The sequence below is a fragment of the Nicotiana sylvestris genome, chromosome 6, assembly GCF_000393655.2.
Source record: "Nicotiana sylvestris chromosome 6, ASM39365v2, whole genome shotgun sequence".
Taxonomy (NCBI): Eukaryota; Viridiplantae; Streptophyta; class Magnoliopsida; order Solanales; family Solanaceae; genus Nicotiana; species Nicotiana sylvestris.
The window spans coordinates 82,377,829-82,449,917 of record NC_091062.1 but is presented as its reverse complement, the minus strand read 5'-3'; the positions used below and the strand labels follow the sequence as shown (position 1 = coordinate 82,449,917).

Below are 72,089 nucleotides of genomic sequence, written 5' to 3'. Positions count from 1 at the left end.
AGTCACAAATAAATCAACAAGGTGCCGCACAGAAATCCGAAATTGTACAGCAGGGCCAATTATATTTGTTTTTATTTCTTTTTGGAGCGATTGTCGTGTGAAACAAAAATCACGTGCTCACAGCTGCCCCTCTTTGTTTGGAAACACGAAGGGTTTTCGTGCAAAGATAAAGTGAGCGTGTATGAGCGATTTTTGCCTATAGACCACTCCGTATGAAGCATTTTTTGAAAGATCTGACCGAATCTTGCTTCAAAGATTTCCTACATATCCTGGGCTAAACAGGAATCAGGTCAATGTAGTTCGGGAAGTTTTGGTAGCTGGGACTACCATGGGACTGCAATGCTTGCTGCTACTGCTGCTGCTGTTGTCACTGCTACGTTACTGACCGCCTTATTACAACCAAACGAAAATTAGAAACTGAACTAACTACTTATACGTATGTCAACTGCTAGTTACAAGATTCCTATCTATGATTCTTTCACGACTTGATCTTGGGTCTTAGCTGATTCTGCTTGTAGACTCTGATCTGAATCTTGATGCTTGCGAGTTGTGGCGACTTGCTTAATCTCCGGGATACTCAGTGAGACGCGACTGGCAGAGTTCTGGACCTTAATCAAATCTTGGAGCGATCCGCCTTCCATTTTCTCCAGTATCTCGGGACATCTTCTTTTCTTCTTTGATTTTGAGTTGAGACTCATCTCGCGGGTCATTTCGATCCGTGTGGCTCGAGGTTAGACCTGCGGGAAAAAACAAACAAACGAACGAAATTTTCTGCCCCAGTTTCACTAGGAAAATTTCGTTAATTATTCACCAGGAAGTTCATAAAATTGATGAAAGAGGATATGAATGCCCAGTTCAGGGTTGGAGCCCCAACATCGGCTAGCTGGGGAGAGGTTCGGTTTGGGGTTAAAGACCCTAACGCCAAACAAAGGAAAATTCAGTTTAGGGTTTAAAAACCCTAATGCTGACTAAAGGAAAATTCAGTTTAGGGTTTAAAACCCTAATGCTGATTGCGTGGAAAAGCTCAGTTTAGAGTTTAAAACTCTAATGCTGGCTAAAAGGAAAAAGTTCAGTTTAGGGTTTAAAACCCTAATGCTGACTAAAGGAAAATTCAGTTTAGGGTTTAAAACCCTAATGCTGATTGCATGGAAAAGCTCAGTTTAGAGTTTAAAACTCTAATGCTGGCTAAAAGGAAAAAGTTCAGTTTAGGGTTTAAAACCCTAATGCTGACTAAAGGAAAATTCAGTTTAGGGTTTAAAACCCTAATGCTGATTGCATGGAAAAGCTCAGTTTAGAGTTTAAAACTCTAATGCTGGCTAAAAGGAAAAAGTTCAGTTTAGGGTTTAAAACCCTAATGCTGACTAAAGGAAAATTCAGTTTAGGGTTTAAAACCCTAATGCTGATTGCATGGAAAAGCTCAGTTTAGAGTTTAAAACTCTAATGCTGGCTGAAAGGAAAAAGTTCAGTTTAGGGTTTAAAACCCTAATGCTGACTAAAAGGAAAATTCAGTTTAGGGTTTAAAACCCTAATGCTGATTGCATGGAAAAGCTCAGTTTAGAGTTTAAAACTCTAATGCTGGCTGAAAGGAAAAAGTTCAGTTTAGGGTTTAAAACCCTAATGCTGACTAAAGGAAAATTCAGTTTAGGGTTTAAAACCCTAATGCTGATTGCATGGAAAAGCTCAGTTTAGAGTTTAAAACTCTAATGCTGGCTAAAAGGAAAAAGTTCAGTTTAGGGTTTAAAACCCTAATGCTGACTAAAAGGAAAATTCAGTTTAGGGTTTAAAACCCTAATGCTGATTGCATGGAAAAGCTCAGTTTAGAGTTTAAAACTCTAATGCTGGCTGAAAGGAAAAAGTTCAGTTTAGGGTTTAAAACCCTAATGCTGACTAAAAGGAAAATTCAGTTTAGGGTTTAAAACCCTAATGCTGATTGCATGGAAAAGCTCAGTTTAGAGTTTAAAACTCTAATGCTGGCTAAAAGGAAAAAGTTCAGTTTAGGGTTTAAAACCCTAATGCTGACTAAAGGAAAATTCAGTTTAGGGTTTAAAACCCTAATGCTGATTGCATGGAAAAGCTCAGTTTAGAGTTTAAAACTCTAATGCTGGCTGAAAGGAAAAAGTTCAGTTTAGGGTTTAAAACCCTAATGCTGACTAAAGGAAAATTCAGTTTAGGGTTTAAAACCCTAATGCTGATTGCATGGAAAAGCTCAGTTTAGAGTTTAAAACTCTAATGCTGGCTGAAAGGAAAAAGTTCAGTTTAGGGTTTAAAACCCTAATGCTGACTAAAAGGAAAATTCAGTTTAGGGTTTAAAACCCTAATGCTGATTGCATGGAAAAGCTCAGTTTAGAGTTTAAAACTCTAATGCTGGCTGAAAGGAAAAAGTTCAGTTTAGGGTTTAAAACCCTAATGCTGACTAAAAGGAAAATTCAGTTTAGGGTTTAAAACCCTAATGCTGATTGCATGGAAAAGCTCAGTTTAGAGTTTAAAACTCTAATGCTGGCTGAAAGGAAAAAGTTCAGTTTAGGGTTTAAAACCCTAATGCTGACTAAAAGGAAAATTCAGTTTAGGGTTTAAAACCCTAATGCTGATTGCATGGAAAAGCTCAGTTTAAAGTTTAAAACTCTAATGCTGGCTGAAAGGAAAAAGTTCAGTTTAGGGTTTAAAACCCTAATGCTGACTAAAAGGAAAATTCAGTTTAGGGTTTAAAACCCTAATGCTGATTGCATGGAAAAGCTCAGTTTAGAGTTTAAAACTCTAATGCTGGCTGAAAGGAAAAAGTTCAGTTTAGGGTTTAAAACCCTAATGCTGACTAAAAGGAAAATTCAGTTTAGGGTTTAAAACCCTAATGCTGATTGGCTGGGGATAGAGCTCTAGAATGCTATACGATCATTTTTCTGAGTTTTCTTGTTTTAATAGAAAAATAAGAGGGAGTTTTGCGGGAACTTACCTTTTGAGTGAATTCCTTATTGCCAAAATGTTTCTTGTACCCGTGTACCTTCTTCTTTGGGCGACACCTGCTTCTTGCACGGTTGTCTTGGATTAATACCTGTTTCGACTTAAAGAACAATTGTTAGTTCGAAAATGACGGTTGGTTCGGTGACCTTGATCGTTCCCGGTTGCTTTGTTGCGTCTTCATTTCTGTTGTGAAGTCCCGCCATTGATTTGATTCATATGCCGAAACCCTTTAGACCGCTCAGGCTTGTATTTCCAGATTCTGTGATGATTTGCCTCGTAAGGCTCTTTTTCCTTTTCTCTTTTTTTTTTGTGTCCCGTTTTGCTTGGAGGTTCTCAACGGGGATTTTATTGGAGGTATTTTGTGGGGATTTGTACAAAAGGGAAGCTCTGTGGGGAATATTTACAAAGTGGATTCTTTGTGTGGATTTTTGTACAATGGGCATGCTGGGGATTTATTTCAAAGTGGGATTTCTAGGATTTGTTGGGGTAAGCTTGTTGGGGAATGTTTACAAAAGGACTCGCTGGGATGTGCTGGGGAGATTCCAATTTTTTTTTTTTTTATATTGAGGAGATTCTGTGGGAGATTGTACAAGACTCTGTTGGGATTTGTACAGGGGGAGACTCTGTGGGGATTTGTCCGAAGGTGGACTTGCTGGGGAAGATTTCAAGATTTCTCTCTTTTTCCTTTACTCCGGAACAACATCAAACGTCATGATTCATCATGCTTGGGTAATCATATCAACGAGATGAGGTGCTTTCCTTCATGAGACGGGATTCCGTGCAAACAAACCATGCCACCTACTCTTTCCGGTGTGTCCTGAACTCGGGGTTAAAATGCAAAAGGGATTCGAAAAGAAACAAAGCAGGGGAAAACAAATCAGAAAAGGAATACCCTTTTCGGGACGAGAAAGACTTATCTGAGGAAGATAACGCTGGCTTTAAATGACATGACATGCTCTTTGGACTGGACGTCCGACCTTCCATGAACTTGCGTTTTCCTGAACCAGAACAGATCTGTGATTCCAAAACCGGTGGAACTTTGCCGAGACCTTCTTGGGGTGGCGTCATTCCTTTTCGGCCAACAGCGCCCTTTGCGGGTTTTCACTGGCTGACCTCTCTCATTTCTCTTCCTGTCATCGCTTGATAGCACTCTTTGCGAGTTTTTACTAAACAAGCTCTCTCATTTTGGTTTCTCTACTCCCGTCGCCTCGTGGTGCCCGAAGGTTTTCACCGCCGAGACTCTCTCATTTTATTTCTCTCAACTCAGGGTGTGCCGGTTTCCATTTGTGATGCTTATTGGTTTCCCACTATCTTTGGTAATTGATTTGAAGGCTTGTACTTGGTAAAGAGAGGTAGCTGATACTAAACTTCTCAAGTGTCCGACATGCCCCGGTTTTCAATTTCAGGGTGGATGGGATTTTGTTGTTGGTGTGACTGAACCTCAGGGAGAGGCTGCCTACGTATCCTTTCGGAATCAAGTCAAACGTAGTTCAGGCCTCAATCAATGTTTTGTTTTGTTTTGTTTTCTTTTTGTTTTTTTTTTTTTTGTAAGCGGCTCAAAAGTTGGTAGAGAGAATTGGGTAGTGTTTGGGGAGCAGTGGGGAATAAACACCTTCGCCATTTTCAACGTGTCAGGACCACTTGGAGTATGATCTAGACGTAGTACCTCTTGACTGCATCTGCATTCACCGCTGTGTCAGGGTCATTTCCTTCGATATCACCTAAATACAATGCTCCTCTTGGCAATATTTTCCTTACGATGTATGGGCCTTTCCAATTTGGGGCAAACTTTCCTTTTGCTTCTTCATGATGCGGCAGAATACGCCTCAATACCAATTGTCCTACTTCGAAATTCCGAGGTCGGACTTTCTTGTTGTAAGCACGGGCCATCCTTCGTTGGTATAACTGTCCATGACAAACTGCAGCCATCCGCTTTTCATCAATCAACGTCAATTGCTCCAGTCGAGTCTTAACCCACTCGCTGTCCTCGATTTCTGCTTCGACAATGATTCGAAGTGAAGGAATCTCTACCTCTGCCGGTATTACGGCCTCGGTCCCATAAACCAAAAGATAAGGAGTCGCTCCCACCGATGTGCGTACCGTAGTGCGGTACCCCAATAATGCAAAAGGTAACTGCTCATGCCACTGTCGGGAACTTTGTATTGTTTTCCTCAAAATCTTCTTGATGTTTTTATTTGCAGCTTCCACAGCACCATTGGCTTTTGGCCGATAAGGAGTGGAATTCCTGTGTGTTATCTTGAATTGCTCGCACACATCTCCCATCAAGTGACTGTTCAAGTTTGCTGCATTATCTGTAATGATAGTCGCAGGAATACCGAAGCGACAGATAAGATTTGAGTGTACAAAATCCACTACAGCTTTCTTGGTGACCGACTTGAGAGTGACAGCCTCTACCCATTTTGTGAAGTAATCGATGGCAACCAGTATAAACCTGTGTCCATTCGAAGCCTTTGGTTCAATTGGTCCAATGACGTCCATGCCCCAAGCGACAAATGGCCAAGGTGCGGACATGGGATGCAGTTCCGTGGGAGGTGCATGAATCAAATTACCGTGCACCTGACACTGATGACACTTCCGAACGAAACTAAAGCAATCCTTTTCCATGGTCATCCAGTAATAACCTGCTCGAAGGATTTTCTTTGCCAAGACATACCCGTTCATGTGAGGTCCACACACACCTGCGTGTACTTCGTGCATGATCTTTCTCGCTTCCTCGATATCGACACATCTTAAGAGATTGAGGTCCGGAGTCCTCTTATATAACAATTCACTGCTCAAAAAGAAACCACTTGCATGTCGCCTAATGGTCCTCTTTTGATCTCCAGTTGCATGCTCGGGGTATTCTTGTGTCTTCAGGAATTTCTTGATGTCATGGTACCAAGGCTGCGTATTTGATCCCGCCTCGATTACACTGCAGTAACCGTGTCTTTCCTTGATTTGGATTTCCAAAGGATCGACGTGGGCGTCGCCCGGGTAGGGTAGCATAGAAGCCAGAGTAGCAAGTGCATCTGCCAGTTCATTGTGACACCTCGGAATATACCTGAATTCTATTGAGGTAAAGCGCTTGCTGAGGTCCTCCACATGTTGTCGGTATGGGATAAGTTTGACATCCCGAGTTTCCCATTCGCCTTGAACTTGCCGGATGATCAGGTCAGAATCTCCCATAATCAGTAAGTCTTTGACATCCTGATCGATTGCCATATGTATGCCCATAATGCAGGCTTCATATTCAGCTGTATTATTTGTGCAGAAGAAACGAAGTCTAGCTGTGGCGGGATAATGCTGACCGGCAGGTGAGATCAAAATTGCCCCAATCCCTATACCCTTGGCATTCACGGCTCCGTCAAAGAACATCTTCCAAACATGAGCTTCCTCTGAGATCACTTCTACGGTGTTTACCTCTTCATCTGGAAAGTAGGTATCCAATGGCTGGTATTCCTCATCGACCGGGTTTTCGGCCAAATGATCTGCTAACGCCTGGGCTTTCATTGCCGTGCGAGTGACATAAACTATGTCGAATTCCGTAAGCAAGATTTGCCATTTAGCCAGTCTCCCAGTAGGCATTGGTTTCTGAAATATATATTTCAAGGGATCCAACCTGCTTATGAGGAATGTAGTGTGGGCTTGGAGATAATGCCTCAGCTTTTGAGCAACCCATGTGAGAGCGCAGCATGTCTTTTCCAACAGAGTGTATTTGGCCTCGTAGCTGGTGAATTTCTTGCTCAGGTAGTAGATCGCCTGCTCCCTTTTCCCGGTCACATCGTGTTGCCCGAGGACGCAGCCAAAAGAGTTCTCCAAGACTGTCAGATACAAGAAAAGTGGCCTCCCTGGTTCGGGAGGGACCAAGACTGGGGGATTCGAAAGGTACTCTTTGACTTTATCAAAGGCTTCTTGACACTCCGTTGTCCACTTAATCGCCGCATCTTTTCTTAACAACTTGAATATGGGCTCACACGTGCTTGTCAGCTGGGCAATAAACCGACTGATGTAGTTCAGCCTGCCCAAAAGACTCATCACGTCTTTCTTCGTTCTTGGGGGAGGTAGATCTTTGATAGATTTTATCTTAGTCGGATCTAGCTCGATACCTCTCCTGCTTACGATGAAACCCAAAAGTTTACCTGACGGAACTCCGAAAGCGCATTTGGCTGGATTTAGCTTCAAGTCATACTTCCTTAGCCTCTCGAAGAATTTCCTCAAGTCTTGGATGTGATTATCCTGCGTCCTGGACTTGACTATTACATCGTCCACGTACACCTCTATTTCCTGATGCATCATGTCATGGAAAATGGCGGTCATGGCCCTCATGTAAGTAGCCCCAGCATTCTTTAGACCAAATGGCATGACCCGATAACAGTAGGTGCCCCAAGGCGTGGTGAAAGCGGTTTTCTCGGCGTCCTCTTCATCCATCAGTACCTGATGATACCCAGCATAACAATCTACAAAAGACTGTATCTCGTGTTTGGCACAATTATCAACGAGGATGTGGATGTTGGGCAGCGGGAAATTATCTTTGGGACTTGCTCTGTTCAGATCTCGGTAATCTACACATACCCGAGTTTTCCCGTCCTTTTTCGGTACTGGAACCACATTCGCCAACCATGTTGTATATTGGACTACCCGGATCACTCCTGTTTTCAGTTGCTTGGTGATCTCCTCTTTAATTTTGTCACTGACCTCGGTTTTGAACTTTCGTTGCTTTTGTTGAACCGGAGGACAATCAGGATGAATTGGCAATTTGTGAACCACTAGATCGACACCTAGTCCCGGCATGTCATCATATGACCAAGCAAACACGTCTTTGAATTCGAAAAGAAGTTGAATTATCGCCTCTCTCGTTTTCTTGTCCGTGTGAATGCTTATCTTGGTCTCCCGGATTTCTTCCGGGGTTCCTAAATTTACCGGTTCAGTGTCATTTAGATTCGGCTTAGGTTTATTCTCAAAATATTCCAACTCTCGGTTTATCTCCCTAAAAGCCTCTTCCGCATCATATTCTGGTTCTGGGTTCATTAATTCGCAGTTAAATAGCTCATTGTGATCTGGGCGTGAAGTCCGCAAGCATGTCATATTTAAAGCCGCATTATTAGGACTGAAAAGGAAGATGAAAGGAAAACTAATAAAAATCAGAACAAAGAAATAATAGGAAAGCAATGATGATTTTTTTGTATATTTTCTTTGGAAAATTGGAAGACAACAACGTTTACAACTAGGAATTCGGAACAACAATTGAAAAGAAGAAAACGTTCAAGTTATGTCCCGGAGATAACTTGTGATACAGGAAAGGTGGCAGGACAGGTCTACCCGGACTTCCGTCTAGTTGGGAATGGCGTGATCTCCCAGTTTTGGAGCTTGGCGTTTGGCCCCATGTACATCATCTCAGCAGTGCTCGTGCCTTCGCCTGGTTGAACCATGTGGACCTCGTAGAGCATTTCCCTCATTGCCCCACATATTTCCTCGATTTCCTCAACTGTGAAGACCTCATCTTCTTCTTCTTCAGTGTACCTTGGCCTGACAAAAGTCGCATGTAAATCCGGCAGTGGTTGAGGCAACTTCCAGCCCTCATTTCTCCTTTTCTTTGCCCATTTTTCGTCTGCTGGAGTAGGTTTGAAACCTAGTCCAAAAGGTTTCTTGATGACTGGTAAAGTAATGGGTTCCGTCATTCCCTGAAGGGTTCGTCCAAGCCCCTTCCCTGGCCTAAATCCGTGTCGGATCATCTCTTTGGCCACCATAACCGAAGCGTTAGACAAGAAAGGCTGGGGGCAAGGTACTCCCTCTTCGTGCTGCTCTGCCAATACCACCTCGAAAGCTTGATAGACCGTATGCTCGCTCCCTTCTCTTGGTTCAAGATACGGGATAGATGGGTCCCGATAAATGGCATGTTCATCTTCTCCATGGACCACGATCTCTTGGTCTTCATACTCGAACTTCACCATCTGGTGAAGAGTAGAAGGCACGGCTCCTGCCGCATGGATCCAAGGCCTGCCGAGGAGGAAATTGTAAGATGTGTCCATGTCGATCACTTGGAAAGTGACTCGAAATTCGACTGGTCCTATGACCAGCAGCAGGTCTATTTCTCCCATGGTGTCTCTCTTGATACCATCGAAAGCTCTTACGCAGACGTTGTTGGGTCGGATTCTTCCGGTCTCAATTTCCATTCTTTGCAGCGTGGAGAGCGGGCAAATGTCAACACCTGATCCCCCATCCAGCATCACCCGCTTGACATAGTAGTCCTCACATTTGACTGTTAAATGCAATGCCTTGTTGTGTGCTGCTCCTTCCGGGGGTAGATCGTTCTTGCTGAAGGAGATTTGGTTGACGGCGAAGAATCTTTCTGTCATCTGCTCTAATTGCTCCACCGAGGTTTCAACCGGCACATATGCCTCATTCAGGGTCTTCAGTAAGATCTTTTGATGCTCGGCCGATCTTGTCAATAATGATAGCATGGACACCTGCTCAGGGTGCTTGCGCAACTGATCTATCACTTCGTAATCCGGCATCTTCATTTGTTGGAAGAACACTTCCGCTTCTTCAACACTCACGGGCTCCTTTGGAGGGAAGCGCCTTTGTGTGGCGTTGTTCAGTTCTTGGGTATTTGAGTACCCTCCAACGAAAGTATTTTCTGGAAGTTCTTCCATGACCTCCTTACCTTTGTATGTTACCAAAGTCTTTTGATAATTCCACGGCACTGTGGACGGGTTGGTCATTGGCTTTTGTGGCACGCGTCCGATAACCACTGGCTCATTCAGCCGAGGTGGTTGAATCGTCCCCCGGACCACATAGGCCCCTTTTGGCACGTACATAGGTTTTGTCTTTTTGATCCCGAAGTTCTGCGTCTTCTTGGCTTGACCCCGCGGTATGTAAAGAACTCCACCCTTTGCTGGTACCACTTTCTTCTCCACCTTCTTTTCAGGCTTGCTTTCTGTAGCCTTGACCTCCTCCCCCTTTTCTGATTTCTGGTCTATTTCAGGCCTCCTCCCCGTGTCGACAATGGCAATTATGGCTTTCAAGGCAGGGTCGAACTCTTTGTCTTCACAAATCATGCCGACCAGCGGCCCATTATTGTGAGCGGGCAATGGATTGTTAGTCACATTTGGGATCTCTTCGTCCCTTAGCACTATTTTTCCCTGCTCTATCAAATTTTCGACCACTCTTTTCAATGACCAGCAGTCGTTTGTATCATGTCCTTCGGCCCCTGAATGATAGGCGCATCTGACTCCGGCTTTATAAGAAGGAGATGTCGGGTTTTGCCTCGTTTGGGGAATTGGTTGCAAGAAACCCAACTGGACTAGCTTAGGGAACAATGTGGAGTATTGTTCACCGATGGGCGTGAAAGTCCGCCGTCGAGGTGGCTCCTGGGGGCGGTAGTTATTCTGCGGGGGTTGTGGGTTATAGTGGTTGCGGTAAGGAGGCTGATTTCTGGGAGGTGGAGCTGGGCCTCGGTTGGCTTGTTGTGGTGAATGGTTATAAGGTTGGGCATTCATGACCATATAAGGTTGATGAGCATATGCCACATTTGAGTGGGGGTAGTAGTGTTGTGGGGCCCTTTCCGGAAAATGGGGCCTGGGATGACGATACTCCCTTGCTTCAGAGGCTGCCATAGCCGTTTCTTCCTTCTTCTTCCCCCTTGTCGTCCCTCCAGACCCGCTTTGGACGGCCTGGGAGGTTGCCCTTAGGGCTGCTTGACTCAGAATCCGACCCGTTTTCAGCCCATTCTCTACCATCTCTCCTATCTTGATTGCTTCCGCGAATGGCTTACCCATGGCCGACATCATGTTTTGGAAATAGTCAGACTCTTGAGCCTGGAGAAAGGTAGTGACCATTTCCACTTCATCCATGGGAGGCTTCACTCTCGACGCCTGTTCACGCCACTTAATAGCATACTCTCTAAAGCTTTCCGAAGGCTTCTTCTTCAAATTCGACAGAGAGTTTCGGTCTGGCGCAATGTCGATGTTATACTGGAATTGCTTTACAAAATCTCTGGCGAGATCATCCCATATATGCCATCGGGACATTTCCTGATCCATATACCATTCCGAAGCTATCCCTACTAAGCTTTCCCCAAAATACGCCATTAGCAGTTCTTCTTTTCCGCCGGCTCCCCGCAATTGGTTGCAGTATTTCTTAAGATGTGCAATGGGGTCACCGTGCCCATCGTATTTCTCAAACTTGGGGGTCTTGAAACCCGTTGGCAGGTGCACGTGAGGAAACATGCACAGGTCGGCGTAAGAGACGCTCTTTTGTCCGCTCAACCCTTGCATATTCTTCAAACTTTGTTCAAGGCTTCTCATTCTCTTAGCAATCTCATTTTGTTCTGCAATCCTGGGGTTCTGATCCTGTCCCAGTGCGAGTTCGCACTGAGGCGGTAGAGGATTATTGTTGGTAGCGAACCTGGTTGGTTCCATTGAGAACGATGGTGCTTGGAATGTAAAAGAGGATGAGTCAAAGCTTGGCTTGTATGTGGCAGGCTGTGCCGTAGCTGGGCAAGGCGATGCAGTAAAGATGTTCATGCTTGCATCAGTGGCCGACATTCGGGGATGAGGCTCAGAAGGTGATCCTGCGGAGAAAGCGGAGTTGGCTGGGTACCCGAATGGGGTAGCAGGGTAATTTATGGGGACATTAGAAGTCCCACCTGACCTGGAGAATAATTCAGGGAATCCGGGGACGACACTTGGCGGCTCTTTCCCATTGTTCCAGTCATCCAACATTTCCAACATGCGGAGCCGTAGGATTCTATTTTCTTCCGCAGTTGCGGATTCAGGCGTGAGGACGGCTGAGATTGAGCTCTCCTCAGAGACGGGGACTGTTTGCAATGGAATTTCCGAAGACATTTCCACACTTCCTTTTGACCTGGTGAAGTAAGTGTGAGTACTGCTTCTAGTCCTAACAACAGGTAGTTGAACACCTCTCCTTGATCTCGTGAAGTATGAATGCGAGGCCAGACTTTCACCAAACCAACCATCTTTTCAAAAACCCTGGAAAATGCTCAATGACAAGTGCACGGTTAATTTGCAGCAAATAACGGATAGTTAATCTCACGTTGGGCATGATGCACCTATACAGTTAAGTGAATTGCTATATGTCTGCTACGAAAGCATGCGTCATTCCGGTATTTTTCCTCTTATTTCCCCCTTTTTTTTTCTTTTGTTTTCCTTTTATTTTATTTACATTTATTTTTCTTTTATATTTTTTTTTTTTGTAGCAAAAGAAAATGCGATCGGATCCGATGAGGATTGCCTACGTATCACGATACTCACGTGAATCAGATCATTACGTAGTTCGAAAACACAAATGAGCGTGAAAGAAGCAAACTCTTTATTATTGAAGCAGTCTATTACAAACTACATTTTGCAAAAGAAAAAGCAAACTTTGAAAATAAACCTAGACTCAAAAAATAGACTAAAAATCACCCTGATGAAAAAACAGGCAGAAGATGCTAAGATACAGATTTGACCTATGAATGCATTATGGTTTTAAAAATTGGTTTCCGCGGGGCGTCGTTCGGCCTCGCCGCGGTCCTAGGCGTGAGATCCCTCTCAAGTTGCTCTAGCTCGTGCATAGTCTGCTTGACATAAACCATTACTGCCGAGAGGAAGGTAACACTAGACATGTTCTCACATCGTAGACATCGTCTGGTGATGGCGTGGGCAACGGCTTTGATCCTATCTCTGGTTTGCTTCTTCTCTACAAGCAGGTGCTTTATCTGATCGCTGCATATCTTGAAGACTTGAACATCTTGCACGTGTTGATGCTTCAATCGCCGTACTTCCAATTTCATATGGGCTATTGTGTCATACCAGTATCTGCTTTCCATTTGGAAATCCTTGGCCTGACTAGCTGCTTTGATTTCAAGTGCTGCCATCTCTCTCTTTATTTTAGCAACAGTCTTCTCGTGGTCGCCTTCCAATTGATTCAGGTGTCTGCGATGCTTATCTGCTCTTGTATCCCACTGTGCCTTGAACTCTGCTATGATGTTTTCAGATTTCTCCAAACCATCTCGCCATTCCCTGATTTCACCTTTTAGACCTTTTATCAGCTGCTCGTCCGATCGACGCCTTGGTTGTCTATCTGCGTCCAACCTTATTTGTTTGATCTGAGCTCTGAGCATCTCATTTTCTTGAGTTAACCTGTTCCGCTCTCCCAGATCGGTAGCAATCTGCACGCTGTGCTCGTATTTCATGCCTTCTACTTGTTGTTTTAATCTGTTGATTTTGGCACAATAACCTCTTTCCTTTGCTAACCAATCCCAATGCCTTTTCGATGACTCGGTGAAATCCCGGATGTGGGGTCTCTTAGCTGGCCTTTCATGCTCGAGTTCCCTTCTATACCATGCAAGGTAACCTGGCGCCGTTTCTCCCTTGGCTCGATCCCGCACGCAAGTATCTGATTTCAAATATTGACCCTCATTCCAGATTTGGCGAATCTTCGCTTCTGGGAATTGTCCGTTAGGACTTATCTCAACTGTTTGAGTGCTAAGATCTTCCTCATGAGGTACTGTCTGGCACCTTCCGAACTGTCTCAAAACTCGGCAGGGTGCGTAAGGTTGAATGCTCTTAAGCCCCATCAGTAAGAAATGAGTTTTAGCCGCCGACATATATAAGATCTCATCAACAGGTAACCATCCCAACGCCCATTGTATTTGGCTGGCAGTAAGAGCTTGCAAGAACGAGGTCCATGCCAGGACTCCTTTAGGCCAAGTGATCTCTCTGGTTCTCGTGTAAGATTCTTCTATGCGGGTTTTTTCCGGGGAACCATGGCTCAATACCTCGGAATGATGGCAGAGGTGCTCGGTCATCCATATCTGTAGGAGCAAGTTACAACCTTCGAAGAAATTTCCCCCAGCTTTACAAGTTGTGAGAGCTCGAAAGATGTCAGATACCACCATTGGCGCGAGAGTGCTGCCACTTTGCGTGAGTAAAGTGCTGGCGACCCCAGATATCTTCAAATCAATGTTTCCATCTTTTCTCGGAAATACCAGAAGACCCAGAAACGTTATCATGAACGCCACCCGTCTGTGCTCGTCCCACTTCTGACGAACTCCTTTGCTGCACAGTTTGTTGATTGGATTATTGAATCCCCCCTCGTGACCGTATCTATCATATATGAAGCATGGAGTACAGAATCCGGCTGCTAGATCCGGGTTGTGGACCGTTCTAGGTATTTTCAATGAATCCAGGAACCGATGTACCGTGACGACTCTTGGGGCGACCAAGTATTTTTCCCTCAACGGGAGTTCAGTATTCCCGATGTATCCGGCCATTTCTTCCAAAGTTGGGGTGAGCTCAAAATCAGAGAAATGGAAAACATTGTGCGCCGGGTCCCAATAGGTAACCAAAGCTCTTATGATATCTCCCCGAGGCTGGACTTCCAACAGACCCACAAGACCTTTCAAATATTTCTTAACCTCATTTTGTCCTTCAACACCTAGATCATTCCACCATAGCCGTAACTTGACAGGGATTTTGGTCATTATTGAAAAATGTTCATTTTGCATCGTGCTCATCCTGCACATTTATTAAGGTGATTTTAACAAAATTGACTGACTCAAAAAATATATATTTTTTTAGAGAGGATCAAGCTTTGCCCACGGCCTTTAAACACTTCGGAGACAAAGATTTTAAGGCTGTGCGGGTCTAAAAAAAACGCTAAACAAGACCCAAAGGTGGCTGTTTATGCAAAGTCAGCCTTCCGGCGTCCCTTTCGGGAACATTTGGCTATTTATGATAAAACAATGTCACCTGACTTATTTACGACTCTATTAAAAATTTGACACATCTTTTATTTATTTATTTACTGATTTTTGGCTATTTAGAAAAATGGGGTTGAACCCGACGAGGGTTGCCTACGTATCTCACATCCGGTGAGAATCAAACCGGCGTAGTTCGGGCATATCATGAATAGAGAAAACCTAGAAATCAAGAATAAGTATTATTATTTTGAAAAAAGATAAAGGCTAAAGAAAAAATATTATATTTTTTTTTTTTGCAATATTGGACCATTAGTCTGAATTTATAAAAGGGGTACTACAAAAGAAACAACACACCTTTTGAATTATGAATTTTCCATTTTTTTTTACTTTTAAAATAAATACTTTTTATTTTTTTTTTGATTTTGAAAGTGATAAAAGAAAAGTGATAAAAGAAATTTTTTTTTTTTTTTAATAACTCTCAATAAAAGACAGTTTTTTTTTTAGAGAAAAAAAAAAAAAATCCGGCGAGGTTTTGACACTACTTGGACATTGGTTTTATTTTCCAAAAAATAAGTAATTATCTCCCCTACGCTGTTATTTTCCCCTTTTTAGGAACCGGTCGACATGCGGAACCGAAGCAAATAAATGCACAACACAAATAGGATGCACCAGGGTGGTCTTTTTTGTTTCAGGCTGCCTGTCCTAGACGGACCCAACCCCTGTGTTGAGTCCCCTAAGTCAAATGCAACATGATGCAGATAAGCGTTCCTACTAGGGATCCGGCATGAAGTCAAGTTATTCTAGGTTCGTAACCTGGGTATTTGTTCTAGACTGTGCACCCGAGCGGACAACTCGAGTCGAGGAGGGGGCTACGTACCGGGGACCCGCGAGATCGTCCGGCTTTGTAACTTGTCCGTCCTCTTTCTTATTTTAGGTATTGACATTAACAGAATAGGGAGTCCCGACCAGCGAGCTTCTCCCCGGAAGTAAGAAGAGAAAGGTTTCGGCACAGTTTATATACAGTTCAGATAACATCAAAGCGGTAAAAGACAACATTTAGCACGTTACGCAAAAAACATGTAATAAAAATCAGATAATAAAGCCAAATATAACAATTATTCTAAGCTCGAATTCTTGAACCCTGAACCAGTGGTTCTGGGTAAATGTCCCCAGCAGAGTCGCCAGAGCTGTCACACCTCCTTTTTGCGCGCCCGCCCCGAAGGGTTAAAATGCGCGGGTGGAGTTTTTCCAATTTAAGTGACAATATTCGAAATGGGATTATTTATTTAATTCAGAGTCGCCATTTGGGAAAGGTTTGGCTTTTTGGTGTCCCAAGTCACCGGTTTTATCTTGAATCCCAAATCGAGGAAATTTTCGACTTTTCCAAATGAAGTCTGCGAACCAGAAATTCTAAGTAAGGAATTCTGTTGACCCGAGGGAAGGTGTTAGGCACCCTCGAATCCCGTGGTTCTAGCACGGTCGCTTAAATTGTTATAATGGCTAAATATCTGATTTAAATACAGGTTGTGACTTATGTGCCTTTATTAAGTTTAAACCGCTTTTATTATTATCATTTATTTTTATGGAATTACAACGTCGTGAAAATGCATCTCGAACCACGTCACAATCAATGCACCCGTAGTTGTTAACACATTTTGACTCCGTTGGGACTTGGACTTGGGTCACATCAATGTGCACCCGATTTTTAAGAATATAATTTACTAAAGGTCGCGCCTAAAGAATCTAAACGCGGTTATTATCTTCGTAGAAGGCCATGAAATTTATTAAATGGCCTATCTTGAATTCTAAATAATTACCATGGTTATTTATTGAGGGCCCCGCAATTTTGCATCTTTGTTTGGCGAGGCTCATCTCTATTTTAGAAAAGGATATCCTAAAATGGCTAAATTTCTAATGCATTTGTCTCTAAAACTAGAAGAAAAGGTACATGCTAATTCAATTATAGGCTTTGGCCTAATCCGGATTTTTGTTAGTTTCTGATTAACTACTTATAAAGTAAAAACGTCATGCCTTGCAGGGATGTTTCAGTCGAACAAAAGACTACATATGAGATTGATGAAATGCAATACCTAATCCGAACATTTTTGAGTTGAACTTAACTGAACTTATTCGGCCTAGATTAAAGGATAACTGGCAAGTAAAATACTTTAGTTTGGCAAGGAATCATGTACGAGCTAAACGAAATACAACACTTAATCCGAACACTTCTCGAGTCGAACTTAACTAAACTTGTGTGGACTAGTCTTAACTAAACAAAAACCAAATGAAACAAGAACAGTATTGTATAAGGCCGAAATATACATGCCCCTACTGACAAACAACTACAGAGTTAAAGTACAACAGGGTAAACTCAGTCAAATATCAATACATACTTTCGAACTGTTGAATCATAAACTAAATCAATTTTCACAGGCCTGTTAATGTACTATGAATATTACAACAAATACTTGAACTTCTTCAACCCTTTTTTCATTTCATGCTTTCCAACTGTTTTAATTACATCAATATGGGACTTGAAATGTGTACCTGGAAATGCTGAAAATGCAAAGGAGAAGAAGAAGAAGATGTGGAAATCAGCAGCAGAAAGAAGCAGGACTAGCAAATAGCAGCAGGGCAGAAATGCAGCAACAATAGTGAGCAAGATAGCAGCAGTAATCAGAACAGCACCACAGAAAGAACTCAATTGAAATTTAGAAGAAGAAACACTGCCTAACGTATTGACAATAGCTGAACTTCAGACAAACAAGACCAAGTTTCTGATTTCTTAATCTGTTTTTATCTTCTTCTTGCTCTCTCTCTATTCCTCACAGTGTGTTCCCTCTTTCTTCCTGTATTTTCTGATTTCCCCTCCCCTCTAATTCTGTATTTGTTCCTATGCCTCACTCCCTTTTTTAGCTCTCAAGGTCCAGTGTGTATCTCCTCTCCTTCAGATGGTATCTCCCTTTCAAAACTCCTCACAATATCTGTATTTTTCTTTCTCTTCCTCTAATTCTGTCTATGTCTATCTCCTAATTCTGTCCCTCTCTATATCTCTGTGTGTGTCCTAATATCAGATGGTCTTCTCCCTTTTATAAGCCTCCCTCCTACTCCTTTTAACAGCCTCTTTTTAATATCACAGTACCCCTCCCATGTGCCCTTTTCATTTTTCAGATTCCAATTAGTTATTTAAGTATTAACCCCCATCAACATTCCCTGGCAGGCTTTCCTTTCCTATTTTATTAACTAAAAGCAAGCATGGGCAGTAGAATATATCTGACAGCATATGCTGTCAAACCATTTTAAAATTGAAAGCCCTTTATGCAGGAAAAAACAGGCTGTGCACAATGCACATGTTGTGCACAAGTGCACATGCTATCAACTCAGATTTCAATTACAGATCAAGCCTTAGGTTTCTGAAATCATATTAACAACTATAAGTAACTGAACTTGGTTCTTAATTGATTCAGGCAAATGTTCAACAGAAGCGAATCGATTTATTTTGTTCAGGCAGTTGAAACTAATTGACGACTCATGTCGACTCGACTATATTAGCATTAACATACACAATCGTAGCCAAAAATCAGACATTCAAAGTATAGGGCACATGACTTGAATTGTACTGGCTAAACAAAGTGGTGCTCGAGGAGTCAATTGATCAGTTCAAATTTTGAGAATCAGCTAATTGCACACTACTTATATCAGGGCAAATAGAAAGACTCATTCAAACAAGCAGAGGTTTAGGCAAAGTGGACGGGGCACAGTTGACAAAATTCAAAGACACAAAATCAAAGTATGAACCGATTTTTACCACAATCAGAGGGGCCAAAACGAATAAAGAAAAGAAAAGACTCACCTTAAACCTTGAAAAATCAAAACTTGACTCGGACTTGGACAGACCTTTCTTAAGGCTGAACGGACTTTAATCGAAGTGTTTCTCAAATGAGAAACACTTTGATTAAAGTCCATTAGACCTTAACCGCTTCGGTTTGAACGGATATGGACCAGTGACGAAGAACCACCAAGTTCCAAAACTCAGATCTGGGATTCATGCTTCCTTGATCAGATTCGGACCAAACCAAGTATGGTTTGGTCACGAGGGGGGTCTGGGGGGTGTCTGGTATGAAGCTGGGGTTGTTTGGTGTAGATCGAGTTTTGACTCGAATCTTCAAATGAAGATTCGAGGACCTGGGGGGTGATTCGAACCAAACGATTAACAGGTCTATGTTCAGGGTGGTGAGGGGGTTCTATGGTGTTCATGGCGAGGTCACCGGCGTTCATGCCGCCGGTTTTCATGGTGGGGGATACAAGGGCGGCTCTAGGGTTTGATGGGGGATGAGGTTGAAGACGGAGGTCGGGGTATTGGATAGGGGGGTAGGGTATGTTAAGGGCTTATATATGGAATGAGTAGGCGGATCTCGACCGTTAGATCAATTTAGATCTACGGTCTGGATCTGATGGCTTAAGTGGAACGGTGTCGTTTCGAGGGTAAGGGGTTTGGGTTGGTCCGGGTGGAAACGGGTCGGGTTCCTCAGTGGGTTGTGGGGAAATGATCTTGGCCGTTGATCAATCTGAGATCAACGGCCCAGACCACACTGGATTAAAACGGTGTCGTTTAGACACCCTGGGCATCCGCTGGTGTTGGACCGGGCAGGCCTGGGTTTGGGCTGAGTTTGTTTGGGCCAATTTTGTTAAAATTTGCCCAAGTCCGGAAGGGAAGGGGTCTTTTCTTTTTTTTTATTATATTTTTTATTTATTTATTTCCTTTTTCTTATTTATTTTAAAACAAAACTAAGCCAAAAAATCAAATTAAAATTAAATACACACTCAATACAATTATTTGCACACACACTAAAATATTTCAAAACAGGTAAAGTCAAACCAAATAAAATCACGGACGAAAATGCCTATTCATGATTTTCTATTTAACGACCGGATTACGGTTTGAATTATGCAGGACACATATATTTTTTTTGAATTTTATTTTAATAAAGTAAATAAATAAAAATGGGCCAAAGTCACAAATAAATCAACAAGGTGCCGCACAGAAATCCGAAATTGTACAGCAGGGCCAATTATATTTGTTTTTATTTCTTTTTGGAGCGATTGTCGTGTGAAACAAAAATCACGTGCTCACAATAACTATAAGTGGGAAAACGTTGTATCAAAGAACCATCATTCTTAAAACATGAATACATATAGGCTATCATAGCGTCTGATATATTGTACATAATGAACCTATGTCTACAAAGCCTCTAAGAGTATTTGACATCAAATGGGACAGGGTACCGGCCTACCCATAAGTCTGTAGCAAAACTCTGACATGATGACTTATAGACTCGGCTGCACTCCGAATGAGGTGGAGTCTTACAGATCCTTCACTGAATGCTAACCTTGTCTACTATGAGGGCTCGTCAAACTAATTATCTATACATGCAGGCATGAATGCAACGTCGCCAACAAAAGGATGTCAGTACGAATAATGTACCGAGTATGTAAGGCATGTAAATAAGTATTTAAAGGATATGGAAGAAACATGGAGTAAAGGACCCAACATGTAAGTCTGGATAGTTCTGTAAATCATGAAATATTTATAATGTTATGCATATGCGTATGAATGTCATATAATGCATAGGTATATACGTACATAACATCATCAAGCCTCTGAGGCCATCCCATCATATCATCTCAGCCACTGTGGGTAAAATCATCAACGTATACCAGCTGATCAAGTTGTGGTACGTATATAACGCCGTAAATTTTTCCCATACCCCATATACATATAATATATGTGTATATAACGTCATCTGGTCATGAGTAAATGTGCATGTATAAATGAATGCAATGTATAATGAAGTAAGTCAATACGATCTCTTGGAATGTCATGAGACCCATGAATAGACGATATAACATTAAGACATGTGAGGAATCAGGAACGTGGGCACCTCTAGTAATTCTATGAATAGAGTCATTTATGAAAGTTGCGCGTTTACTCATTTCGTTTGTATCATATGGATCATGCCAAAAAGAAAGAAAGGATAGCCTTAACATACCATACTTGAGGAATTTATCAAACACTTTTACTTGAACTTGCCAAGAAAAACTTTATATAAATACACACACACACACACACACACACACATATATATATATATATATATATATATATATATATATATATATATATGTGTGTGTGTGTGTGTGTGTGTGAGAGAGAGAGAGAGAGAGAGAGTGTGTAATAATAAATTTAATAGCTACTTCTATAGTCGGTTTGGTTCGATTTTTTCGGTTATTTTTTATTAAAATCAAACCCAAACCAAATTTGATCGGTTTTTAAAATTCAAAACCAAAACCAAACCAGCCCTAAAAAGTATCGATTTTTTTGGTCGGTTTGGTTCGATTTTCGGTTTGGTTTGATTTTTCAGATTTTTATGAACACCCCTAAATTTGTGAAGCCATTGTTAGGTAAAGCAGAATCACGAAGAGAAAAGGAGAGTTGCAAAGAAGATTTAGTCAAAAACGAAAGAGAGTAGGAGAAGTTTTGGAAGAGAGTAGGAAAAAACGTCATCATGAACCGTCATCATGGAACCGTCACGTCGAACTGACGCAGCTGCAGAAATCCTAAAAAGTCGATGCAAACTGTAGAGCCAACCAATCTTAATACATGTGCCTCGAGTATTAAATGGAAGAGACATATGTTTCTTCGTTTTTGAAGAAAATCATAATGATATCGGGAAGAGGCGGCAAGATATCCTGCCATAAATAAACTCACCACTTCCCAAATATTCAGTTGAGAATATACAGAAAGTGGGATGACTATTCGTATTGGTAAAGACATAGACTTGCCATGTGGACTACTGATATGTTGACAGATGACCTTAGAGTTAAAATGATAAAGAGGAGTGAAGATTAGAGAAAGCATGGGTAAAACACCAACTGGATCGTTTACAAAGATACCGTAACTGACATCTGGAAAAGAGGAGATATATGCGGGATGGATAATTAAGACCACGAGAAAGGAATGTTCATTAATAGCCACGAATATGGAAAGAAATTGACATAATTCTTGATTATGCGTGATTGGCTGTTATTGCCATAGCTGTTACAAATTACCATGTAACGAGCAATCAATGCACTCCTTCCGTTTCAATTTATGTGAACTTATTTCCTTTTTGGTCTGTTCCAAAAAGAATGACCCCTTTCTAAATTTGGAAATAATTTAGCTTAAACTTACAATTATACCCTTAATGAGAAGCTTTTATAACTACACAAGTCATCTGACCCCTTTTTAACTTGTTTAGGACCACAAATCCCAAAAGTCTTCATATTCTCTTAAATTTCGTGCACAGTCAAACAGGTTCACATAAATTGAAACGGAGGGAGTAATAAATATTAGTAACATGCAAGAATTAAGTAGGGCAAGACAGTTACATATTGCACCCTTATATAAACTCCCTTACCATATCTTGTACTAACATCAAGAAATTTTCGAAATTATACTATCAATCACTTATATTTTATCTACTACTTAAAGATATTATTCTCTCCTTTTTGAAGGAAGTTGTGATTACCAATAAGATTTTTTTTTCCTTTATTCTCTCAATATTTTATTTTTATTATTTGCAATTCATCTATATTAAAAAAAGTGAAGTAAATTTGAATATTAAAAACCTGAATTATTCTTTTATTTGCTTTAACCACAAAAATTCTTTTCACGGCGGAAGTTTCAATTCCCACTACGTTCTTTAAGTTAAAGTCCTGCAGTTTAATTATGACAAATAGGCCAATAAGATGGCTGCCGCATATGATTGAGAACAGTAAAGGTTGCAATAAATTGTATTCTCGGTAAAAGAATCGCAAGCATGCCTTTCCAATATACTCTCTTGTAAGTAAATTCATCATAAATATATTTCACTCTTTCTCCAATTGCCGATGCTACTTTAAAGGCAGCAACTGCTCTATATATAGAAAACATATCGTCCCTAGTTATGTACAGCTCCAGATTATCCTCATCCACTATAATATTGCAGCAGCAACTGATTCACAAATATGGCAGAGTCCAAAGTTATTGATACACTCTAAAACCAAAAGAGTTATGTTCGCTGAGGCTGGGAAAGAATGTATTGATTTCCTATTTCACATTCTGGCATTGCCAATAGGCAGTGTGATTAGGCTTCTCACAACCAAAGGGATGGTTGGCTTCTTGGGTAACTTGTACGAGAGCCTTGAGAATCTTGATAATATGTTCATTCAACCGAATCAGGAAAAGGACATCCTCCTGAAACCAAAGTCAGCAGCCTATGTTACTTCAGGCCCTCTGTTGCTCGCTGATTCCCCTGTTATAAAACAGTTTTATAGGTGTTATAATAACCATAATTACACGACTGATGATCCTCGAACACGTTGTCCTTCAGAAAATGTGGTAGCAACCGGTGGAGGCTTGGTAAAGGAAGTTGTCACGTACATGGTATTGGATGAACTTGTTGTGAAGCCAAAGTCCACTATCTCAAGCATCACTCTGCTGAATGAATTCAGTGTTAAGGATGTTGGGGTTCTTAAAGAAAAAGTTGTTACTCTTGGAATGGAGGAGGTATTTAAACTCGTATTTCTATCTTCATAACTTAAATATGATTCTCAATATGTAAATTTGATCTTTATCATTTTCATTCCATATAAATTTTATAAACACTATATTTATCTTCTGATCAATCTAAACTTCATTTGGATTCCATTAGTGATGTTGATTTGGAATATCACAAGTTGATTTATCAAAGAGAGTTGCAAAACTGAAATGAAATAGTATTGATTATCTGGGATCCTAGCTTTTTCTTCAACTGAAAATGGATTATTTCCTTGTTGTTTTGACAGGCTCTATTGCTGTTGAAGACTTCTCTGCAGTCAAAGAATGTCTTGACGAATGTTTTCATGGCCGATATTTTAAAATTTTAAGTAACTTTTGCTATTCCGGCAGATTGAGAATTGAACTGAATTACATTCTTAGGTTACTCTGGAGGCTCCTTTTGCTGTACTCTTTTTTCATTGACTTTAGCTTGTTTGGTTTTCCATCTATGAAGTGGATCTGTTGCTTTCCTTATTAACTATGTTTGTCTTAACTAGTTTTTGCTTAGTCATGTACAATAGTTTCTTTTATTAAAGTGAAGTATCTAAATAAATAATTATGCATGAAAAAATAAACCACAAGTGATGGGCTAATAATGATCATTATAATCATTTAATCCTACGAAGATCAACAATCAGAGTATAATTAAATACACGTGAACTAAGATAAGCATCACAATTAGCTAGACAACTATTGTATGTCGTTCCCCTTAACACATCCATAGACAGATGGCTATATATATAATTAGTGTGCATGTTGTAAGAAATATTTCCCAAAAGATGAAGTTTCTAATTGAACTTATAAGACTAGTAATAAATCTTATATACATAATTAACCTAGGTCTACACCTCATATTAATTGGATCCTATCATCATTTGCTACGAAATGACATAAAGGGACTCAAGAATATAAAAGAAAAATATTTCCTCAAGACATCAACAGCAGCAACATATTCATGATTATGCGCTCCAATTTCTTTTCACATCTTCAATTACCATCGCCTTCTCTTCAATGTTTTTTCTTCCCATCCTTTATTAATTAGTTCTCTTCTTCTCCGTTTTAGATAAATAGATTCCTTTACCCCTTGGCAATAATGTGCAATTTGTCATGCAAGAATCATTTTTTTCTACCGCATTAAACTAAAATTTTAAACTCAAGTCCTCATTCCCCATGAACACAAAAAAAACTTAGTTTTCTTGATTCAGAATTAACAGGGCAACTACTTATTAAACCGGTAACAAAAAAAAGTAATAAGATAATTTCTAGAAAACCTAGAGAGATTAATATATCTGAAGGTTAATAGATGAATTGCAAAAACATATTCAGCAATATGCATATATATATGAAAAGAAGTTCATCTGAACAAGTAAACAAAAAGAAAAAATCAGTTGGATACTTGGAAATAGAAAGTCATACTTGGCAAATGACACGAATACTGTTTAAGGGTATGAAATAAAAAAGAGTTTATGTACATCGTTGTAAAAGAGAAATAATAAAGCTTAAAGACTTAAGTATAAAAGAATTAGTTTTTTATTGCCTTAATGCCCTGCCCTGGGTGTGGCTGTGAGCAGTCGAAAAAATATGCTGAACACTTTGAATCTCATAGGCTCTTGCAGTTTCTTATGGGACTAAACGAGTCATATGCCCAGTCCAGTAATCAGATTATGATGATGTCTCCCACTTCTACCATAAACAAAGCCTATGCTATGATTATCTCTGAGGAAAGTAGACGATCATTAACAACCTCTTCACATACTGTTGACAACCAAGAGAACACAACCTTGTTGAGTAGTGGCAACAATGGAGCTTACAATCCTAGCAGCATAGCCTTGTTTACCAGTAAAGGAGGTCCTAATTCAATGAACAACTTTAGGACAAGAAAGAATACTGTGTACTGTTACTATTGTAATTACAAAGGTCACACCAGAGAGACTTGCTACAAGCTAAATGGTTATCCATCAGTCTTCAAGCCAAAAAATAAGTACAATCCTGCAGGGAACTTTGCAAAAGGCGGTCAAGGTGTGCATACAGGGAGCACAGTTAAAGCTTCAAACCCTGGGCCAACAGGAGAAAACTTTGGGGGTACCACAACTAATTTTGCAGGAAGCACCTCAGCTAATGGAAAAGCAACTTATAGTCAGAATCAGATTAGCTCAGTGGGAGTACCTCACTTCACTCCAGAATAATACTCACAGATTCTGCAGCTCCTAGGAAAGGGAAGTGAGAGCAATGAAGCAGCTATGGCAACAGGTATGGACAATAATGTTATTGATGTCACTGATGAGGCTGTTAGATTCACTAAATGGATAGTAGACTCAGGAGCCTCTAATCATATGGTTAGAAGTTTGAATTCCTTGATTGATTCCAAACCTTGTGATAATTTCAGAGAAGGAAAAGTACTTCTACCAACTGGAAGTCTAGCTACAGTTAAACACATAGGAACTGTCTATATCTTCCCAGGATAGATGATAACTAATGTCATGCATATCTCAGAGTTCAAGTACAATCTACTGTCCATATCAAAGATAACAAAGAATAAAAGTGTTTAGTCTGTTTCTTTCCTAATTTCTGTATTTTTAGTATCTATTCAGTGGCAAGGTGAAGGGGATTTGTAAGGAAGATAGTGGATTGTATGTGCTCACTTCTACAGTAGACTGTAGGTTGTGGATAGTTCAAGAAGGACACTTCAACATCACTTGTTGTAAATACAATAAAGGAGAAGGATCGTAGAATAAATGTACCCTTGTGTCATAAGAGACTAGGCCATATTCCAATTGATGTTCTAAAGAAGTTACTTGTGTTTTAGACTATTGATAGTGCAAATTCTGATAAACATTGTACAGTATGCTCATTGGCTAAACGAACAAGCTATCATTTCCTTTGGGTACTACTATTTCTACTAGTTGCTTTCATACAGACCATGATGATATTTGGGGGCCATACAGAGTGCCTACTCATGATGGAAAAAAGTATTTTTTAACTCTAGTAGATGATCACTCCAGGTATACCTGGATTTTTTTCTTACCTTCCAAAGCTGAAGTCATTGTTGCACTCAGAAATTTCATTCTTATGGTTAAGAATGTATATTCCTCCACAATAAAAGTTCTTGAAATTGTGATGACACTGAAGGTCATCTATTATTTTAGAAGTCAAAACTGTATTCCTAGACCTTGAAAACCTCTTTTGTTCTCATCTCGATTTACGTGCGCAGTCCGGGCACGTTTCTGGAAAGCTTTTATGTGAAGTTTTAGGAAAATAATGAAATTGGAATTTAAAATGGGTTAAAGTTGACTTTGGTCAACATTCTTGGTAAATGGACTCGGACCCGCGATTTGATGGTCCCGTAGGGTCCGTAGTAAAATATGGGACTTGGTCTATGCCCGGAATCGAATTCCGAGGTACCAAGCCCGAGAAAAGAATTTTTAAAGAAAATTATTTGCTAGAAAATATAAAGGCTTTTTGAAATGAAATGATGCGTTTTCTTGATGGTATCGGGCCCGTATTTTGGTTTCAGAGTCTGGTACAGGTTTTAAATAATAATTAAGACGAATCTGTGAAATTTGATAAGAATCGGAATTGGTTTGGTATAAATCGGACTTATAGTTGAGAAAATGGAAATTTCAATGTTCTTGAGTGATTTCATGAATTTGAGGTTAAATTCATAGTTGTCGATGTTATTTTGATGATTTGATCGCACGAGCAAGTCTATACGATATTTTTAGACTTGCGTGCATGCTCGGTTTGGATCCTCGAAGGCTCGGATGAGTGTTGGATAGGCTATGGGGTGAATTGGACTTAGGAAGTTTCAGATTTTTTATCTGGTATGTGTTGCAGGCTCTGATCTCGCAATTGTGAGGTCAGATGTCGCAATTGCGAGCCTATCAGGCCTGGGAATTGCGAGGACTTCATCGCAATTGTGAGGAAGTCTGGCCATCCTTTGATCGCATTTGCGATCTTCCCCTTCGCATTTGAGAAGTCATCAGGGGAGGTTAGTCATTGCAATTGCGACTAATTGTTCGCAATTGCGAAGAGAACAGGGAAGGCCTACCTTCGCGTTTGTGAAGCCTGGGCAGCATTTGCGAACCTGTTATCGCAAATGCGATAACTGCGCCTGTGTAATTCCAACTTAGACGGAATTTTCTTCATTTTTCAAACTCCCTCAAACCCTAAGCTCTCTTGGGCGATTTTCTAAAGAAAGTTTCTTCCCCAAATAATAGGTAAAAAACTTCTAACTTATTTTCTTCAATCTATAACATCTTTTTACATGATTTCAATTTAAAATTAAGGGTTTTTCATGAAAAATTGGGTGTTTTTGGGTCGAAGTTAGGATTTTCAAATTTTGGGGATTTAGACCTCGATCTGAAGTCCGATTTCAAAACTAATTTACATATTTGAGTTTGTGAGTGAATGGGTGATCGGGTTTTAGTTCGAACTTCGGGTTTTGACTAAGCGGGCCCGGGGTTGATTTTTGACTTTTTGGAGAAATCATTAGAAAACCTATTTTCATGCATTAGAATTGGTATATTTAGCATTTATTGATATCGTTAAGTAAATTGTGACTAGATACAAGTGGATTGGAAGTGGAACCGAGAGGTAAAGCGGTAGTAGAGGCTTAATCTTGTTCGTGGAATCGAGGTAAGTGTTTGGCCTAACCTTAGCTTGAGAGAATAGGAGTTGTGGTCTATTTGTTATGTGTTTGTATCGAGTACGACGTATAGTTGTGTGACGAGTACCTATATGTTGGTGTCAAGCATGCCCGTGAGTCTTATATCATGATTGTTGTGACTCCATTATGTATCGATCATGCTCAAATTGATGATTATAAATGTTGAACAAAGCTTATGAAAGTTCCTGGTAATTGATTATTGTTGAGTATTGGCTCAAGTTGAGTGTCATTATGTGAAGTAATTGTTGAAAACGAGATTGGTTATAGTTGAATCCCTTGTCGGGATATCATTATTGATATTGTTGATTCCCTTGCCGGGATATTATTGTTGATATTGTTGCTTCCCTTGTCGAGATGAATTGTTTTTATTATTTGGGTGAGGAAAAGTGTAAAGCACGAAGGATGATGCCGTGCATGATATGGTGAATGAGTGTAATGCACGAAGGGTGATACCGTACCGATATGATGAGTGTTAATGTACGAAGGATAATGTCGTGCCATGATTTGAGAGTTAATACACGAAGGAAGATGACGTGCCGATATTGTGAGAAATAATGCACGAAGGGTGATGTCGTGCCATGATTATGTGAGGTAATGCACGAAGGGTGATGTCGTGTCGTATCCTATGGTGAGGATGAGAGTAAAAGCACGAAGGGTGATGTCGTGCACGTGTTACTGCTTCCTTATTCCTGTTGATATTGGCATGATGTTCATTATGCTTCGTTATAAATGTTTCTTTATTGGCTCATTGTTAGAACCTGTTAATCCCCGTAGCATGTCCCCTTCCCACTTTATCCTGTTGATTCCTGTTATTATGATTCTGTTTGTATATGATTTAACTATACAGGTTTATTTGGCTGGTGTGTCCTAGCCTCGTCATTACTTCGCCGAGGTTAGGCTTGACACTTACCAATACATGGGGTCGGTTGTACTGATACTACACTCTGCACTCTTTTGTGTAGATTTCGGTACTTGACCCAGTGAGTAGCTGAGGTAGCTGCCTTCAGTCCAAGGGGACCAGGGTAGATCTGCTGGCGTTCGTAGAGCCTGAAGTCCCCCTTCCTTGTTTGTTGTCTCTTTTCTTTCCGAGAACAGTCGTATTTCCTTTTCAGACCAGTATTTGTAGTAAATTCGTAGATGTTCGTGAAGTTGTGACACGAGATTTGTGTGTAGACTGGTAGTGGTTTATGTGATCATGTTATAACTCTTCCGCATTTATAGTCTGTTTAACTTTAGTTTTTGGCTTATAACTATTTGGGTTGAATGTTGAATGTGTAGAACTTTAATAGTTGGCTTGCCTAGCTTTCACGAGTAGGCGCCATCACAACTCCTAAAGGTGGAAAATCCGGGTCGTGACAAGAAGTGACAATGGTGTGAGCTTTTTAACTCTCAGATGACAGACCTCTTATAGAATCTAGGCATAGTTCATCAGAGTTCATGCACCTACACTCCACAACAAAATGGAATTGCAGAAAGAAGGCACAGACACATCCTTAATGTAGCTAGGGCCTTGAGGTTTCAAGCAGCTATTCCACTCTGATTTTGGGGAAAGCGTGTACTCATTGCAATATATCTTATCAACAGGCTGCCTACATCAGCTCTCAAGGACAAATCTAAGACTCCTTTTAAAGTATTGCACAATAAACCTCCCAGCTTAGATCATCTACGAGTGTTTGGGTGCTTAGGCTATGTTACTGATCTGAGGAAGGCAAATAAATTCTCGCCTAGAGCCGTCCCAGTTGTATTTCTTGGTTATTCTATAACACAGAAAGGGTATAAGATATATACTATTCACTCTAGAAGCTTCTTAGTTAGTAGAGATATGGTATTCAAGGAAGATGTTTTTCCTTTTCAATACTTAGATACCCTGGTTACATCTTTGTTTCCTATACTGGATCTATCTACTCTTCCTAGTCCAGAGTACAGGCGAGATATCCCTACTCCAGCTACATCTCCTGCATATCCTACCATAGTAACTGATGAAGCGACTATAGCACCCTCAAATATGCATGTTTCTTTTGATGGAAGTTCACCAGTTCCATCTATGGATGCAATGCCCAATGGAACTGAGCACAATGCTCCCATACAGACTGCATCTGACACAGGAAGAAAGTTAGTCAGAGTAAGCAGACCACCTATTTGGCTGAAAGATTATGTTACTCAAGGCAAAGGGAGTGTCAACTGTTGTTATCCTATGTCCAACTATGTGAGCTATGACCATCTCTCTGCTTCATTCAATACTGCTCTAGCAGATTACTCCTCTATTGAGGAACCTAAAACCTATCTTGAAACATTCAAAAATCCCAACTGGATTGCAGCCATGGAATCTAAGATTGCAGTATTAGAAGAAAACAAGACATGGAGTATTGTTGATCTACCTGCTAGCAAGGTTCCAATTGGCTGTAAATGGTTGTTCAAGGTCAAGTACACAGCCTCAGGAATAGTAAAGAGATACAAAGCCAGGCTTGTGGCTAAGGGTTACAGTCAATAAGAGGGCCTAGATTACACTGAAACATTTTCACCTGTGGCAAAAAATGGTGATTGTTAGGTATGTGATTGTTGTTGCTGCTGCTAAACACTAGCCTATATTCCAAATGGATGTACACAATGCATTCCTACAAGGAAATCTTCTAAAAGAGGTCTATATGAATATCCCTCAGGGGTTTGCTAGCCAGGTAGGGTATCATAGAGTCTGTAAACTACATAAGTCTCTATATAGACTTAAGCATGCTCCAAGACAATAGAATAAGAAGTTGACTGATGCACTACTGAAACTAGGTTTTACTCAAAGTCATTTCCTTATTCACAAAGCACATACTAAGGAGTTGGTTATCGTGCTATTGTATGTAGATGATCTCCTTCTAACTGGAAGCTATAATAATTTGATTCTAAAGACAAGGAGTGACCTAAAGCTGAAGTTCAAAATAAAGGACTTGTGAGAGCTTAAGTTCTTCCTTGACATAGAATTTTCCAGATCAGACAAAGGGATTGTCATGAGCCAAAGAAAGTATGTCCTAGAACTAATTTCAGAAATGGGACTCAGAGGTGCTAAGCATGCTGGTGCATGCACCATCGTAAACTAATGTGAAGTTGACCTCTATTGAGTATGATTCATTTGTCAAAAATAATGAAGCTATTGAGGACAAGTTACTCACTGATGCAAGTTCATACCAAAGGCTTATTGGCATATTACAGCATTTGACAATGACTAGAGTTGATATTGCCTTTGTAGTGCAAGTGCTAGTTTATGTACAAGCCTAAGCCGTCACACAAGGAAGCTGCTCTAAGGGTAGTAAGGTATATTAAAGTTGTGTGAGCGAGTAATTTTTGTCTCACCGAAAATACTCCTACAAAAATCAATAAATAGATTTTTTTCCTAATTGTTTTTAATTTTTTATAGAATTTTTAGGAATATTTGTTAATTCTTTGCATGTAGTCGCATTTTTGTGCACTTTTATAAATATAAAATCATGAAAAATACCAAAAATATTTAATTCTTCATTGCATAGAATTTTAGGTCTTAATTGCATCAGTTAATTGTATTATTAAACAAAAATCAACAAAAAATACCATGGTCCTTCTATATTTTTAGTTTTTAGTCTTAATTTGTTAATTTCCTTTTAAGTAGTTTAAATTAATTAATTGTTCAAATGTTAGAAATAGTTAATTAGTTTTATTTTACAAATTAGATTTTTAATTTAGGACTTAATCTAGGTTGTTTAATTAATTATTTTAGGGCTTTTAAAACAAAAGAAAAGAAAGAAGGAAAAAAGGAAAATAAAGAAAAAGAGAAGAATACCTTTTCAGTTTTAAATCAAATTAGGCCAGGTCCCTTTGGCCCAATTCTTCTCCATCCGCCCAAGCCCCAAAAAACCCTGCCCGATCTGGTCCACACCCCAACCATACGACCCCGTTTTGTAGACAGTGGATCTAAGCCGTTTAAAATCTTTAGTCCAACGGCTCCAAACTGATCTCTCAAAATCCCATTTAACTGTCATAACACCCCCCTCCCCCCCCAAACCAAGAGACCTTCCCCTTTCACCATCTTCATCACCTCTCTGAGCTTCCGCCAACAGGCGCCGCCGGAAATCACCCACAGCGGCAGCCAGTCACGAAATCACCCCAATCTTTACCACATAGTCCCCACACCTCCCTCCTCACTAGTATCTCACTAATTTTTCCAAAATCCCCACCCATCTTCTCCAATTTCGGATATAAGAAAGTCAGAAAAAACCTAAATTTGATTTTTATGGAAATTTCAAGAACGTTTTGGGTCAAACTTACATCTTACATGAGTTGATTGCTCTTGACACGAGCAATCGATTCATGTTAGTTTGGTTCATTTTGAAAGTCACCGGATGGTATTCCCATGGCAATGACCGCCAAAGTTTCATCGCCTTCATCGTTCGTCGATATTCATTTCTGGACAAAATCAGTATACCCCTCCTCTCTTGTTCCTTTGTTTCTTTTTCTTTTTCTGTTTTGAAATTATCAGTTAATGTTTTAATTTCTTATTTATTTTGTTTAATTGATTCCATTGTCTAGCTAATTGCGGGATCATTACTTTAATCGCATATGTTTAGGCTAATCAAATTAGTTCGGTGATTTAGTTAGGTTTAACTAGTAGTTTTGTTTCTGTTCTGTTTGGTCTTTGATTTGGTTTTAATTGTTTGTTTGTTAATGTTGAGTATCAATTGGAATTAAATGGTTGAAAGAGTAATAATAGAAACTTTAAGGGAGTTAATTGGAAGCTAAAATCAAGAAATCTAAGGCAGTGATACATAAAATTGCTAAATGAGGGATTAAAGTGCAATAAATTAATTAAGTTAAATCAGATTTTTGGAAAAAAAGTTGAATTTTCAGAAGTTTAAAAGAGTTAAAATGAAAAGAAACTTCTAGAAAGGGACAGCTGTCCCAATATTGTTTAGATAAGATGCAAAATTTAAGTACATCTATCCGTACAAAAGATGTCATTTACCTGAATTTAAGGAAAGCTGGCAGATTCTTTTGTACCTGATTTTATTCCATCATAAGGTTTTCACATATTCTATATAAGGAGGGCACTTGCTGAATTTTCGGACAGACTTGACACACGATTTACACAAGAAAAACCCTGAGAAATTCAGAGATTGGTTTCTCCATTTTCATTGTGAGTCTTTTATTCTTCTGGGTTTGAAAGCTAGAAAGAGAAAACAGAAAACAAAGAAAAATAGAGATTTTCGGACTGCTTTTCTTCTCCATATTTTACTGGTTTTCTCCATGTTGCTGGGATTTTTGGATTGAGGTGTGAAGCTGTTGTATTGGATTTTCTGATGCTGTATTTTTGCTGTTGCTTCTTCCCAGTTTTCAGAGATCTATTTTCTTTTTTATTGTCTATTCTGCTGATAAAGGTACACATCTATGAACTCACATGTTTGAATTGGGCATAATCAAGTGTTCTTCTGTGATTTTTCAGGCATTTATGGTGTCTTTAGTGATGTGGTGTTTTAGATTTCACGTGAAAGGTTGTAAATGTTTAAGTGAATGAAATTGAAATCTGCTTGACCTTATTATTTTATTATTGCCCTTCAACTTCTCTAAAGCATATGCTATCTCTGTTAGGTCATGTTCTAATATCCCAGACTATTTTGAGCATGAATTCTAGTTCAAATATGTTCCTAATGTTGTACTAAGTAATGTTGGTAGTAAAATCGTGACAGGAAAAGGTTATTGCTGCAATAAACATGGTTGTAATTTATAGAGGTGACTACTAAGTTGGCTAAATCGGTGAAGCCAAACTCGGCCATCAGAGGTGTTTGAAATCATTGCATATTTTTCTCGATTGAATTTTTTTGATGTTTGGGACTGTAATATGAAACTTTGACATGTAATTGTAATTGAAATGATTTATGAAGTTAAATGTTAGAGTAAAGATTTGATTGCAAAGTACAAATGCAATGGCAATGACTCCAGTCGATTATTTTTCTGTTGTATGTTAAAAAAAATGTTCAACAATTAGTGTTAGAAATGTTAATAATTGTGCAGTCTGGCCTAATTATGGGCCTGAAATTCAAAAGGACCTAGAGCCCAATATTGAGGCTCACTTTCTCAAGACAGCTCATTTCGTTGTTGGGCTCAATTGGAATCCCAAGCACCTCATAGTTTGGGGCTTAATTTGCGTGAAGCACGACTGGGCCCAGGAATCAGCACATTCAAGGACCATAATGAGTTTATGCTCACCTAAAAATCGGATAATTGACTAAATAAGCGAACCTCTTTAATATTAACTTGTTGCAACCAATGTTTAGCCTATCTAATTGTGTTCCACATTTGTTTATCTCGTGACAGTCCAAATACATGAGCTTTAACCGAATTCTCATTCGGGAACCAAAAACAGAATCACAGCAAGCTTTTGAAATAATTCAAGCGTACTTCATCATGTAGGCCAAATCAATTGTGGACTCCAACAGTTCTTCACCATATCATGTGACCTCCAATAATCTCAAATAGGTTTAGGGAAATTAATTCAACTGTGAACTTTCCTAGAATGACTAATTTACTATCGTGGTTATGTACACGTTCGCGTGACATAATTACGATTTCTAAAATTAAATCAAGGTTGCGCGACCAAATAATTATAAATTAATAAAGCGTAATTAATTGTGTATACGTACGCGTGATATGGTTTTAGCACCCCAAATAAAGCGGACTTACACACATGTAGTCCGTTTCAAAGATTAAATCCATAAACGTCATAATTTAAAAGCGGTAAAAGGTTAAATACACATAGGTTCTCAAATATGTAATTAAACAATTTAATTAGTCCAGATATGATTAAAGCGGTCGTGCTAAAATCACGGAATCCGGGAGTGCCTAACATCTTCTCCCGGGTTAACAAAATTCCTTACCCGATTTTCTGGTTTCGCGAACTTTTAAAACAGAGTCAAAATTTCCTCGATTTGGGATTTAAAATAAACCGGTGACTTGGAATTCCATATAATTATCCCAAATGGCGACTCTAAATCAAATAAATAATCTCATTTCGATTAATGTCACTTTAATTGGAAAAACTCCTTATCCCTCGAGAAAAAGGAGGCGTGACAAGCTGCACCTGGACTTGGCCTTCTAATGTCAGCTCAAGGATCAGACACACTACAAGCCTTATGTGACTCAGATTGGGGAGGATGTTTACAAACTAGGAGGTCTGTTACTGGCTATCTAGTGAAGTTTGGCAATGCTATAGTGTCCTGGAAATCCAAGAAGCAAGACACTATTGCTAAAAGTTGAAGCAGAATTTAGAAGCATGACTTCAACTGTTGCAGAAATAACCTGGCTAACTGGTTTGTATAAAGAAATAGGAGTAACTGTGCAATAGCCTATAGATCTCTAATGTGATAGCAAAGCAGCCATTTAGATTGCAGTCAATCCTATATTCCATGAAAGGACAAATCGACATTGACTGTCATTTTGTCTGGGAGAAAATAGTTCAAGGAATTTTAAACACATCATGTGTCTACCAAAGAGCAGCAGGCTGATCTTCTGACTAAAAGCTTAGGGAAACTACAACATGACTATCTTGTATCCAAGCTGGGGTTGAAAAACAAATTTCAACCATCAGCTTGAGGGAGGGTATTGAAGAGTAAAGTTGTCAGTTAGGAAGTTAGTAGTCAGTTAGTTAGTTAGTAGTGACAGTAAGTTATAGTAGTAGCAGCAATTAGTGAATAGTTGTATATGTATGAGCTATGTGGTGTATTTGTAGTAAGATCAATTCAATGAAAAAATAGCTCATTTTCTTCTGCTCATCACTCTCTCTGTTCTCCTTCATATTCTTCAATTGATCCATGAGAACTTGCTCTAGATTTGATCACAGTTTATATATGAAAATAAATATGGTTCTAAAGTAGTTTAAAATTTGATTAGCTATAATTTAAATGTTTCTTGGCTATACTGCAGTTAATCTCAACTATAATTTTTTTTTTTTTTGCAGAAAATCTATAGTTTTATCTTGTTTATATGAGATAATTCGAAGGTCGGGTGGCTTTCTTTTTTAAAATGTTGAACACTCTTAACAAACAGTTGGGTTCATCTTTCATCTTTGGGTCATATATATTCTGATGATGTTATTCCTATCATTTATGCATCCTACTTAAGTTGTAGTTCTATCACGAAAAATTATCATATTACTATACTATATTATTGCCAAATATAAAAGAAAATCTAAGACAAGAAAAAATAAAGCGCAGAAATCAATTAAATTCTAATCATCTCCAAAGTATAACAATTTCGTAAAATATATTTCAGTTCAATAACAAATTGTATAAGTAGATGTAGCAGTAAGTGAACTTACAATCAATTGCGAGAGGCAAATTAAGTAAACCAAGGAATTAGCCGGACGATCTAGAATAGATAGATGGATGGAATAGTAGCTAGCAGTGTTAAGTCTCGAGATACCAAACACAGTATTATCGCCATGTCTCAAAATACGAATCCATTCAATAACTTAAATCTCTTCAACCGCTAAATGAAGTAATGGCTAACACTCTCAAATATTCAATAAACGATTTCTGAGGAACAATCTTAAGAAATTTAGATACTAAAAACCAATTCTATGTAAAAAATATCAGAAAACATATGTATCATCCTATCCATCATAGAATTGTCCGGCCAATAAGTTTGGTGACACATAAGAGGCCAAAGCAACGTTAGAAGCAGGGGCTCTTCAAACAGAGTGTAAAAGGTTTATTTCTTTTGGTAGATGGAGTACCCGGGCATTCTCTTATCTTCCCATTCCTCTAGGCTTCTATTTATAGTCTGAAGGTTTGTGACCTTTAACATTGTGTATGAAGCGTTGTGCTAGTTTGTAGGCGTTTGGTTTTTGTTAATTAGGTAATTAGGTTTTAATAAGTCAATAGGGTATTTAAGTACATAACAATGATAACTAGGATATTGTAGTAATTTAACTTTTAAGTTGGACGTTTCCTGTTCTTAATATATTAATTAATTAATAATAATAATAGTAACAATTATTATCATTATTAATATAGGATCAGCTATCTTAGTTCAAAGATTGTGAAAACTAGAATTGAAGTGTAGATCAAAGAAAAACAATCTAGGGCTTGAGAGCTTTTGAGAACGTTCTGGAGTAAGACATTTCTTCTATTAGTCAAAATGGCAAAAGCTGTAAAATGAGCATCAAGTCACCTATTTATACAATGGGCCAAAGTGAAAAATAAAACTAAACTAACAGACCACTTTTAGGCCCAAATACAAAATACACATAAATAATCTACACAAGCCCAATACTAATTGTGTTCACTATGTCACTCCAACATCCTCCTCAAGTTGGCGGGTGAGCCACTTTTAGGCCCAAATACAAAAATACACATAAATAATCATCACAAGCCTAATACTAATTGTGTTCACTATGTCACTCCAACATCCCCCTCAAGTTGGAGGGTGAGCAATTGCCCAACTTGCCAGCTAAAGAATGATGAGGAACACCTGTCAAACACTTGGTAAAGATGTCAGCTAATTGCAAAGCAGTAGGAATGTGAGACAGAGATTAATCCATCAGCTCGCTTAGTGCGTATAAAATGGCAGTCAACCTCTATGTGCTTCGTTCTTTCATGAAAAACTGGATTGCTTGCTATATGATTGCAGCTTGATTGTCACAAAAAACTGGAATAGGTGCAGAGAATATCAAACCCAAATCTGATAGCAAACGAACCAACCAAGACAATTCAGCAACAACCTTACTCAGGGCACGATATTCAGCCTCCGCGGATGATAAGGAAACTACATGTTGTTATTTGGACTTCCAACTAATCAGACTACCACCCAAGGTGACACAAAAACAACTAACTGAACGTCGTGAATCCGGGCATGTAGCCCAATCACTGTCACAATAACCAACTAAAGAAAAGTCAGCAGAGTTATTCAAGAAAAGTCCAGCTTCAGAAGTCCCTTTTAGGTATCACAGAACATGTAGAGCTGCAGTCATGTGGGGGACTCTAGGAGATTGAAGGAATTGACTAAGATGTTGAACAGCAAAGCAAAGGTCTGGACGATTGTGTGTAAGAAAATTAAGTTTCCCAATAAGACTCCTATATGTATCAGGCTTAGGTAAAAGCTCTCCAACATTAGACTTCAGTTTGACAGTTAAATCCAAAGGACATATAACAGAAGAAGCTTCAGAACAACTAAATTCATCCAAAAGCTCAGAAATGAACTTTTTTTGGTGCAACAGAACACCAGACTGATAATAATGAATCTGTATTCCCAAAAAATAGTTAAGAAGCCCTAGATCCTTTATTCAGAATTGCTCATCCAAAAAGTCTTTTAATGTTGAAATTTTGGTCAAATCATTACTAGTTAAGATGATATCATCTACATACACAGCAAGAAAAACAATAGAGTTCTCTGATCGTCTCACAAACAAAGAATAATCATTTAAAGAATAGGTATAACCTCTGGAACAAAGTGCTTGGGACAACTTGGCATACTATTGTCTAGAGACTTGTCGAAACCATAAAATGATTTGTTTAATTTGCATACCAGATGAGGAATAGAAACGGTAGCTGCAGCAGAGGAAGAGACAACAGACAACCCTTGGGGAAGTTTCATATACACTTCTTCATTCAAATCACCATGCAAAAAGGCATTGTTAACATCTAGTTGAAAAAGAGACCATGATTATTTAACTACATAAGTAATGAGACATCTAATAGTGCACATTTTTACTATAGGGGAGAAGGTCTCATGAAAATCAATGGCTTCTACCTGTGTATCCCCCCTCACAACTAGCCTCATTTTGCATCTTTCTACACTCTCATCAGCCTTATATTTGATCCTATACACCCACTTGCAACCAATTGCTTTCTTCCCCTTTGGTAGCTCAGCAATTTCCCAAGTCTTATTTGCTTCCAATGCCTTAAACTCCTTCCTCATGGCTTCCTGCCAAGATGGACTAGTAGCAGCCTGAGTATATGAGTGGGGCTCAACTGCAACAGTTGATGCAACAGAAGTGGAGGTAGCAGAAGAACAAGAAATAGATGGAGGAAGCTAAACCACGTAATCTTGAAGGTGGGAAGGAAGCTGACGAGATCTAGTGGATCTCCTTAGCTCAGGGAGAGGAGCAGCAGGGGAAGGAACTGGTTCGGATGGGACAGAAATAAGGAAGGATGGAGGATCAGATCCAGAATATAACAAGGAAGAATTGAAAGAAGTAGGGGAAACAGAGGAAATAGGAGTGGAAGAAGGGAAAGAGTCCATAGTCTCATTGAAAATAGTGGAAGGAATAAGAGATGGAGAGGTAAGAGAGGGAGAGGAATTAAGATGAAGAGGGAAAATAGACTCATGAAAAATGACATCCCTAGAGACAAAAACAGATTTGGTGTGCAAGTTATAAAGCTTATACCCCTTCTTGCCAAAAGGATAACCAATAAAAACAGAAGGAACATCCCTTGGTTGGAATTTATGTCTATGACATTTAGGCACGATTGCATAACATAGACATCCAAAAGGTTTTAAGTGAATGTAAGAAGGAACGGTACCATATAACATTTCAAATGGTGTCTTATTGGATAGGACAGAAGAGGGAAACCTATTTAAAAGATACGTAGCCGTTAACACACAATCCCCCCCAAAACTTTGGTGGAAGTTTGGATTGAAATAATAAAGCTCTAGATGTTTCCAATAAATATTTGTGTTTTCTTTCAACACCACCATTTTATTGAGGTGTGTGAACACAAGTTGTTTGGTGTAAGATTCCATTGTCAGAAAAAAATTGGCAAGAGTTAGAAGAACCATGTTCCAGGGCATTGTCACTTCTAATTGTCTGGACATGAAGGTTAAATTGTATCTTAACCATTGCAAGGAATGCTTTAAGAAGAGTAAAAGCATTGCTCTTAGAAAATATTAAATGTGTCCTAGTAGCTCTACAATAGTTAAGAAATATCTAGCACCAGAATAAGTTTGGGTATGATAAGGTCCCCATGTATCAATATGAATAAGCTGAAATAAAGAAGTAGAAAGAGATGTGCCATCTGGGAAGCGCAATCTAGCTTGTCTAGCTAAAGTATAGATAGGACAAGTAAACGACTATTTGGGAGACAAATCAGAAGATATAGAAGATATACACTTCATCTTCACAAAAGGCATGTGACCCATTCTGTGATGCCAAAGTACATCAAGTTTATTCAAAGAAGCAGAAGAAGAAAACATAGTGTCATTCACTTGTTGTACAGTTTCAGTTAAAGAAGGAATAGGAAAAACATTCACACTGCTTACAACAATATTCAAGGCTGAACTAGGGACATTATCCAAACTTTTCACGGCATTGTTCAAAGCAGAAGTAGAAATTTGTATCACATTGTTTAAGGCAGAATTAGAAGGGAAATGATAAAGCTTATACAATCCTTGGTCCAATCTACCAAGTACCAGAAGCTTCTTCCTCGAAAGGTCCTTTATCAAATAGGAAGAAGTGAAAAGGACTATACTGTTAAATTGTTGAATTAACCTGTATACAGAAATGAGGTTGTATTTGAAAGTAGGAATGTAAAGTACTTTGTGTAGAGTGAAAGTAGAAGATAAAGTGAGTGATCCTATATAAGCAACCTTCACTTTATATCCATTAGGCAAAGTAACCAAGTAAGGGACAGAAAGAGGTGATATCAATTAGAAGTTCTTTATCAGGGGTCATGTGGTAAGTCGCTCCCGAGTCTACTATCCAAACACTTTTTGCCACACTGGTCAACATGCATGCAGAATAAGCAACATGATTAAACTTAGGCAAAGGGAGATTACTACCAACAAAGTTGGCAAAACCCATAAGATTGGGCTGAGTGGTGGAAGCAAGAAGATTGGACTGTTGCAGCAGATTCATGAGCTGGGAGTATTGTTCCTTAGTAAGACCAGGCACCAAAGAATCCGGACTAGTGGAAGCACATGGTGGACCAAATTCAGGATTCTCGGAAGATGAAGACTCAGCATTTGCAGCAGTACCAAATTTTCTGCCCTTAGTAAACTTGAAATGTTGAGAAAATCCATTCAATTTGTAGCATTTGTCAATAGTATGTCCACTCTTCTTACAGTATTTACAAAAAAGAGAACCCTTGTTCTGTTCAAAATTCACCCTCTGATTATTTGTATCAAAATTAACCTTCTAATTGAATTGTCTTTGTAGAGGAAATTTAGTGGTTGCATTGACATTAAAGGAAGCCAGATCAGGAGAAAATTGAGTATTAGGAATCACTTGTCTTTGCTTTTCATCTTGCAGAAGAATGTTGTATACACTATTCAAGTGAAGGAAGTGGATTCATCATCAGTATATTACTTCTTACAGTGACGTATATTTCATTGAGACCCATTAAAAACTGGTGGACTTTGTTCTCTTCATCTTCCTTTAGGGAACCATGTTTTGCAGCACAAGTACAATTCTTAGCATGATCTGATCCCATGATCTCCAGTTCATCCCAAAGTTTTTTTAATTTGTTAAAGTATGAGGCTATGTCAAGAGGGGTCTGGCATGTGGAAGCCAATTCTTTCTTTATTTCAAATTTTTTTGTCCCATTAACCGTCCCATATCTATTATTTAACTGCTTCCATGTACTTTCGGCGGTGTCAGAATACTGTACACTCTCAGCAATTTCAGGAGAAAGAGAACTGGTTAGCCAGGAAATAACCATATTGTTACACCTATCCCATTGTTTGAACTAGGGAGATCTTTCAGCTGGTTTAGGACATGTACCATCAATGAATCCTATTTTATTTTTGGATGACAACGATACAATTATGCTCCTTCTCCATCCACCAAAACCAGACCCAGCAAAAGGAACATTAACAAGTGACATTCCAGGAACGTCGGAGGAGTGAATGAATAGAGGACTAGAAGAATGAGGAGTAAAATCAGAATCACTATCACTAGAGCTTCCCATTTTTAGAGTAAAATGAAACAGGAAAACTACTAACCCAGAATACCAAAACAATTATCCGAAAATCGGCATCTACATGAATCAAATCTACACATGCAAATACTAACAATAGAAGAGCAAGTTTTTCAGAATAACTCAGTCCGCAGTCATAGAAGAATATGAAGAGTGTGATAGTTTACCACCCTTCTTCGTAACCGAAAGACGCACAACCTTCAATTATCAAAAAATCACAGCAACAGATGAAGAGAAATACCACCAAAACGCTGATTGAGTGGAGAAAAGTGAATGAGAACTCTGAATCCCATAAGAAAAAAAATACCGGTGAACGACGAGCAGAGAAACCGACGAAACTCAGAAACTTCGGCGAAATAGGTCGAGGGTACCACCGCTCGAAAGATGATGGTGAGATATCTCAAAATCCTCACTCTGATACCATGTGAAAACTCGAATTGAAGTGTAGATCGAAGAAAAACAATCTAGGGCTTGAGAGCTTTTGAGAACGTTCTGGAGTAAGACATTTCTTCTATTAGCCAAAATGGCAAAAGTTGTAAAATGAGCTTCAAGTCACCTACTTATACAATGGGCCAAAGTGAAAAATAAAGGGAATTTTTCACAAAGCACCATCTTTTAGTCCTAATTAGTCATTTATAGATACCTTTTTGCTATATTACGCTCTATAGATATCTTTTATGTTTTTATACAATGTATTTCATGTATTTAAACGGTTGTATTCATTAATACAAGAAAAAAAATAGGCGTAAAAACGGGAAATCCAGCTAAGTGTTATCTGTATTTAACTGTATTCAAGCGAAATTTCAGCTGTATTTAACTGTATTCAAGCAAAATTTCAGTGAAATACAGTAACTTTTTTGCGCAAATTATGGGAACTTAAACTTGTTAAAAACGGAAGAAAATCAAATCACATGATAGTCTCCTAATTTAACTCAAAGAACTAAAACGAGTACACACTAATTTGTATTTTGCTCAAAGAAAGCAACTCAAAAACGTGAAAAGAAGGAAAAACCAGAGCAACACATCTGATCGAACTTCTCAATTCTCTTCTCCTTTTTTTCTATTGAATACAGCTTAATAAAACTCTTGAATGCAACAAAATACAACTAACTTCTGCTGAATAAAATAGTTGAATATAACTAACTACAACTGAATACAACTGAATACAGTTGTATAAAACACTTGAATACAACTAACTACTGCTGAATAAAATAGTTAATTACAACCGATTAAAACTGAATACAAGAGAATAATCACAACTTTTTAATACATCTAAAATATATAAATGAATGTTGCTGAATACATGTGAATACAGTTTCACCTCTTTCATCTGTAAACATGGCTTTCGACAAAATCAAGGTTGAAAACCCTATCGTTGAGATGGACGGTTAGATCTCTTTCTCCTCTACTTTCTCTATCTCTATATTTCTTCCGTTTTTCTTGCTGAAATTTGTTGTTTTATAGATCTGTTTTTGTATGCCAAATAATAATAAAGATTGATTATGCTGTGAAAATACAAAGAGGACAAAGAATTTAAGTAACGTGGGTATGTGGGAGAAGAGAGTAGAGGTGACAATGGCGGAGAAATAGAGATTTAGGGTGGGAGAAGATTTATGAAACGTAGGTTTGTGGGAGAAGAGGTTAAAGTATATGGAAGAAGAGAGAGAAAAGCTGGTAAGAGGAGATATACGCTAATTAGGTGAGAGAAAATATAAAAAATGAGAGAAAAATATTTTGTAGCATATATGGTGCCTTAATTGTAGGATGGAACTATATTTAGATTTTTTGCTATAAACTATAAAAGGTATTTATAGGATGTAATATTTTAAAATGGTATTTATTTAATATAAATAGGGTACTAACCTATTCTATATGTGGTAAACTAACAGACCACTTTTAGGCCCAAATACAAAAATACACATAAATAAGGGGCATTTGCATCTATACCCGCTTTTTGGGTCACGTTTTAACTTGTGTCCGCTTTACAAAAATAATTGCAAGCGTACCCACTTTTTCGCGTAACTTCAGCATACGAGGCTGAAGTAGCAAAGACAACCACGCAAAACTCCAGCATTCTAGTAGACGGGACTGAAGTAGTAAGTGTGCTGAAGTTTTTATTTGTAATTGTTGAACTTAAGCATAGTAGCTGAAATTTTGTTCTCTATTTGCTGAAGTTTTTGTTTGTAATTGCTGAAATTTTTATTTTTGCAACTGGCGAACTTCAGCTCTAGAGCTGATGTTTTTGTTTTTGTAACTGGCAAACTTCAGCTCTAGCGCTGATGTTTTTGTTTTGTAACTGGCGAACGTGAAGTTTTTGTTTTGTAACTGGCGAACTTCAGCTCTAGAGCTCTAGGGGGCATTTCGCGTCTCCTTTTGTTTATCCTCAACTCTGCTTATATTCCCTACTGTCTGTTTCATAAATTTTATGCTGGCATGTTGTTTTGGTCCAGTTGGGTAACTAGTCCTCCCACTATTGAGAATTCCATCTCAGTGATATTCCAGTAGTCCATGCTCTTGGTTGTTCATCTAATGATGCAGGAATTGCATCTGATGTCTCTGTTCAGGTATGTGATGCAAAGAAAGACTTTCAAAGAGTAGGAATTGATAACTTGTAAACAAAACAAGAGAAGGTAACATTTAAGAGTACACCAAGACAGAGAACTTGCCCCCTTGTTTGACGAAATTCACCTTCCCGCCTAGTTTCATGAACCTTACTTCTAGAAAAAAAAAAGATAAAATTTTGAGGAGAAAAAAGAGTGCTGAAGTTATTTAAAAAGTAAGTACAAGTTAATCTGCACAAGCCCAATACTAATTGTGTTCACTGTGTCACTCCAACAGAGATATTCAGAGAAGTTCGTTTCATTGAAATGTGACAGCTTTAACATTAAATAGTGATAATTTTATGCACTAGATATTGACACCGTGGACGCAAAATTGGTACTTGTTACAGCAGAATGAAATCACACGGGAGTTGTTTGGTTAATCGGTTGTAAAATACATTACGTACGGACTGTAATTCAAGAATTTGTAATGCATTAGTTATTTTTATTGGATATTCGGTTGTAAGAATGTTAGACCTTATTAAATTACTTGATTAGACTTTTGCGATCCATGATTTTGGTGACATTCATGATTTTACGCGTATCTTGACATGTAGACATAATGATATAATTTTCTCACGCTATCTGAAAATGAAATATCTTATTTATTGTTGAAAGGATTTTTGGAAAAATCACAGTTTTCAAGCTTACTCATATTATTTTTTTTGCAATTTCGATAAAATATTTGGGTTTTCACTGAGATACTTGAAAAGTATGCCTATTTTTTCTGGAACTGTGAATGAGCTGAGCATTCTATTTCTGAGATACTTCTTTTATTACTTGCATTATGTTGTTATGAACTGTTGTTTGCTATTGGTGTCAGATCCGACTTTTGTTCCAACTCGTCATTACTTTCAATCTAAGGTTAGGTTTATTACTTATTGAGTACATGAGGTCGATTGTACTCATATTACACTTCTGCAACTTGCGTGCAGATGTTGGATGCTGATATTGCTGTGTTCGACGGGAGCTGGAATTGAAGACGTGCCTACATTCCGGTTGTAGCTGCCTCTTGTTCATGGTAGCCTTAGATTCATAAAAATCTGTTTATGTATATTTCGAATAGATGATGTATTTATTTCGTACCAGCTTTGTAAATTCTAATCTTAGAAGCTCATGATTTGTACTATCAGTCCTTGGAGAATGTATCAGATTTAGATATTTTCTTTTATTTAATTGTCTTATTAATTTCATTGAAATTTGGTTAGTTGTTAATTGGCTTACCTAGCAGGTTGGTTAGGTACCATCACGACTAGTTGGATTTTGTGCCGTGACAAACATTCCCTAGGATTTGGCCTTATTTGCCTATTTTTGTTATGTGATAGTAACGCGCACGCGAGGTGACGAGCGTGTATAGGGGTGATATTTGTGGTTATGACCGGATTAGACCTTAAACTATTAATATGCCTTAATTTGATGATATGATTTATATGAAACATGTTTAATCACTTTGTGACTACATGAACTTGATTGCTAAAATTGATTTAGTCGTAGTCATGCTTTATATATTGACCTCCGATATGCAATTTATTATTGTCATTCCTTGTGCGGCTTGTTGACAATTTATAATTTATTATTGTCATTCCTTGCCAATTATTGTTTTCCGGGTAAATTTTACTAATGCTCTTTCAAGTTAAGGTTTGTAACATAAAAATCTTTCTTTTCTTTTCTTTTTTTTTAACATAAAAATCACCTCAATTTCCCACTATGTTAAAGTCCTACATAAATAGGAGATTAATTATGACAAATAGGCCAATTCAACTCAAGATGGCCGCCGTATGATTAGAGTAGTGAAGGGTGCAATAAATTGTATAGCCGCGCACTTCTCGGTTAAAGAACAAAGACTGAGAAACCCAACCAGTCAATCGCTAGCTAGCATGCCTTTCCATTTACCATCTTGGAAGTAAATCCACCATAAATATATTGCACTCTTTCTCTAATTCCCGGTGCCACTATAAATGCAGCAACTGCTCTACATAGTGTGATATATATATATATATGGCAAACTTATAGTTCCTTATTTAGTGTATCAATGAAGCTATTGATCGACTCCAAAACCAAAAGAGTAATGTTCGCAGAGGCTGGGAAAGAGTGTATTGATTTCCTATTTCACATTCTGGCATTGCCAATAAGTAGTGTCATTAGGCTACTGACAACCAAAGGGATGGTTGGCTGCTTGGGTAACTTGTATGAAAGCCTTGACAATCTGGATAATATGTACATTCAACCAAATCAGGAAAAGGACACTCTTGAAGCCTAAGTCAGCAGCCTATGCTACTTCAGGCCCTCTGTTGTTGCTCACTGACTCCCCTGTTAAGAAACCGTTTTATACGTGCTATAATTACTATGTTTACATGACTGATGATCCTCGAAAGAATTGTCTTTCATGTTGGCGAACTAAACTGGAATATGTAACACCCACTGCAGAAAATGAGGTAGCATCCAGTGGAGGTTTTGTAAAGGGGGTTGTGACTTATATGGTATTGGATAACTTGGTTGTCTACTATTTCAAGCATCACTCTGCTGAATGAATTCAGCGTTAAGGATGTTGGGGTTCTTAAAGAGAAAGTTGTCACTCTTGGAATGGATGAGGTATATAAATTCCTACTTCATGTCTTCATACTTAAATATGATGTCTCACTCTGTAAATCCGATCCTTATCTTTTTCATTCCATATAAATATTATAGACACAAACATGCACACTGAATTTATATTCTGAACAATCTAAACTTTAAGTGGATTCCATTAGTGATCTGATGTTGAATTTGGAATCTCACAAATTGATTAATCAATGAGAGTTGCAAAACTGAAATGAAATATTGATTGTCTGGGATCCTAGCTTTTTCATTCCATAAAGTCGGGCATATTCTTGAATAACGCCATTCTTGTTCCCGGTAGACTCCTGAAAATGGATTATTTCCTTGTTTTTTGACAGGCTCTATTGCTGTTGAAGACTTCTCTGCAGTCAAAGAAGGTCTTGACGGATGTTTTCATGGCCGATATTTTAAAATATTAAATGCCTTTTGTTGTTCCAGCAGATTGAGAATTGAACTGAATTACATTCCTAGGTTATATATTCTAGAGTACTTTGGTTGCTTTTTTTTTTATTATGCACTTGATATTGACACCATGGAAGAAAAATTGGTACGTCTTGTTATAGCAAAATGAAATCACTCGGGAGTCGTTTGGTTCAGTGGTTGTAAGGGTGTGTTGTTTTGGTGTTTAATCTATTTTATTTCATACTTATATTATAGTAGGTACAAAACAATATCGTAATATCATATCAAATGCAGGATAAAGCAATATCAAATTTTATATCATGATTATTTCCTCTAATACATCAAACCAAATGAGTCCTAAACGTTGGAGAAAACTACTCTCACAAAACTAAATTGGTTTTGTGAAATCTGTTCTCTTCTACATCTAATAACTTCAGTATTTACAGCCAATATTAGCTTTGTTGTTTTAAAACTAAAAGAAAAACTAAATAGCTGAGTGAAGCAACTTGGACCTATTCCATCTATGTAGCACTCTACCAAAAACATCATAGTACTTGATCTCAGCTTCTGTTGGTGTTAACTGGACAGACATGAAACCTTGTCCATCGTGGAAAAAGTTCACGTCTTCTCTATTTAATCCTTTCACATCTCCTCTCCATGCCTTTGACCCTGCCCCACTTGTTAAAAATTGAATCGGACTGCAATTTCAACCAAAATATACACAAAAACAAGAGAAAAGTAAGATATTATTTTAATTTATTTTTTTAAAAACGTGTTGAATATCAAAGTATTGAACTGTACTTGCAAGATTTGAACTTTACTCTTACCTTTCGGTGTCGCTAATATGTTCAAGGCAGTGATCGTGTCCATTCATGTAAAAATCAACATTGTATGCCTGACAATTTAACGAGAGAGAGAGAAATCAAAGTTAAAGACTCGGCAAGAAATTAAAAGTGCAATTGATATAATTAAGAAAAGTTACGTACCCTAAGCATAGGAAGAAGGCGATCCACAAGTACTTGAGTGTCGCCATGATGCCCAACACTTCTAATGGCGTGATGCCCTACTACTATTTTCCATCTCGCCCTCGATTCACTCAAGGCTTTTTCAACATCCTAATTTTAAACAAATAATTTAAAATTTATAATATTATCTTGGGAAATCTTAAAATGAAAATACTACTGACTAGAAAAGATAAGAAAAGCCTAAGTTCAACTTACTTTTAATATGTTCGCAGTGTATGTGTTTGGAGGGATCACACCTCGCCAGTCATAGGTATGATCCTTAGGATTCGTGAAATAATCTTGCACGAATGGAGTTGTATCCACCATGAATATTTCAGCAATTTCTTCAAAGAACAAAAAGGAGAAAACATTTTTATTTTTGTTAAAAATAGAAACTTTAAGACTGAGAAATTAAAAGAAGAGATTATGCACCTGCATTAACTATGAAAGACCTTAAACAAAGCCATCTTCTATCAATTTTCCTAAGGTAAGGACTGAGTTGCGCTTCTACATTTCCTCTGTAATCATGATTGCCTAATACTGCAGAAAATTACAATTTTAAGACCAATTCAAATGTCATATAAAACCGCAGTGTGTTTAATTAATATTTGGGAACTTACCACTATACCATTGTTTCTGTAAGCTCTTTGCTGTATATATATTGGTAAATGACTCTACAAAATTTGGATCGTACACCCCTGTCAATCCGTTATCATAGAAATTATCACCAGTTGATACTACAAAATCAATGTTTAGCTCCTCTCCGATTCTTCCCATCTGCATCCAAAAGAAGTTTATTCAGTACTTTTGCCTAGATCCCTTTTTAGTGAAACAAGCTCATTATATATATAAAAATTATCAATCAAATGAAATGTTGAATTGTGTGACCAACTTATCTAATAATTTAATGCAAAATAGTACCATAGCATATAAAAGTCATGCGTTCAAATTTCACCCCACCAAAGGCGGAGCCAAGCTTTGAACTTTAAGGGTTCTAAATTCTAGGGTAGCAACATCAAATATCAGTAACTAGTAACTGGATTCTGAATTTAACTTTTAGTACATATTTAATAGATCTCTCAATACAAATATAGGATTAAAGCTATTGAATTCAGCCTAACTCGTACTTAACCTTCTAGCTCCGCCCCTAAGCACCACCCTCTGAATTTTCGTATACTTAGGCCCATAAAAAGGTCAGACGGACACATGAGGAAACATTGAAGATATAATTAAACAAATAAAAGTGAGCTCTTTCTAATATATTAAGCTTTTAGATGAGTTGTTCATGCAATTCAATATTAGAAACTCCAAATTAAATTGATGAAAGCCAAAGATAAGAAAAATGGTACCTTTTGAGCTACGTGAGATTGATTAAAGGTGCCCTTTCTTCCCCAGTCACCAAGAACCAAGAAGTTAAGAGTGCCATCACCTTTAGTGGGGTGATCAAATTTCTTAAGCCTAACACCATTTGCACAAGAGATTACAAAAACAATGACTAGCCAAAAGCACAGAACCATGGAATTCTTGGAAAACTTTGCCATGGCTCTGTGTTGAGATTGACAAACAGAGGAAATCTAACAAAGAACCACAGATAATTTTACTCAGCCCCTATCCCTTTTAGTTTTTTTTTATTTAATTTTTTTATTTTCTATTTCAATTACGCAATATATTTTATTTGCCTGAGCTCTTCATGGATCATGAATATATATAGAAGTAAGCAGGAGTGAAAGTGGGAGTGGGAATGGGAGAGCGAGAGAGTCGGTGCAACAAGGGAAAATAGGATGAAAAGTTCATGCAAACCTTTATGGTTTAACGTATTTAGAGGATCGTTAGGATTAAATTCTAAAGAGTAAAAAAATAAGATAATAATAATAATAATAATAATAGAATGGAGGAAAATAATCTATGAGAAGGTGGTAGTTCTGTTAGTTTTGTATTTTTTTCATGGATAAATCGAAATAGGGAGGGGGATTAGTTTTTGCAAAATGAGTGGATATTATTATTTATACGGTATTTATACCAAACCACGAGATGCATGACATATGTTAAGTATAAGCTTTTGCAATCCATGATTAACTAACATATATTTAACCTTATTAAATCACTTAACTACGTGCAAGTAAATATGTTAGATCCTTGTTTTGAAAGAAAAATACTGCATCTTATTTAGCATAATAGTAGTTACTCTAAAATTCGGAATTAAGAAAAATTTGGAAACACTTAACCCGACAATTCATCAGGAAAAAACAAAAACGAATTATATGTTCTCGTTTTTCACTATAAATATTTCATTCAACTATTTCCTCAATATATGCTTGACACAGGCCCACAGCATATCAAAATCTGTACCAACACACATACATAACAACTATGCGACTAAACTGGAATTTTTTTATCGCACAGGGAGAGTGATTAAGCCACATTCATATCATACTACAGGAAATCAAAACTTTGTTCAGAATAGAAACGTTAATTTCTTGAAACCAAAATCAATATAAGTCAACATCCTCCCTTTTATTGGAAGAATTCCACATGCCATTAGACCATTCTTGATGAAATCTCAACACATGAGAAGGATATGCAATTTTATCCCCAGTAGTAGGAAAGTAGACATAGCACTTTGTTCCAATTTTCCAATATATAAATCCAATCCACCAGCCATCGTTGTCAAATACATCAACCATATCGTACATGTGAAAGTCGTTTTCTGGCGTAGTTTCATTTTTATCAGGTGGCAGAGGGCGGACCTCGGCGGCAGTGACAGTCTCCTCTAATGGCGCAGACTTATCATCAGTCAACAGAGTCTTGTACTTGACTCTGTACTGAAAATTAGTGCAATCGAAAGAAACAATAGTTGCGGTGTAGTAAGAGCCTATGAAGCCATATTCTTGACTTGCCACATCAACTTGATCACCCTTTTGGAATAATTTTCTTGTCTTGAATGCTAATGCTTTTATTGTCTGTGAGAGCATCGCCATTCTGAATTGGTGCTTCTTGAAATTAAGTGTGGTTTTAGGTGGGGCCATTGCGAATCTACGGAGTAATTGTTGAATGAAAAGTGAGGAACCTTGAGGCTTTGCAAGTGAATTTATAGGATGAGAATTTGGTTTCCTTAGGGAATTGTTTTCCTGTTTAATTTGGTTTCCTTGAATAACCAGGAATTGGAATTTGGACTTGAATTGGCAAGGGTAAAAAAGGAAAATACCAAGAAAGCGTTAATTGCCTTTTTCTGGTAGACCTGGTTATATATGGAAAGTTACTCGTTAAAAATCTAGTAGAAGTACACCGAAACTATAAGGGTCTGTTTAGAAAGCCATGTGTAATTACTTGATGGTGTAATTACTTGAACAGTAATTAGACACACTAAAAATTACACTGTATAATATGTTCGATGATCTTTTTGTTTGCCACAATATAAACACACTGTAAATTTCATTATCATATTTGTTTGGACAAGTATAATTACATAGTTAAATAAACATTTTTAGATTAATGTTTGAATAATTTACTATATGACAAACATATATGTAAATGATAAATATCAAAAATAATTTACTATGAGATATTTAAAATAAATATTATTCTAAAAACTTATTAAATAATTATAAAGTGATAAATAATATCATAAAAATCATCTGTATCTTATAAACAAATAATATCATTCCATAAATTAATTAATTGAAACGCCAATAACGAATATAATCTTCTCACCTACTCGTGTGAATATAAGAAAGTTATATATGAGCTTAGAAAATATTTTTTATGATAAATATTTATACTAATGACTAGAAAATAGAACTACTAAAATATAAAGAAGTAAAATTTAATGTGATTAACATGTATGCACACATAAGAAATATTATATATTATCTATAACTATGTAATTTAATTGTATACTTTTAATAAAAATATTAAATAATTATAAGTTAGTAACTAATATTGAAAAAAATGATCTGTATCTAACTATCTTTCAACTAACTAATATTTTAATTTAAAATAATTAATAAAAGTTTTAATTATGATTTTAATTTTTTTATCAACTCAAATGAATACTTATAATATAAAATCTATTATTTGTTTCACTATTTAAATAACAAAAGGATAGACATGAATTTAGAAGGTATTGTTTCTTAATATTTATTTTATACTGTTGAATAAAAAATAAAGTTAGTAAAATATGAAATTGTTGTTAACAAAAAAATTATAAAAAAAAAAGAAATAAAATAAAAGAAGTCGGATAATTATATGAAAGTACATATAAGCAACACGTTGGAAGGTTAGAAAATGAGAATAAGAAAAATAGTGTAAAAGAATACTAAATATATTTAAAAATAAAAACAAAAGAAAAATAGATAATTATACGTATTAATTTCTAATTACACAGTATAATTACCACTAATTCTCACCTCCCCTTTGAGAATTGGAAAGTGCAATTATCCCTTCAATTACACTAATTTCATGCTTACCAAATAATACATAGTTACACTACAAAAAAAGCTTATTTTGTGGGGGTTTATTTGTGGGAGTTATAAGAACCCCACTATAAGATCATTTTGTGGCGTTTATTTTATCCCCCGCAATATAATTCTTTTTGTGGAGATTTTATTGTAGAGGTTTTTTATAACCTCCACAAATTGCATCAGATTGTGGGGGTTTCCAGAATACTAGAATTCGATACAATTTGTGGTGTTTAATAACCCCCCCCCCCCACTCACACACAATTTAGGATGTCAAACAAAAGTTTGAATTATATAAAAACATCTTAGAGAGCAAATATTTTAGGATTAATAGAATAAGAGTGAATATACGCACTACAAGTTTAATCAGCATGTGAAGAGAGAAGTTGAGGTGAGACTAGACGTGATTGCGGTGCTAAAATGCTAACAATTTAATATTTATATATGGGTATTGTGAACCATCCCGACTTAGTAAGGAATTATGAGCCAGAAGTGTGGAACGAGGCTGATCCACTTGGGACTATTGGGCTTGGAGCTAAAGGCCCAATGATGAAACAACCGAATAGAATGCTAGGGCATTATATTTGGGATCCCAGGGGGAGATACAGGGATGTGTACTGTTGAGTGAAATGTCTGCTCTTCATCGTCCTTCTGAGTGTCTATATCCTCTCATACCCATTCATAGTATGAGTTTCTCATCCCTTCTTCTCTATTCCTTGTATTTTAGTTTAGTATCTCTAATTCCTCGAATAATTTGAGTTGAGCTGTAATTTACTGTCACTTTTGAAGTAATAGAAGTGTTGAAAAATCGGTTTTTTATATTAGTGCTTTCATCCAGAGGTCTTCAATGGAGGACCAAATATTTTGAACTATCGATGATCCAATTAAGGTGGTGAAGGATTTGTGGTCGAAGGATATCGCTGAAATTCGTTCATTGTTACATGAGTTGGTTGAAAACTTTGCAACGAGTAAACCTACTTTGGTGGAATTTCGACGATTCAGTGGTGAGGATTCAGAGTTATGGATTTCTCGGGCTGAACGTTACTTTGAATTCTACGGTACATCAAAAAATAACAAATTATTATGCGCGTTTATTTACCTAGATGAGAAGGTGTTTGAGTGGTTTCGATGGCTTCTCCGGAACAAACAATTGACGGATTAGGAACACTTTGCTGCAAAGGTGCGAATTCATTTTTGTAAACAACATCTCGAACCGCCGGAAGGTCACATGGCTACAAGAAAGGAATATTCTACCGAAATCGAAGCCCAAGTGTTCGACAATATATCATATGGCTGTTGTTGTTCCAAGGTGTTTGCTATTGAGCGATCAAATGTTGAAGTCTTTACTGATACAACGAAATCTGCTTTAAACAATGCAAAATCAAAGGAGGTATAGGTATTTGATGAAGGCTCTCACATAAATGGCAACACGCACCAGTCTCACTCTGAGACCTTGCAAACTGAGTATACTACTGAGATTCTAGTCAATCAGATTGGTACTCCTTCAATCTCTGCTCCCATTAATTCCTTAGTAGGTTTAACTGGTTTCAATGGTAACGTGACAAAAGTACTGGAATCTATAAACAAAGAGGAGGAAAATGCAAGAGATAATGCAGCTCCGGTGTTAAAAATATCTCCTCTAAGAGATATAACTGGTTATCAGATTTTTTTTGCTAGACAAGGATATGTCATGTCAAATGCTATTGGAAGATTTCATGGGATAAAATTTTCATTTGCTAGGGCTAATCAAAATATATTGTTTCGTCACCATGATTTTGCCTTATACAAATGCAGTTGGATTGACACAGGGAAAATAATCGAGGTGGGTAGTTCTTGTTTATAATTGTTTATAAACAGTAGGCACATATATGTTCTCTTGGAAATTGCCTTTGATGGTAGACACTATGCTAGCTATTTTATTGTTTGTGCCCTGGACCTGCCTCCTGTACTCACTCAGGGTTGTGGTAATTACATGAAAAATCTGGTTTCCCCAAGTAATTTAGTTGAAAAGGGTGTAATTTTTATGTATGGGACCCAACACTAAAGTCTGCAGCTCTTGAAGTTAAACAATTCGAGTTCCAGCATTGTGTCCTTAATTGTAGTTCCGGCTGATGCAACACATGTCTCTTCCATGGAGGCATCTAAGATGCTTGAATATGCCAGAAATCATATTGTTGCTTGTGCTTATTTTAGTTTATCATGTAGTTGCGTGGACATTTGGTTCGATACAGGACATGATTATCCGACTGATTCCAATGCACTTTTATGTAGTGAATTTGAAGAATTAAAACAGTATGATGGATTTCTATCACTTATCACCCATGCAGAGTTAGATTGTGAATGTGTCGAGGTTGTAACATCTCTTTCTTACATATTCGTACAACCATATGTAGCCTTAGTATCTATTACTCTTATTATGGTTGTATCTATTGCTCGATTTTTGGAACTGCTATACTTTTACTCATGCAGTAGTGAGTTTGTCGAGGATAACGCATTTCCCTTGATACATTAGAGTGGGACAAAATAGGAGGATCCACTTAATCTTATCTTGCCTTTTGGTCGTTTTCATGCATTTCTATTTTCTAAGTATCTAAAATATACAATGGAGACACTTGTTGCAGTTATTGTGAAAGTGAGTTTCATGTCCTATGGTCACCAACTTGATTATTATGATATGGTGACTAATCATTCGGCTCGATTTATGATTGTGATTCTAAGTGGAGCTCTCCTAAAGTTCATTGGTACATCTGTTGTTTGGGTTAGCCAAGCTATTCACCTGGAAGTGTTTGAATTTCCCACGAGAATCGCAAAGAAAGGGAGGAGACAGTTCCCTTTTGCTAAAGCTTGTGTTGCGGCTGAAGAGATACTTTTCGGTTTGCTTAAACATAAGGTTGATGAGATCATAACTTTGCTTGAACAGGTGAGTTGGTGTGATTGCTGGCATAAAATGCTCATTTTCCTTGAAACTGTGGCTATTTCTATACAACATATCTTGTCTGTTCAATTTCTCAAAGGAGTTTTGCCAGATACTCTCTTTCACTTCTCTGAAAAAATGAGGCTTGGAAAAGGAATATTCAATCTAGAACATCTGTTACAATTTTGGGAGCAAGATATTAGAAGAGTACTTTCTTTGATACGTGAACTCATCTGTATATCCAACTCAAAGGGCGACATCATGGACACTCTGAGTATCTCTTCACGCACTAGTGTCGTTATGAAATATGGGGCTAGCGGTTTGTTTCTGGGACGCAAGTGGACCTCGAGCACTACGATATCAATATTGCTCTACTCGAACCTTGAGGACAAGGTTCTTTTTGAGGATGGGAGTATTGTTGTGAACCAGCCCGACTTAGTAAGGAATTATGGGCCAAAAGTGTGGAACGAGGTTGATCCAGTTGGGACTATTGGGCTTGGAGCTAAAAGCCCAATGATTAAACAACCGAATAGAATGCTAGGACATTATATTTGGGATCCCGGGGGGAGATACATGAATGAGTGTTGTTGAGTGAAGTGTCTGCTCTTCATCTTCCTTCTGAGTGTCTGTATCCTCTCATCCCCATTCATAGTCCGAGCTTCTCATCCCTTCTTCTCTATTCCTTGTATTTTAGTTTAGTATATCTAATTCCTCGAATAGTTTGAGTTGAGTTGTAATTTCCTGTCACTTTTGAAGTAATTGAAGTGTTGAAAAATTAGTTTGTTACAATGGGTTCATTGTTCAAGAAAATAGAATAACAAATAAAAATGTTACTCATATAATTTAAATCGGATTGTTATAATGGAGAAGTATTATGTGATAGAAGGATATCTATCAAAGTAAAAGATAAATTCTACATAATAGTTATAAGATCGATAATATTATATGGTAGTGAGGGTTAAGTCACTAAAATCCAACATATTCCAATATGAATGTTCGAGAGATACAAATATTAAGATGCATGACGGTAAAATGAGAGGTAGCTTAAGATGGTTCAACCTACATACACATTAATCCATAAGTGTAAAATTAAAAGAAAATTACAAAAAATATGCTCATGAATGTCGTATATTCATAATATTAGAAGTTTTGATATTAAACAAATGATACTAGTAATTTTGAATTTTTGTAACTTTTTATTTAATAAAGGATATTTACAATTTTAATTAAATGATTTAATGTAATGCCATTTTGTGATTTTTCTCTATATTTTAATTTATTATTCGTTTGGATGTGTTTTTTTTGTGTGTAGTGTATGTATATATATATATATATATATATATATCAATAATGTTTAAATATATTTTATTAGTAATAAGTTAGATTTATTGCCTAAATTCTTTTCTATATAAATAGTAAAAAATAAATAAATAAAACAGAAAAAATATAATTAAAAGACAATACTGGACATCATCTTCTTGGTTTTTAATATGCACATTACGGGGTAATTAAGATATTAGACTCAAAATTTTTAGAACTACGCGGGTAAAATTCCCTCTCCTTTTCTCCCTCCTTTTTTTCATAGGGCACAATATCTTCCAGAAGGGCTCAATTCCCTCTCTCCAACTCACGAAAATTTTCAGGAGTCTCAATTTTTGCTTTCCATTTCGCCAGAAAGGTAAGCTCAATTCCCCTTCTTCATCATCTTCTCTACATAGTAAGTTAACACAATTCGAAAAATAAAAATTTGTCATGCTCTTTCTTAGTTTCTGTTGCGCTATGTCTTCTTTGTTTACTTTCCGATGTAGAGTTTGAAGCTGAAATTGTTTAAGTATTCTTGTGGATCTATGTACTATTATAAGTATTGGGTTAAATTGTTGTTCATTATTGTGTGAGTTGCTTTGTTCTCGAGTTCCTAATTACAAATGAGATTATACTTTTTAGAATCTAGGTTTTATAGTATGTGTTTTGCTCTTCAATTTTTCTTTAAATTGTTAAATTTTTAATAATAGGAAATCATGTGAGATCATATTAGAGTACCATCACAGTCTTATTGCCTACTACCTTTTTTTAGGGTAGGTGGAAAGGAGAGGGGGGAGGGGATTTCATTAAGAAGGGAAAGAAGAATTGAAAAACTTTTGGCTCCCTGCAATTGTTCCATTGATTTTTCTTAACCTTTCGATGTTTATCTTCTATGCTAAAAAACACGGTGTTCAAATTATGAGTTTTTGATAAACTAAATTTTTATGATTTTTATTTTTATCAGTCAGTATTTTTTGTGTGCTTTACATTCTATTTAGTTATAATAAGGTGATGCACAGTGCAAAGGTTTTAGGATTGGTGGGTTAGTATGATAGCAATGATGGGTAATTTATGTTCTTAACTCATTTTGGCAAGACCTTTTTCAGAGAAAACTTTATATAATATGCTTCTTGAATAATATGAAGCTACAATAATTGAAGACCATTTGCAACATCGAATATCAGTTGCATAAAGTAGTGTCACACCTCCTTTTTCACTCGCGCTGCCCACAAAAGGGACGCAGAAGGGAGTTTATTCCAATTAAGGGACAATCGAAACGGGGGTTATTTACTTATTTCAGAGTCGCCACTTGGGAGATTTATGGTGTCCCAAGTCACCGGTTGAATCCCGAATCGAGGAAAAGAATGACTCTGTTTAACAGTCTGCGCACCAGAAATCCAGATAAGGAATTCTGTTAACCCGGGAGAAGGTGTTAGGCATTCCCGAGTTCCGTGGTTCTAGCACGGTCGCTCAACTGTCATATTCGGCTTGATTATCTGATATAATACATGTTGAACATATGTGCGAATTTTAACTTTTAACCGCTTTTATCATTATTGTCACACCTCCTTTTTCCGCGCCCGCGAGGGTACGAGGGAGTTTTTTTCAATTAAAGGACAATCGAAACGGGATTTATTTATTTATTTCAGAGTCGCCACTTGGGAGATTTAGGGTGTCCCAAGTCACCAATTTTAATCCCGAATCGAGGAAAATAATGACTCTATATTATAGTCTGCGTACCAGAAATCCGGATAAGGAATTCTGTTAACCCGGGAGAAGGTGTTAGGCATTCCCGAGTTCCGTGGTTCTAGCACGGTCGCTCAATTGTTATATTCGGCTTGATTATCTGATTTTATACAAGTATGAACTTATGTGCAAATTTTAACTTTTAACCGCTTTATTATTATTGTTTTTACAAGAATGTGAACATCGCTTAAAACACGTCTTTGGACTGCGTCACATGAAATGCACCCACAATCCGGAACGCATTTTATTTGATGTTTTGAGATTTGGATTTGGGTCGCATGAAATGCACACCCGAGCTTAAGAAAGTAAATTATTAAACACGCGCCTAAAGAGACTATCGCGTTATTATTTTGCGGAGGCCGTGAAATTCGCTAAACGACCCTCCTGAATTCTAAGTAATTTTAAACAAGTATTTACTGAGGGCCCCGCAATTTGTGTTTTTATTCGGCGAGGCTCATCTCATTCTTATTTTTTATTAGAATTTGCAACGTCATGGGAATGCATCTCAGACCACGTCACAGTCAATGTACCCGTGATTAGAGACACATTTCGATTCCGTTGAGATTTGGATTTGGGTCACATAAATGTGCACCCGAGTTTAGGGAGATAACATTATTAAAGGCGCGCCTAAAGCAACTAGCGCATTATTATTTTGGGCTAGGGCCGTAAAATTTGTTAAACGGCCCGTCCCGGAATCTAAGTATTTAATGCATATATTTTGTGAGGGCCCCGCAATCTGTCCCTTTATTTGGCGAGGCTCGTCTCATTTTATTTTTTTTTTTATTATTATTATTATTTTTTTTTATTTTTTTTTTATATTTTTTAAAGGGATGCCATTTTTTACGCCTTTAACCATACTAAACCTTACAGCCTCTTTACAAATACAATCTCATAACTTGTCAAGATTTAATAAAAGAAGTTAAGCGAATGAGTGTTTCAGGCGTAGTAACAACAGGTACTAATACTAATTTTGTCCAAATAAACTAAGACAATGAAGGGCCGAGCGAATCGACGTCAAACTGTGTCTTAGGACTACTAATACAACTAAATCAAATGACATCAAGTAAACAATAATAACATAACGCAGAATGAGCAAAAATGCGTACGATGAAAACATAAGCAGAAAATTATCATACCAATTTCTATATTGCATTTTTTGAACATTCCGTAACATTTCCTCGTCTAATGCTTGAAGTTTACTAACCTGGACAGACAGAGACAGATAGAGCCATGGACCAAACCTCAACATCGACTTCAACGAATAACCGCGACCGGGAAACCATAGAAAAGGTTATCAAAGCTCGGACGGAATAGCTCGCGCCAGAAACTCGAACACGAACGGACTAACAATGAGTCATGGCTACAACTGACTTTTCCAGGCGGTCATTTGGGCGTGGGGGAGCTGAACGGAACAGCAGCGAGGGCCGGATTCAATGGAGGATCGTCGGACTAGTTTTTTTTTTGGTTACGACGGAGGAGAAGAAATGGCCGTGGGCTGGTGGTTTGGATGTAGCGTCGACCGGCAGTGATGAACCCGAACCACAGCAGCAGTGGCTGCTGCTCGAACAGCGCAACAATGGTGACAGCAGTAGGGTCGACGAGCAGTAGAGCTTGTTGGCTGAGGAGGAGAGGTTGTTTGACGATGAGGGAGTGAAGCTGGGGGCAATGACGACGAAGGCGAAGCAGCAGTACTCGCCGGATTTAATGGAGGATGGAAGCGATGGTCGTTCGGACGTGAGGGAGTGGCGTCGCGACTGGTTTTTGGGTTGCGACGGGTGTGATGGAGCTGGGCATCGTTGGTGGTGGTGTTGAACTGGTTTTTTGGACGTGAGGGCAACTGGTTTGGTCGTTTTCTGGACCGAGGATGCGACGCGGGGAAGTAGGGTTCTTGTTAGGTTTTTCGTTGGGGGGGGGGGTCGGGATCCGATCAGTAGGGTTTGCTCTTTCTTCTTCTTTTGAAGAAGAAAGAGGAACAGTGGTCCCCGTCCAAATTTTTCCCAAGTCCTTTAAAAATGTGTTTTCCGTGTTTTTGTAATATAATGCCCATCAAAATGAGCCCCACGCGTGGTGGGGTTCGAGGCATATGTCCCCCACGCGTGGTGGGGTTCCCCACGTGTCCTGGACACGGTTTATTATGGGCTAGGTCCGAAAATTAGGCCTAAAACCGGGTAGTTTGAACCCGAATATTATTCTTTTGCCCGGACCCGAGAAATAGGAACACGTTGCTTAACTAGTCCTATGTAAGCAAAATAACTACCAAAAATAAGACTAGTATTTAAACAAAACTATATCTTTTTAAATATTTTTCAAGATTTAAAATAGCTACAAAATATTAATAAAACTATTTTTTGTAATTTTCGTTTTTTAAATATTAAGAAAAAATATGAAGCAATATTTTTTTTGTATTTTTCAAAGTTAAAATGACTATAAAACCTTAATAGAACTATATTTTATTTTTATTTTTTGTAATTTTTCGGAATTATATAAAGTACAAAAATAAAGTGCAATTTTTGTATTTTTCAAGTTTATGAGAGATACATAAACTAAAATTTATATATATATTTTTGAAATTTTTCTTTTTGCAACGAAATAAAGTAAAATAGTTAAAATAGCTATACTAGACCCAATTTCACATATTCACGCTAAAAATGTGAAAATTCTCGGGGAGGGTCAAAAATCACGTGCTTACAGCTGCCCCTCTTTGACTGGAAACACGAAGAGTTTTCCGACAAAGAACGACTAGACGTGTTTTTGACCCGACCATTACTTGGACGGACTACACTTAAGGAAAGGGAGGGAATGTGACCGAGCCCTGGTATCTGAGCTGCCTACATATCCTTGGTTATACAGGAATCAGGCCACGTGTAGTTCGGGAATGAGAGAGATAGTGAAGTGTACCGAGGTGAAGAGCCGATCGAGGTGCCGTTCCGTTGAGGTTCCGGTCCGCGGTCCTGTCATTACAACAAAAATGAAAACTGAAAAAGACTAACTAAACCTATCAGCTGCTAGTTACAAGAATTTCTATCTCTAAGTCTTCTGAAACTTGATCTTGAGTCTTGAATGGTGCTTCATACAGACTTTTGGATTTGAACCTTGATACTTGCTAGTTGTAGGCGCTAGTTCTTGAGCAGACCACATCTGTTCTCCACATCCGTGCTTCGGATTCATTCATTTTTTTTTTTTTTTTTGTTTTTGTGACTAGCTTTTGTTGACCCTCTCAGACTGTTGACTCGCATTCTTGGGGCGAGCTTCTTGTTGCTTCTATCTTGGATTGAGTGCTGGGGACTTCTATCGTAGCCTTCTGCCTTCCATTTTCTCCGGTGCCTCGGGACATCTTTTTTCTTTTTCTTCTTAGATTCCGAACTGGGACTCATCTCGTGGGTCGTTTCGATCCATGTGGCTCGAGGTTAGACCTGCGGGAGAAAACAAACGAACGAAATTTTCTGCCCTAGTTTCACTAGGAAAATTTCGTTAATTACTCGCCAGGAAGTTCATAAGATTGATGAAAGAGGATATGCATGCTCAGTTCAGGGTTGGAGCCCTAATACCGACTAGCTGGGGAAAGGTTCAATTTAGGGTTTAAAACCCTAACGTCGAACAAAGGAAGAATTCAGTTTAGGGTTTAAAACCCTAATGCTGACTAAGGAAAAATTCAGTTTAGGGTTTAAAACCCTAATGCTGATTGAATGAAAAAAGTTCAGTTTAGGGTTTAAAACCCCAATGCTGATTAAACGGAAAATTCGGTTTAGGTTTTAAAACCCTAATGCTGATTGCATGAAAAAAGCTCAGTTTAGAGTTTAAAACCCTAATGCTGGCTGAAAGGAAAAAGTTCAGTTTAGGGTTTAAAACCCTAATGCTGACTAAAAGGAAAATTCAGTTTAGGGTTTAAACCCTAATGCTGATAGCATGGAAAAGCTCAGTTTAGGGTTTAAAACCCTAATGCTGGTTGAAAGGAAAAAAGTTCAGTTTAGGGTTTAAAACCCTAACTCTGGCTGAATGGAAAGAGTTCAGTTTAGGGTTTAAAACCCTAATGCTGACTAGAGGAAAGAGTTCAGTTTAGGGTTTAAAACCCTAATGCTGACTAAAAGGAAAATTCAGTTTAGGGTTTAAAACCCTAATGCTGATTGCATGAAAAAGCTCAGTTTAGAGTTTAAAACTCTAATGCTGGCTGAAAGGAAAAAGTTCAGTTTAGGGTTTAAAACCCTAATGCTGACTAAAAGGAAAATTCAGTTTAGGGTTTAAAACCCTAATGCTGATTGCATGAAAAAGCTCAGTTTAGAGTTTAAAACTCTAATGCTGGCTGAAAGGAAAAAGTTCAGTTTAGGGTTTAAAACCCCAATGCTGACTAAAAGGAAAATTCAGTTTAGGGTTTAAAACCCTAATGCTGATTGCATGGAAAAAGCTCAGTTTAGAGTTTAAAACTCTAATGCTGGCTGAAAGGAAAAAGTTCAGTTTAGGGTTTAAAACCCTAATGCTGACTAAAAGGAAAATTCAGTTTAGGGTTTAAAACCCTAATGCTGATTGGCATGAAAAAGCTCAGTTTAGAGTTTAAAACTCTAATGCTGGCTGAAAGGAAAAAGTTCAGTTTAGGGTTTAAAACCCTAATGCTGACTAAAAGGAAAATTCAGTTTAGGGTTTAAAACCCTAATGCTGATTGCATGAAAAAGCTCAGTTTAGAGTTTAAAACTCTAATGCTGGCTGAAAGGAAAAAGTTCAGTTTAGGGTTTAAAACCCTAATGCTGACTAAAGGAAAATTCAGTTTAGGGTTTAAAACCCTAATGCTGATTGCATGGAAAAGCTCAGTTTAGGGTTTAAAACCCTAATGCTGACTGAAAGAAAAAGTTCAGTTTAGGGTTTAAAACCCTAATGCTGACTGGAAGGAAAAGTTCAGTTTAGGGTTTAAAACCCTAATGCTGACTAAAAGGAAAATTCAGTTTAGGGTTTAAAACCCTAATGCTGATTGCATGGAAAAGCTCAGTTTAGGGTTTAAAACCCTAATGCTGGCTGAAAGGAAAAAAGTTCAGTTTAGGGTTTAAAACCCTAATGCTGACTAAAGGAAAAATTCAGTTCAGGGTTTAAAACCCTAATGCTGATTGCATGGAAAAGCTCAGTTTAGGGTTTAAAACCCTAATGCTGGCTGAAAGGAAAAAAGTTCAGTTTAGGGTTTAAAACCCTAATGCTGATTAAAGGAAAAAAGTTCAGTTTAGGGTTTAAAACCCTAATGCTGACTGCATGGAAAGCTCAGTTTAGGGTTTAAAACCCTAATGCTGACTAAAGGAAAAATTCAGTTCAGGGTTTAAAACCCTAATGTTGATTGCATGGAAAAGCTCAGTTTAGGGTTTAAAACCCTAATGCTGGCTGAATGGAAAAAAGTTCAGTTTAAGGTTTAAAACCCTAATGCTGATTAAAGGAAAAAAGTTCAGTTTAGGGTTTAAAACCCTAATGCTGACTGCATGGAAAGCTCAGTTTAGGGTTTAAAACCCTAATGCTGACTAAAGGAAAAATTCAGTTCAGGGTTTAAAACCCTAATGCTGATTGCATGGAAAAGCTCAGTTTAGGGTTTAAAACCCTAATGCTGGCTGAAAGGAAAAAAGTTCAGTTTAGGGTTTAAAACCCTAATGCTGACTAAAGGAAAAATTCAGTTCAGGGTTTAAAACCCTAATGCTGATTGCATGGGAAAGCTCAGTTTAGGGTTTAAAACCCTAATGCTGGCTGAAAGGAAAAAATTCAGTTTAGGGCTTAAAACCCTAATGCTGACTAAAAGGAAAATTCAGTTTAGGGTTTAAAATCCTAATGCTGATTGCATGGAAAAGCTCAGTTTAGGGTTTAAAACCCTAATGCTGGCTGAAAGGGAAAAAGTTCAGTTTAGGGTTTAAAACCCTAATGCTGATTAAAGGAAAAAAAAAAAAGTTCAGTTTAGGGTTTAAAACCCTAATGCTGACTGGCTGGGGACAAAGTTCGAGAATACTAAACGATCTTTTTTTTTGAATTTTCTTGTTTTAGTAGAAGATAAAAGGGAGTTTCGTGGAAACTTACCTTTCGAGTGAATTCATCATTGCCAAAGTATTTCTTGTACCCGTGTACCTTCTTCTTTGGGTGACACCTGCTTCTTGCACGGTTGTCTTGGATTATTCCTGTTTCAAACTTTTCAGACAAAGAAGAATTGTTAGTTCGGAAATGACGGTCGGTTTGGTGACCTTGATCGTTCCTGTTGCTTTGTTGCGTCCTTATTTCTGTCGCGAAGTCCTGCCGTTGATTGGATTCAAATGGCGAAACTCTTTTGACTGCTCAGGCTTTGTATTTCCAGATTTTGTGATTATTTGCCTCGCAAGGCTCTCTTTTATTTTTTTTTTATTTTTTTTTTGGGGTCCCATCTTGCTTGGAGATTCTCAACGGGGATTTTATTGGGGATACTCTGTGGGGATTTGTACAAAAGGAAGCTCTGTGGGGGGGAATATTTACAAAGTGGATTCTTTGTGTGGATTTTTGTACAACGGGGCATGCTAGGGATTTGTTTCAAAGCGGTTTTTCTAGGATTTGTTGGGGTAAGATCTTTGGGGAATTTTTACAAAGGGACTCGCTGGGGATGTGCTGGGGAGATTCCATTTTTTTTTTTTTAATATTGGGGAGACTCTGTGGGGGATTGTACAAGGGGAGACTCTGTGGGGATTTGTACAGAATGGACTTGCTGGGGATTTGTTGGGGCAAGCTTGCTGGAGAATTTTTACAAGGAACTCGATGGGGATGTGATCTTAGGATTTTTGGCATCTTAGGAGAAATATTCATCAGACTAAGATTTCGATCCTACGAGAAGGTTCATCAGACTAGGTCTCTATCTTAGGAGAAAAAATTCGTCGGACTAAGATTTTGATCCTAGGAGAAGGTTCGTCAGCCTAGGTCTTGTTTTTTTTTTTGGTATCCTAGGAGAAAGATTCGTCAGACTAGGTCTTTTCTTTTTTGGTATCTTAGGAGAAAGATTCATCGGACTAAGATTTTGATCCTAGGAGAAGGTTCATCAGACTAGGTCTCTATCTTAGGAGAAAGATTCGTCGGACTAAGATTTTGATCCTAGGAGAAGGTTCGTCAGACTAGGTCTCTATCTTAGGAGAACAATTCGTCAGACTAAGATTTTGATCCTAGGAGAAGGTTCGTCAGACTAGGTCATTTTTTGTTTTTGGCATCTTAGGAGAAAGATTCATCAGACTAAGATTTTGATCCTAGGAGAAGGTTCATCAGACTAGGTCTCTATCTTAGGAGAAAGATTCGTCGGACTAAGATTTTGATCCTAGGAGAAGGTTCATCAGACTAGGTCTTTTATTTTTTTGGTTATCTTAGGAGAAAGATTCATCAGACTAAGATTTTGATCCTAGGAGAAGGTTCGTCAGACTAAGTCTCTATCTTAGGAGAAAAATTCGTCGGACTAAGATTTTGATCCTAGGAGAAGGTTCATCAGACTAGGTCATTTTTTGTTTTTGGTATCTTAGGAGAAAGATTCATCAGACTAAGATTTTGATCCTAGGAGAAGGTTCATCAGACTAGGTCTCTATCTTAGGAGAAAGATTCGTCGGACTAAGATTTTGATCCTAGGAGAAGGTTCATCGGACTAGGTCTTGTTTTTTTTATTTTTTATTTTTTAATAATTTTTTTTTTTTTTTTTTTTTTTTTTTTTGCATAGCTTCTTCCTTCGAAGACTACCTCCCTTGAGAGTCGTTTTGCCTTTCCCCGAAAGGAACCGCTGAGGATACCGACTTTCCAACCTTGTGTTGGACTCCTTGCAACTGCTAGGGATAAACACTGTTGGGGAATTATTTACTTACACGTTGGGGGTACTTGACTTCCAGAAAATTTTCTAAATGGAAGGAAAATTTTCTGCCCCAGTTTGATAATATCCCTATGCATGCATTTCTGGCATCAATGCCATTTCCCTTACCTGTTTCAAATCAGACAAAATTTGTTAGTTTAAAACATGGTGGTTGGTTGTGATACTCCCACTGGGATGATTTTCCCTTTCTCCTTCCTTGTTCTACGCTCCACAGCTTGTTGGGGATGATATTAAGTGCTGGGGACAATCCCTTTCTGCTGGGGATATCCCTCTTCTTTTGCGACATAGCTCGGAAACTGGCATTTCCCCGACCTTTTAGTCTAGTATGAATTTACCAAATTATGCTCACTGCTCTCCCTGCTCTGTTCATGGGCCTTGGCCTTGAGGTTTATAACTTTTGATAAAGGCAATGGTATCCCTCTTGACACTTGTCAACCCTTCTGTCAATTCCCTTTTTGCTAGGGATATCTTTTTGACACTGGCCTCGCGTTTGTTCCCTGTTGACTATACCACTTGGATGTACTAGTCAGATCTCATTTTGGAAAGCTGATGGCCTATTTTGAAGTCAATTCACACTTGTTCTGACCAAACAGACTCTATTGGGGATTTTTTTTTATGAAAGAAAAAAAAGATAAAAGGGAACAGAATAAAGGACGAAAGGAAAAAATGACTCTTTAACAAAAGAAACTATAAATGAAAACCTTTCAAACGCAGATACCGACTCTAATGGCCATGACATGCGTATGTGGCCTATTCTCTACCGTCAATCATCTTTCAAGATCTTCAATTGGCGATTCCCCATCTGATTCTCAATCTTATTTGACTTGTAGTGCCCGAAGGGTTTTCACTATCAGGTCTCTCTCATTTTTGGTTCTTCTCTCAGCTTTCATCGCCTTATGGTGCCTGTGAAGGTTTTCACCAATAAGACTCTCTCGTTTTATATCTCTCTCCAGCTGGGGATTTGGAGTGTTGCCGGTATGACTCTTTCTGTTGGAGATTAGAGTCCTTTCTGCTGTGGAACAGAATGTTATGTGCGCCGGTAAGACTCTTCATTTGTCTGGCTTGGCATCTTTTGAAGACTGATCAGAAGGTCTTTCTTTGGACCGTAGTGTGGGTTTTGGATAGGCTAGAAAGAAAAGGTATAAAAGGCTCAAAAATACATTAATTTTTGGGTTATTAGTTACAACCTTCGGAATTAGATTTATTTACAACAACGCAACCTTTGCCCCAGTTTCTTTCCTGGGGATATTTTAATTGATTTTTTTTTTCGTTTTCAAAACTATGACCGAGCCGTAAAGCGCCTACGTATCCTCTTTGAGGAATCAGGTCAAACGTAGTTCCCAACTCCTCTTTTCATTCCGACTTTCTTTTGTTTTTCTTTGTTATCAATTTCTTTTCTTTTCTTTTTCTCTTTTTTTTCTCTTTTTTCGTTTTGTTGTTTTCTTTCTTTCTCTTTTTTTCTTCTTTTTCGTTGCTACTAATTCCGAACGAGGGGTATGAAAGAAAATAAATAAGGCCCAAAAGGGGTTAACGAAGGATAAAGTGTTTGGGTAGCAGAACAAAATGCCTTCGTCATTCCAGTCTTCAAAACATGCCAAGTGCGAACAACACAATCAAACAATAGATTTATAGTCTCTTCCGATGGTGCTGGACTTGACAATTATATTCAACATATGTTTGTTCATTTGTCACTTCTAAGCACCGTTGGGCGACACTCTCATTATCATGACCGACCCTCATGCCAATTTGGCGAATCTTGCTTTTAACGGTTTTCTTTGTGCTTAACTTGCCCCAGTTCCACATGACTCGAGCTCTGAATAATCTCAAACCGTCCTTATTTTCTTTAAATGGTCTGATCGCCTTTCCAGGGTTTTATGATTAACTTTAAAGACTAGGCCCAAAGTGTGTGCGCATGTCATGTCCCTAGAATCGGCATTGAATGAAATGATAAAAGGACTAAACAAAAGACGACTGGAACTAACAAAAGACCGACTTTGTATTAGACTACCGGCGAAATGGTTTGAATAATAAAACAAACAAAACAACCAGAATAAAATCCTAACACAAACTGGACAAAATTTAAACAAACTGCTATGACAAAATGGAAAGATAAGAAGGTTTGACACAGGACAAAATCCAAATTACAACCTTAATAATCCGGACAACAGAAATGACAACAAAATAAGCCACTACAAGCTTCTCTCTTGCTAACCAAGGAACGGAGCGTCCTCCCACTTTATCAAACTTGGCATCTTAGCCACTGAGCTTTGCATTAGTATTGTCAAGACCATTGCCAACTTCAATATCATTACCCTTAGTCAACAAGTTCCCAATAGGACTGGAATGCTTCTATCATCAGGCCTGATCCCCGCAGAGTGTGCATCATGAGGTGCAAGTAAAGGATTCCGGGTGTCATTGTCCGGCTTACCACAAACCAACCACCTTAACTTATTTGCAAAACAAACAGGTTAGAATGGACTCAGTAAAGTCGGTCCTCATTATTGACAACATCTTTTTTCTTTTCTTTTTTTTTTCTCTTTTTTTCCGATGTTTTTTTTTAATTCTTTCTTTTCTTTTTTTTTTTCATTGTTTTTTCCCTTTTTTTTCTTTTCTTTCTCTTTTCTTTTTTTCATTTTGCTCTTTTTCATTTTTATTTTTTTGTTGTGGTCGAATCTTATGGAGATTGCCTACGTATCATGACCCCGCATGAATCAGACTTTGCGTAGTTCGGACCAATAAAAGATAAACAATAATGAACATTTTTTCTTTTCACTTTCATATTAAAACAAACTGGGTTTCAAAGGTTTAAAGATGACCTACAAACTTGAAAATCAAATAACCCATATACTTTAATCAAGAGATTTATAAACTCAAAACAAAAGGCTAACTCCCTTTCTCTGTTCGACAAATGCAACCAAATAGTTATTTTTGCAAATGTGGCCCCTTCCGAATTTCACATGAATTTTGAGGCCGGGGAGGATTATTTTATGACACTTTACAAACTTGTCCATTCTTTTACGAAAATAGCCTTTCGACCACTGAAAGATACTCTAAGGCTATTTCGGCAAGAACGGTTTAAGACGCGGCCGAAACTGGCTCGGCTTATTTTATTTTTTCATATTTGTTTTTTGACTAAACATCCAAATGGCATTCACCCGACCGTTGACTCTTTGTTTTTTTTTTCAAATTATGATAAAAACTTGGTGTTGCAAAACACGGCCCTTCAGCGTCTCGGGGACGAAGCTTTCTTAAGGCTGTGTGGGTCCATATCTCAAAATGACCCAAAGGTGGTTGTTTATGCCAAGTCAGCCTTCCGGCGTCCCTTTCGGGAACATTTGGCTATTTATGACAAAACAGCATCACCTGACTTATTTATAACTCTTTTTTTCATAGTTTTTCAAATTAGAAAAGTCAATATTGCAAACACGGCCTTTCAACGTCTCGGGGACGAAGATTTTTAGGCTGTGGGGGTCAACTGGACCAAGTCTTAAAAATGACCCAAAAGTGGCTGTTTATGCAAAGTCAGCCTTCCGGCGTCCCTTTCGAGAACATTCGGCTATGTCTTGATAAAACTGCGTCACCCGACTTCTTTATGAAATTTGACATATATTTTTGCTATTTTTTGTAAAAGGGGAAGTTGGACATCACCCGACTTATTTATGAATAAAAACTTGACATGTTGTTTTTTTTTTATTATTTATTATTTGTTTTTGGGTTTTTAGCAAAAAAAAGGGGTTGGACCCGATGAGGGTTGCCTACGTATCTCACATCCGGTGAGAATCAAACCCGCGTAGTTCGGGCAAATAAGAATAAGTAGGCAAATAATAATAAGCAGATGAACTAACCTTTTTTTGAATTTTCGTTTAAAAGAACTACTTTAAAAGAAGCGAGGAAATATTATTTTTTGATTGATTTTCTTTTTAAAAGAAAGACTAATATATTTTTTTTGAATTTTCATTTTTTTTTATTCTAAAGAAAAGAAGAAAATATTTTCGGAATTTTACCTTTAATATAAGAAATGCTTCTAAAATGTTTTTTTTTTTGAGTTTTGAATTTTCTAAAGAAGAATCAAAATATTTTCGGATTTTTTTTTTATCTATTTTATCCTTTTGAATTTTGAACTTTCTTTTGATTTTTTTTTTTTGGATTATATATATACTTATTTTTGGAACAAATAATAAAATCACATTCAACGTCGGACTCTTTTTATTTTTATTTCTGGTATTTTCATAGACAAACAAAATAAAATAAATAAAACATTTTAAAAAAAACAAACTCTTTTTCATTTTCATTTAATGGCAAAACAAACTATTTTCTTTAATATTTAAAAAAAAACCCAGACAGAACAATGATGATTTTTTTTATTTTTCCTTTGCTTTTAATATAACAAACTAACAAGACATTTTTTCATTTTCAAAATTTCGGCAGAGTTTCAACTCTACTCGGACTTCTATGCTGTTATTTTCTCCCTTTTTTTCACGATTTTCTTATATGTGGAAAATGATGACAACATACAAAATCTTTTTGAATTTTCATGCTTTGTTTTTATTTGTATTTTTATTTTTTATATTTATTATTTCTTTCAAAAATGTGGCATGGGAGGCATAACGATTTCCAAGACTTCTTGGATTCCGCAAATGCTCCCCATGCGCTTTTCCCAACATATGAAGCGTGAGGGACATATGGGAATTCCAAGACTTCTTGGATTCCACAAATGTTCCCCATGTGCTTTCCCAAAAAGCAAGCGTGGGGGACATAGGGAATTCCAAGAATTCTTGGATTCCACAAATGTTCCCCATGCTTTGATTAAAATAAACCATGCTGGAAATGACCAAATGACTCATTCGCCCTTGACTAAATACAACATGTTGCACATAGGATGCCGAAAGATGGTCTATTATTTTCAGGTTGCTTGTCCTAGACGGACCCAACCCCTGTGTTGAGTCTCCTAAGTCAAATGCACATGATGCAAATAAACGTTCCTACTAGGGATCCGGCATGTGGCTTTGTTATACTAGGTTCAAAAACCTGGGTATTTGTTCTAGACTGTGTACCCGAGCGGACAACTCAAGTCGAGGAGGGGGCTACGTACCGGGGACCCGCGGGATCGTCCGGCTTTGTAACTTGTCCGGCCTCTTTCTTATTTTCAGGTATTGACACTAACAGAATAGGGAGTCTCGACCAGCGAGCTTCTCCCCGGAGGTAAGAAGAGAAGGGTTTCGGCACATTTTATATGTACAGTTCAAATAATATCAAAGCGGTAAAAGCAGCATTTAGCACATTAGGCTCAAAACATGTAATAAAATCAGATAATAAATAAAGCCAAATAATAACAATTATTCTAAGCTCGAATTCTTAACCCTGAACCAGTGGTTCTGGG

At 37.8% G+C, this 72,089-nt stretch overlaps 2 protein-coding genes and 1 long non-coding RNA gene across 3 annotated transcripts; 1 reads left to right on the top strand and 2 right to left on the bottom strand.

Annotated features, from left to right (window-relative positions):
* Window positions 1-31,959: 31,959 nt before the first annotated feature.
* LOC104228710 (uncharacterized) lies at window positions 31,960-33,874 on the top strand. Its single transcript, XR_011400631.1, has 2 exons — window positions 31,960-32,377; window positions 33,642-33,874. It is a non-coding gene; the product is annotated as an uncharacterized lncRNA (long non-coding RNA).
* A 13,886-nt stretch (window positions 33,875-47,760) lies between these two features.
* LOC104228709 (purple acid phosphatase 17-like) lies at window positions 47,761-50,149 on the bottom strand. Its single transcript, XM_009781233.2, has 7 exons — window positions 49,818-50,149; window positions 49,089-49,245; window positions 48,901-49,008; window positions 48,685-48,812; window positions 48,451-48,579; window positions 48,292-48,359; window positions 47,761-48,162 (listed from the first exon to the last, which is right to left on the bottom strand). The coding sequence occupies exons 1-7, from the start codon at window positions 50,007-50,009 to the stop codon at window positions 47,949-47,951; spliced, it is 996 nt and encodes a 331-aa protein (XP_009779535.1). The 5' UTR covers window positions 50,010-50,149; the 3' UTR covers window positions 47,761-47,948.
* An 808-nt stretch (window positions 50,150-50,957) lies between these two features.
* Window positions 50,958-51,494, bottom strand: LOC104228711 (protein AGENET DOMAIN (AGD)-CONTAINING P1-like). The gene has a single exon (XM_009781234.1). The coding sequence runs from the start codon at window positions 51,492-51,494 to the stop codon at window positions 50,958-50,960; it is 537 nt and encodes a 178-aa protein (XP_009779536.1).
* Window positions 51,495-72,089: the final 20,595 nt, after the last annotated feature.

Bases quoted from the DNA above. Each gene is read 5' to 3' on its own strand.
- LOC104228709 (XM_009781233.2), bottom strand. From the start codon at position 50,009: ATGGCAAAGTTTTCCAAGAATTCCATGGTTCTGTGCTTTTGGCTAGTC. The intron at 49,246-49,817 runs GTACCATTTTTC...TTTTGGATGCAG, and splicing joins AATCTCACGTAGCTCAAAAG to ATGGGAAGAATCGGAGAGGA. The intron at 49,009-49,088 runs GTAAGTTCCCAA...AATTTTCTGCAG, and splicing joins ACAGAAACAATGGTATAGTG to TATTAGGCAATCATGATTAC.
- LOC104228711 (XM_009781234.1), bottom strand. From the start codon at position 51,494: ATGGCCCCACCTAAAACCACACTTAATTTCAAGAAGCACCAATTCAGA.